General features: G+C 40.8%; 2 protein-coding genes across 4 annotated transcripts; both read right to left on the reverse strand.

Annotated features, from left to right (window-relative positions):
• Window positions 1-18000: 18000 nt before the first annotated feature.
• On the reverse strand, window positions 18001-46110 carry TRIM4 (tripartite motif containing 4). 3 transcript variants are annotated; one of them, XM_036309932.1, is made up of 7 exons: window positions 45288-45774; window positions 37776-37871; window positions 36900-37130; window positions 32541-32563; window positions 32183-32280; window positions 24535-24595; window positions 18001-18819 (listed from the first exon to the last, which is right to left on the reverse strand). In XM_036309932.1, the coding sequence occupies exons 1-7, from the start codon at window positions 45678-45680 to the stop codon at window positions 18780-18782; spliced, it is 942 nt and encodes a 313-aa protein (XP_036165825.1). In that variant the 5' UTR covers window positions 45681-45774; the 3' UTR covers window positions 18001-18779. The 3 variants fall into 3 exon arrangements, with proteins under 3 accessions (XP_036165825.1, XP_036165823.1, XP_036165824.1); XM_036309930.1 differs by lacking the exon at window positions 18001-18819 and having other exon boundaries at window positions 22075-24613; window positions 45288-46110; XM_036309931.1 differs by lacking the exon at window positions 18001-18819 and having other exon boundaries at window positions 22075-24595; window positions 45288-45775.
• A 4560-nt stretch (window positions 46111-50670) lies between these two features.
• On the reverse strand, window positions 50671-52096 carry GJC3 (gap junction protein gamma 3). Its single transcript, XM_036309991.1, has 2 exons — window positions 51209-52096; window positions 50671-50760 (listed from the first exon to the last, which is right to left on the reverse strand). The coding sequence occupies exons 1-2, from the start codon at window positions 52094-52096 to the stop codon at window positions 50671-50673; spliced, it is 978 nt and encodes a 325-aa protein (XP_036165884.1).
• Window positions 52097-72089: the final 19993 nt, after the last annotated feature.

Genomic DNA, 72089 nt, shown 5'->3' on the forward strand with positions numbered 1-72089 from the left:
ATAACCTAGAAAAAGTGGATAAATTCCTAAAAATAGATAGCCGTCCTAGACTGAATCACAAAGAAATGGAAAATCTAAATAGACCAATCAACAGTGAGAAAATTGAAACAACCATCAAAAACCTCCAAAAAGTGGAAGTCCAGGACCAGATGACCTCACTAGTGAATTCTACCAAACATTCAAAGAAGATTTGATACCTATTCTTTTCAAACTCTTCCAAAAATTTGAAGAGGCAATACTTCCTAACACAGTCTATGAGGCCAAAATAACCCTGATACCAAAACCTGGTGAGGATAACACAAATAAAGAACACTACAGAGCAATATCTCTGATGAATACAGACACAAAAATCCTAAACAAAATGCTAGCAAATCAAATACAATGATACATTTAAAATAATACATCACATCAAGTGGAGTTTATTCCAGGGGCAGAAGGATGGGTTCAAATATACAAATCAATCAATGTAATATACCACATTAATAAAACAAAGGGTAAAAATCGTGTGATCTTATCACTATATGTAGAAAAAACATTTGATAAGATACAACATCCATTTATGATTAAAACACTCAATAATATAGGAATAGAAGGAAATTACCACAACATAATAAAGGTTATATAAGATAAACCCTCAGCCAATATCATACTCAATGGCAAAGAACTGAAAGCTTATTTTTAGGATCAGGAACAAGACAAGGATATCCACTCTTGCCACTCTTAATTCAACACAGTACTTTAAGTTCTAGCCAGAGCAATCATGCAAGAGAAAGATATAAAAGTCAGTTGGGAAGGAAGAAGTAAGAGTATCACTTTTTGCAAATGACATGATTCTGTATGTAGAAAACCCTAAAGACTCCACCAAAAAAAAAACAACTATTAGAAACAATAAACAAATACAATAAAGTTGCAAAATACAAAATCAATGTACAAAAATGCACTGCATTCCTGTATACTAAGAATAAAGAGTCAGGAAAAGAAATGAAAAAAAAATTCCTTTTGAAATTACAACAAAAAGAATAAAATACTTAGGAATAAACTTAACAAAGGATGTAAAGTACCTATATACTACAAAGCATTATTAAGAGAGATTGAAAAAGACACAATGAAATGGAAAGATATTGTGTTCATGGATTGGAGGAATCACATACTTAAAAATAACCATATTACCCAAAGCAATATACAGATTTAATGCAATCCCCATCAAAATCCCAATAACATTTTTAAAGAAATAGAACATCATCAGATTTGTATGGAACTACAAAAGATCCTGATTAGTCAAAGCAAATCTGAGCAAAGCAATCTGAGCAAAAAGAATGAAGCAAGAGATATCACATTCTCTGGCTTCAAACTATACTACAACACAATGATAAACTCATGGATACAGATAACACGGGGTTGGTGCTGGGTGAGAAGGGTGAAGGAGTTAAACAAAGGGAAAAAAGAAAGACTCATGGACACAGACAACAGTATGGTGATTGCCAGAGAGAAGGGATGGTGGGAGAAGGTAGAAGAGGGTAATGGGAGGGATAAATGGTGATGGAAGAAGACTTGACTTGGGGTGGTAAACATACAATACAATATACAGTTGATGTATTGTAGAATTGTATGCCTGAAACCTATATAATGTAATTAACCAATGTCACCCTAATACATTCAATTAAAAAATAAATTTAATTTAAAAATTACAAAAAAGCCCTAGCTGGTTTGGCTCAATGGATAGAGCATTGGCCTGCAGACTGAAGAGTCCCAAGTTCGATTCCAGTCAAGGGCACATGCCTGGGTTGGGGGCTCGATCCCCAGTATGGGGCATGCAGGAGGCAGCCGATCAATGATTCTCTCTCATCATTGATGTTTCTATCTCTCTATTCTCCCTTCCTCGCTCTGAAATCAATAAAAATATTTTTAAAAGAAATTACAAAAGAATACCTTGGTATTTGGTAGTGAAACAGACACACAGACCAGTGGAACAGAATTGAGAGTCCAGAAATAAACACATATGTACATGGGGAAATAATTTTCAACAATGGAGCCAAAAACATACAATGAAGAAAAGAAAGCCTCTTCAACAAATGATGCTGGGAAAACTGGAAAGCCACATAAAAAAGAATGAAACTAGACTACCGTTCATTAGCATATACAAAAAATTAATTCAAAATGGATCAAAGGCCTAAATATAAGACCTGAAACAATAAATTACATAGAAGAAAACATAGGTACTATAGTTACGGACCTTGGTCTTAGAGAATATTATGAATTTAACCCCAAAGGAAATGAAAATAAAGGCAAAAGTATATGAATGGATCTATATCAAACTAAAAGGCTTCTGCACAACAAAAGAAACTGCTAACAAAACAAAAAGGCAACCAACTGAATGGGAAAAGATTTTACATATATATTCCTCACTAGAGAATATATTTTGTGATTTTTTAAATTTATTTTATTTTTTCCATCACCATTTATCCTCTCTATGCCCTCTTCCACCTCCACCCCTCTTTCCTCCCCCATACTGTTGTCCATGTCCACAATCACCATACTGTTATCCATGTTCATGATTTCTCTTGTTCTTATTGATTTTTAGAGAGGAAGAGAGAGGGGGGAGGAGAGACAGAGAGAGAAAGATCGATCAGCTACCTCCTGTATACATCCCGACTGGGGATGAAACCTACAACCTAGGTATGTGCCCTGGCTGGGAACTGAACCTGCAACCTTTTGGTGTACAGGGCAATGTTCCAACTAACTGAGCCGCCCAGCCAAGGTTAATGGGAGAAGATATTCGCAAACAACAACTCTGACAAGGGATTAATGTCCAAAATGTAGCATAAAGAACTCATACAACTCAACAACAAGCAAAGAGACAATCCAGTCAAAAAATGGGCAAAGGACCTGAACAGATACTTATTTCAAAAAGGCATACACATGGCCAAGAAATAGGTGAAAAGATGCTCAACTTCACTAGCTATTAGGGAAATGCAAATCAAAGCTACAATGAGATCCACCTCACACCTGTTAGAATGACTATTTTCTGTAAGACATGTAATAACAAGTGTTGAAGAGGTTGTGGAGAAAAAGAAACAACTCATTTATTGCTGTGGAAATGTAAACTGGTACAGCCACTATGGATAACAATATGGAAGTTCCTCAAAAAATTAATAATAGAGTTACCATGTAACCCAGCAAACCCTCTTCTGGGTATCTACCTGAAAAAAATTGAAAACATGTACTTGCAAAGATCTATGTACCCCTTTGTTCATTGCAGCATTATTCACAGTGCCTAAGACACAGAAACAACCAAAGTGTCTTCTGATAGATGATTGGATAAAGAATAGGTAGTATATACATACATACATACAATAGCATGCTACTCAGCTATAGAAAAGATGAAATATTGTCATTTGTGACAACATGGTGGACCTTGAGAATATCATGCTAAGCAAAATAAATCGGACAAAAAAAGTTAAGAACTATATGACTTCAGAGAGAAACCAAGATGGCAGCATAGGTAAACACCGGAGTTTGCTGCCTCGAACAATCACTTCAAAAATACAACTAAAAGACGGAACGGACATTATCCAGAACCACAGGAAGGCTGGCTGAGTGGAAATTCTACAACTAGAAGAAAAGAGAAAAGCATACCAAGACTTAGAGGAGGCGCAGTGCAGAAGTAAAATACTAAGGTGCGGAGGTGCATGCGGAGCGTGCTGGCAGCTGAGGGCGCGGTTGTCGTTTTCAATCGGGAGGGAGTCTCAGGCTCTGAGCTCCAGTTCCGGGCGAGTCTCTGGGGACCCAAACTCATACGGGAGAAGTGGGACTGTCTGGCATCGGTCGGAACTCGAGGGCAGCTTTCTCTCGGAGGGGCTTGCAACGATTACCAGGACATTGAGAAGCGCAGTGTCTGAGAGCAGCCATAACTGCTAGCCCTGCCCTGTTGATCCCGTGGGACCTGCCCCGCCCAAGCCCTGCAGGGAGGCTTTTGCTGGATAGCCTAAGGCAGAGGCTAGATTAGCAACCTCCCTAGAGATCCAGGAGCCAATGTACCCAGAGGTCAGAGTGGGACCATCCAGTTTGCAGCTCTGTGGAACCATAAAGGACACACTCAGGGGGCAGACTCAGTGAGCACCAAAGCTCCATTGAAGCAAGTCTTGCCCCAGAGGGGTGTCTCCAGCACAGAAGTTCTCCCACTGTAGACACAGCTGATTCTCACAGCCAATTGGCCTGGAGGTCAATTCCTCCCAGTGATACCAACAACAATCAAGGCTTAACTACAACAAGACTGTGCACAAATCCCACAAGGGGGTGCACCAAGAGTGTCCTCCTCAGGTAATTGGGGAGGCTGAACCACTGAGCCCTAGTAGATACTTAGCACAGAAAACCACTTTATCAACACAGGGAAGCATAAAAAATGTGGAGACAAAGTAAAAGGACACAAATGACAGAAATGGAGGAAAGCAAACTACTGGATAGAGAGTTCAAAACCACACTTTTAAGGTTTTTCAAGAATTTTCTAGAAACTGCCGATAAACTTAATGAGACCTACAAGAAATCTAATGAGACCCTCGAGGTTGTGATAAAGGGCCAACTAGAAATTAAGCATACACTAACTGAAATAAAGAATATTATACAGACTCCCAACAGAAGACCAGAGGATCACAAGAATCAAGTCAAAAATTTGAAATACGAAGAAGCAAAAAACACCCAACCAGAAAAGCAAAATGAAAAAAGAATCCAAAAATATGAAGATAGTGTAAGGAGCCTCTGGGACAGCTTCAAGCGTACCAACATCCAAATTATGGGGGTGCCAGAAGAAGAGAGAGAGCAAGATATTGAAAACCTATTTGAAGAAATAATGACAGAAAACTTCCCCTACCTGGTGAAAGAAATAGACTTACAAGTCCAGGAAGCACAGAGAACCCCAAACAAAAGGAATCCAAAGAGGACCACACCAAGACACATCATAATTAAAATGCCAAGAGCAAAAGACAAAGAGAGAATCTTAAAAGCAGCAAGAGAAAAACAGTTAGTTAGTTACCTACAAGGGAATACCCATATGACTGTCAGCTGATTTCTCAACAGAAACTTTGCAGGCCAGAAGGGAGTGGCAAGAAATATTCAAAGTGATGAATGCTAAGAACCTACAACCAAGATTACTTTATTCAGCAAAGCTATCATTCAGAATTGAAGGTCAGATAAAGAGCTTCACAGATAAGAAAAAGCTAAAGGAGTTCATCACCACCAAATCAGTATTATATGAAATGCTAAAAGGTATCCTTTAAGAAGAGGAAGAAGAAGAAAAAGGTAAAGATACAAATTATGAACAACAAATACACATCTATCAACAAGTGAATCTGAAAATCAATCAAGTGAATAATCTGATGAACAGAATGAACTGGTGATTATAATAGAATCAGGGGCATAGAAAGGAAGTGGACTGACTGTTCTTGGGGGGGAAAGGGGTGAGGGGGATACGGGAAGAGACTGGACAAAAATCGTGCACCTATGGATGAGGACAGTGGGTGGGGATTGAGGGAGGAGGGTGGGGTGGGAACTGGGTGGAGGGGAGTTATGGGGGGGGGGAGAGGAACAAATGTAATAATCTGAACAATAAAGATTTAACTAATAAAAAAAAAAGAACTATATGACTTCACTCATACGTAGGATATAAAACTGAAAGAAACAAATAACAAATATGAAAAAAACACCACTCATAGACACAACAGTATGGTGGTTACCAGAGGGAGGGGGTGGAGGATAGTAAAGGGTGAAGGGAGTTAAATACATGGTGACAGAAGATGATCTAACTTTGGGTGGTGGGCACCCAATGAATATTCAGATCATGTATCACAGAAGTGTACATTTGAAACCTACATAACCTTACTAACCAATGTCACCCCAATAAATTTAATTTTTAAAATACAGTTAATGTCACCCTGACTGGTTTGGCTCAGTGGATAGAGCGTCAACCTGCAGGACTGAAAGGTCCCAGGTTCGATTCCAGTCAAGGGCATGCACCTTGGTTGCGGGCACATCCCCAGTGGGAGGCAAGCAGGAGGCAGCTGATTGATGTTTCTCTCTCATCGATGATTCTTACTCTCTATCCCTCTCCCTTCCTCTCTGTAAAAAACCAATAAAATATATTTAAAATATATATATATAGTTAATGTCATATAGCCCAGTATTTTTAGTCACAGGATAGAAAAGGGGGAGTATGAAATAGATAGTAGAATGAATTTCACCAAAAGACACAAAAAAAAGGATTTATATCCTCTTATAGGGAAAGGGTTGGTGTGTTTTATTCCTCTTTTTGGGAAAAAGTTAACATGTTGTTGGCTGTATATGGGATAGTTGTATCATGTTAGGTAGAAGGATAACTTGGTATTGTCATTGTTTCAAGATTAAGTATGGTTTAAAGAGATGCATATGAGTGCCAGTTTTACACATAACAAAGCCACAAATACTTATGTACTTGGAAACCATCAAAAGATATGTTCTTGGTAGACCTGTAAGCCTTCAAAATATAGGCTGGTAAAACTGAGATTATAATATTTCATTACTCAAATTTTCCAATCAGCTCTTTAATCCTCACATGAATAGATCAGAATGAGAGCTTAATTTCCATGGCGAAGCCAACTCAATAATAATAATAATCTAAATCAATTCCCAAAATATCTACCCTATCCCTTTTGTGTTTTTCCTCCTAATCATCTATTATAGATCTTTATGCATTCCAGATTGCCTACTCACTTTTTGAAGTAAAGAATTCAGTTCTAAATGTACTCTTTAAAATATAATCTGACCACTAATAAAGAATTCACAGCCCAGCCAGTGTGGCTCAATGGTTGAGCATCATTGAGAAAGTCACAGTTCAATTCCCTCTTAGGGCACATGCCCTGGTTTCAGGCTGTATTCCTAGTATGGGGTGTGCAGGAGGTAGCCAATCAATGATTCTCTCATCATTGATGTTTCTATCTCTCTCTCTCTTTCTTCCTTCCTCTCTGAAATTAATAAAAATAATTTTTAAAGAAAAAATTCACATTTACTACCTGTCTTCTCATTAATACAACTAGCATTTCATGTTTTTTGGCTTTCACCTCACACTGTTATTTCAAACTCAGCTTCTTGTGGACTAACAGCCCAACTTTCCCTACAACCCACTTAGTTAGGTATCCATATACTTACCTATCCCTTTCTTCACTAGTTTCCATCTTTCTCTGTAAATCTCCACAGAGTAAATTTCTTCATCATCTGATTCATGTCTCTCTTCCTACCTTAAGCAACTGTTCTAATAATTCCCCATTCTGTTTTGTGGCTCTCGAGTAACTTTTTTCTTCTGTCTTCTCAGGAAGCTTTCCTCATGGACTGACCAAATATCCCCCTCTGGCTTAAGGGATGGGGAGATAAGCTGACAATGCCAAGGATGCCCTAGTGTCTAATCTAGTCCCTGGATACCTCAACCCCCAACATGACCTCACCTGAACTTTTCTGCCAAAGACTTATAGGCAGAACAAGTATGTAAGTGAAATGGAAAGGGCAGGATAGGCCCACACTGACTCACACATTGGCTACTGATGAGTACGTGCTCATCACTCTTCCTTCTCTGACCCTGGAAATCTCCATTCACTGGTGGAATGGCATAGAAGATATTGTCCTTACACAGTCATCATCGTTTGCACTAATTATCCTAGTGACAGAGCATCACTAGGAGAGTACAAGTATACAGGACATGTAATTCTGTAATGTTCTTGCAATCTGTGCTCAGATTTTGAACTCCATCAGCACACATCAGAACAGATTAAGTAACTGAACTTCTTTAACTTCTATTATTTGGGTCTTTGAATCATGCATATACTTTCTCTACCTCTAAACATATATATGAGCTGCCTCTCCATCCCAAAATAGCAACGAGAGTTTAGGCAATAAGAATTTTCATTAATCGCCCAGCCGCTGTGGCTCAGTGGATAAGCATTGACCTATGAAGCAGGAGGTCACAGTTGAATTCCTGGTCAGGGCACAAGCCGGGTTTCAGGCTCAATCCCCAGTAGGGGCCTGGAAGAGGCAGCCAATCAACGATTCCCTCTCATCACTAATGTATTTTCTTTCCTCTCTGAAATCCACTTAAAATTTTTTTAAAGAGAACAAGAATTTCCATTAACACTACCCGATTAAAAAGTTAAATTTAATACCAGATTAATCATCAATGAGTTCAGAGTTGAAAGAACATCTGTTTTTCCTTTTCTGATACAGTGGGGCCTTGACTTACGAGTGTCCCGACTAATTAGTTTTTCGAGATACTAGCCGTCTCTCAGCCGATTTTTTTGCTTTGCGTTGCGAGCTAAAATTCGGGTTATGAGCCAGCTTCAGATACCCGCAGCGAACGTCACAGTGAACGCCACAACATCAGCCCAGCATCACGTGTCTCACTCGTTCACTTTTTGATTTGACATACGAGTAATTTGAGTTACGAGCTCCGTCACGGAACGAATTAAACTCGTAAGTCAAGGCCCCACTGTATTTTAGATCACTCAAGGCACTGTCTTCTTAGCTTTACACCTCCTTCCCTACTTAGTAAAATATGAATTTGGCTCTAGCACTGGTGTTTTTAGAATAACCCCCTTCCTAAATGTTTCCTCAGCAGCAATGATAGGGATTATAATGAGAACACATTGGTCTGACATGAGCAATCATGAAGGAAGAGGAGCATCATCAGTGAGAAATAATGCATTTGTAAGCCTACCCCTGAGAACCTAAGATGTCAGCTGGGACAAATTAAGAACATTACATATATGACATCAGGGATTCCAACCCAGAGGACATCCTGATTCTCTGCTGGAAACCATTTCTTAAAATGCTAATTATGCTGTACTGTGTGCAATGAGATAAGCATTCCCAAAGGACTTTGTTTGGAGTTGGTTTGCAGGGATCAGGGGAATCGTATATTTTGGAGAGTGTGGCTTTAACGATAACATGAGAGTATTCTCTCCCAGGGCCAATTAACTGTATAGAGAAACAATCCCTAGGGTCTTCTGCCTTATTTTCCATCTTGAAACCCACATTTCTCTAGCCCCTTTCTATCCAACCCTTTTGAGAATACAGTCTGAGGAAGATCTAGTCTCAAATGCCCTTCTGAGGGTTTTCCCATGTGCCATATCCATAAAAAAGAAGTCAAAGAATAGAGGCAAGCACTTACTACCAGTATATCCCACCCTAGTTGTTTGTCATATTCAGACTAGATTAAACATTGCCCTCGTGTAGAAAATTTAATTCAAAATGGGTCAAAGACCTAATATAAGATCTGAAATAATAAATAACATAGAAGAAAACATAGGTATTAAATTTATGGACCTTAGTCATGGAGAACATTTATGAATTTGACCCCAACGGAAAGTGAAGGAAAGGCAGAAATAAATAAATGAGACTATATAAAACATAAAAGCTTCTGCCTAGCAAAAGAAACCAACAACAAAATAAAAGGGAAGCCAACTGAATGGGAGGAGATATTTGCAAACAATAGCTCTGACAAGGGGTTAATATCCAAAATATAGTATAAAGAACTCATATAACTCAACACCAAACAAAGAGACAATTCAACTAAAAAATGGGCAGCACTAGCTGGTTTGGCTCAGTGGTTTGAGTGTTGACCTATGGACTGAAGGGTCTCAGGTTCAATTCTGGTCAAGGGGTACATATCTCGGTTACAGGCTCAGTCCCTGGCCCTAGTTGGGGCATGTGTGGGAGGCAACCAATTGATGTGCCTCTTTCACATCAATGTTTCTCTGTGTCTCTCACCTTCCCTTCCATTCTCTCTAAAAAATCAATGGAAAAAATATCCTCAGGTGAGGATTAACAAAACAAAAAATATGGGCAGAGGACCTGAACAGACACCTCTCCTAAGAAGACATACAAATGGCCAACAGATAGATGAAAAGACATTCAACTTCATTAGCTATTAGGAAAATACAAATCAAAACTACAATGAGATATCACTTCATACCTGTTAAAATGGCTACTATCAACAAGACAAGTAATAACAAGGGTTGGAGAGGTTGTGGAGAAAAGCAAACCCTTATTGACCGCTAGTGGGAATGTAGACAGGTACAGCAACTATGGAAAAAAGTCTGGAAATGCCTCAAAAAATGAAGAATAGGAGGAGAACCAAGATGGTGGTATAGGCAAATACCTGTACTCACTGCCTCCCACAACCACATCAAAATTACAACTAAGCCCTGACCAGTTTGGCTCAGTGGATAGAGCGTCGGCCTGCAGACTGAAGGGTCCCGGGTTCGATTCTGGTCAGGGGCATGTACCTTGGTTGCGGGCGCGTCCCCGGTGGGGGGTGTGCAGGAGGCAGCTGATCGATGTTTCTCTCTCATCGATGTTTCTGGCTCTCTGTCCCTCTCCCTTCCTCTCTGTAAAAAATCAATAAAATTAAAAAAAAATTACTAAAATACAGAGCAACCATCATCTAGAACTACCAGAAAGTTAGCTGAATGGAAGTCCTACAAATAGAGAATTAAAGAAGAAAGCACACTGAGACTGGTAGGAGGTGTGGAGGCAAGGTACAGGCTGGTCAGGCACCCACATGTGCTACTTTTTAATCTGGAGGGAGATCATCTCTCGGTGGCCACCTGGAGGAGGAAGGGGTCCCAGCCCCACACCAAACCCCCAGCCCAGGGTCCCAGAGCTGGGAAGAGAAGTCCCCATAGGCAGTAAGAACTACAGACTATAAAAACCTGTGCAGATTGGGGCTCAGTGACACAGAGGCTGCTGGATACCCAGCTGCTTCTCTTAAAAGGCCAGCACATAAACTGAACTTACAAGCTCACACTTCCTCTGAGCTCCAGCATCAGGGCGAGGCTCTGCAGGACCCAGGCCCATACGAGGAGGAATTGAACTATCTGGCATCCTGGCAGGAACTCAGGGGCTACTTTCTCCCAGATGGAGGTGCTCACAATGGTCATTGTTCCTATGCTGGGACCTCCTTGGTTGCAGGGCTGACTGGCAGCCATTTCTGTTCGCTCTGCCCTAGTGATTCCCTAAGACCCCACCCCATCCAATTTACAACAAGCTGAGTGCAATGGCTTTTGCATAAAATGGCCTGTCCTTGCTCAGGCTAAAACCTGTTAGAAAAGCTGCAGCTGGGTCAGGAAGCACCAAACCTATCAATAAAAGGCCCAAGACCAGGCACCAGCACCAGCCTGCCTTAACTTCACAGCTGGGCCTCGTCTGGGCACTGCCAAACCCAATATAAAGAGGAGGAATCTGAAGATCTCTCTGTAGCTCCTGCTGGGTGGCCCCAAGCAGTGGCTTACTTTACACCTCCCTGGAAACCCAAGAGCCAGTGTACCCAGTGGTCATTTTCAGACCATGCCAGATTATGACTCTTCACATCCATAAGTGACACACTCAAGGGCCAGACTCAGTGGCACAAAGCACCACTGAAGCAAGTCCTTCTCCATAAGGGTGTCTCCTGCACAGCAGCTCTTCCACTGTAGTCACAGCTGGTGCCCACAGCCAATTGGTCTGGAGTTCAATTCCTCCCAGTAACACCAACAGCAATCAAGGCTCAACTACAATAAGACTGTGCACACAGCCCACAAAGGGGTGCACCTAGAATGTTCACCTCAGGTGATATGGGAGGATGAGCTCTGGGCCCTATAGGACCCCTACTACACAAGGTCACTCTACCAACTCAAAGAGACTTAGCAGCTCTACCCATACATAGAAACAAACACAAGGAAGCAGCCAAAATGCAGAGACAAAGAACCATGTCACAAATGAAAGAAATGGAAGAAAGCAAATTGTTGGATATACACTTCAAAACCATGGTTATAAGGTTACTCAAGAATCTTCTAGAAATCTCCAAGGGATTTAGTGAGACTTTCAAGGATCTTAGTGAGAATGCCAAAAAATAAAAAAAATTAAAAAAAAATGGAAAAGGACCAGTCAGAAATTAAGCATACACTGACTGAAATAAAGAATAATATACAGTAAAAAGAAAAAAAAAATAATATGCAGGGATTCAACAGTAGAGTAGAGGATCTTGAGAATCAAATCAACGATTTGAAATATGAGGAAGCAAAACACATGTAACCTGAAGAGCAAAAAAGGAAAAGGAATCCAAAAATATGAAGATAGTGTAAGGAGCCTCTGGGATAACTTCAAGCGTACCAACATCCAAATTATGGGGTGCCAGAAGAAGAGAGAGAGCAAGATATTGAAAACCTATTTGAAGAAATAATGACAGAAATCTTCCTCTACCTGGTAAAAGAAATAGAATTATAAGTCCAGGAAGCACAGAGGACCCCAAACAAGAGGAACCCAAAGAAAACCACACCAAGACACATCATAATTAAAATGCCAAGGGCTAAAGACAAAGAGAGAATCTTAAAAGCAGCAAGAGAAAAACAGTTAGTTACCTACAAGGGAGTGCCCATATGATCGTCAGCTTATTTCTCAACAGAAACTATGCAGGCCAGAAGGGAATGACAAGAAATATTCAAAGTGATGAAAAGCAAGGACCTACAACCAAGATTACACTATCCAGCAAAGCTATCATTTAGAATTAAAGGTCAGATAAAGAGCTTCACAAACAAGAAAAAGCTCGAGTTCATCACCACCAAACCAGTATTATATGAAATGCTGAAGGGTATATTTTAAAAAGAGGAAGAAGAAGAAGAAAAAGATAAAAAATATGAACAACAAAGTGACAACAAATTCATATCTATCAAAAATTGAATCTAAAAATCAAACGAATAAAAAATCTAATGAGCAGAATAAACTGGTGAGTAAAATAGAATCAGAGGCATGGAAATGGAACAGACTGATGATTCTCTGAGGGAAGGGGGGGCGGGAAGAGATTAAACAAAGATCTTATATGCATGTATGAATTACCTATGGACAAAACAATAGGGTGGTGAAGGCCTGGGACAGGGCAGGAGAGGAGCTATGGGGGTGGGGCCAGGGAAAGAGGGACATCTGTAATAAAGTCAACAATAAAGAATTTTTTAAAAATTAAGAATAGGTAGGGGAAGCCAGGGGATTGTCAAGGGCGGAAAAAGAAGAAAAAAAAAGGACACATATGTAATACCCTTTGTAATACTTTAAGCAATAAAAAGGAAAAAAAATAAAAAGAATAGAGTTACCATGTGACCCAGAAATATCTCTCTCTCTCTCTCTCCCTCTCTCCTGGGTATCTACCTGAAAAACTCAAAAACACTTATTCTTAAAGTTATATGCACCCCTATGTTCATTGCAGCATTATCACAGTGGCCAACACATGGAGACAACCAAAATGCCTTTTGATAGAGGATTAGATAAAGAATATATGGTACATATATACAATGGAATAATACTGAGCCATAGAAAAAGATAAAATGCTGCCATTTGCAACAACATGGATGGAACTTGAGAATATTATGCTAAGTAAAATAAGTCAGTCAGGAAAAGCTAAGGACCATATGGCTTCACTTATATGTAGGATATAACACTGAAACTCATATACACAGGCAACAGTATGGTGGTTACCAGAGAGAAGGGGTAAGAGGTGTTGAGGGGTTAGGGGGACCAAATATATGGTGACAAAAATGGTGTGACTTTGGTGGGAACACAATGCAATAAACAGACCAAGTATCATAAAAATGTATATTGAAACATTAACCAATGTCACTCCAATAAATCTAATAAAAATCCTATATAATAAAAGCCTAATATGCAAATTGTCCCCTTGACCAGGAGTGCAACCGGCCGGCCAATTGCCCATGTCTCCTCTCCTGGTTGGCCCCACCCCCGATCACCTCCCAACCCTGATCAGGGTTGGGGACCACCCGCCAACTGCCCGCGGCCCCTCCCCCTGGCCGGCCTGGCCCTATCAGCCCTGATGGGGGAGGGGAGCCGGCGAGACCCCACCCATGCATGAATTCGTGCACCGGGCCTCTAGTATATAAAATAAATAAATGTCTATAAAGTACCTTTTAATGCTTTAACTTTGAAAAAAAATAAACGAAACACAGTGTGTGCAAAATTCTTAGCATTAAACTTGGTATCCCAAATCAGTGAATGCTGCATTCTTTTCTTTCTCTCTCCTTCCTCCTCAATAGACTATGAAGTTTGATATCTTTTTAAGTCAGAGATAGTGTTATGTGTTTAACAAACCATTTCACTTTCCTGATCACTGGGAAGACTATACTTGTCAGCCCCTTTCTTTATGGCTAGGTGTGCCAAGCCAGTATGGCCAAGGTTGAACCTGAACTCAGGCACCTGTTCCCCATACTCAGCCCCACCTTGGGTTCCATATATGCCAAGCTGGCATGGCCATGGGTGAACCTGAGGGAGGGTGGTGAAGGTTTTAGAAAAGACAGACAAGAGAAGAAAGCTGGGTCTAGGTGGGATGCTGCTTTCTTAATGGAGAGACAGCACCACAACCTGCAAGCCGAGTCTTTATTTTATAGCCAGATTCCACGAGGCAAAGTAAGGGCATGGTCAAGATGTTTACAACGTTCTCGCTGGTTTCGAATCTACTCAATTACATGCACCTGATCAAGCTTTGTTTACTTGCTGAACCTCCCAAAGCCCATATTGCTCAGCCACGTGGGACCACAGATTTGAACCATAAGGTCAAGCTTACAACTATAGCCTTGGGCTATTATTGTGCTGGGACTTGCACAGGGCTTTGCCACGAGAGGATCGTGCCCTCTCATTAGTCCTAGTCTTGAACCTGTCCAAACTCTGTAGCTGCTCTCTACAGCTAGGAAGGGTCATGTGACTAATTCTGGCCAATGGGATGTGAGCTTAATGGATGTGTGTCACTTCCAGGCTGAGAGGTTAAGGATCTGACTTGACCTCCCTATGTACTCCTCTTCTATTGCTAGCTGTGTGATACCAGAATGACACTGAAGCAAGAAGATGGTAGCTATCTCATTCCCTGAGTCACCATTTGGAGAAGAGTTACCCCCATTATCTACATTAGATGGTGATTTAGAAGAGAACTCAACCTTTGTTGAGACTTTGGGGGATGGCTTACAGCACTTAGTGTTAAGTACTCCAATTAATATACTGTTGAATGTTTAAAAACTTTAAGTTATGCGTTGAAAATTATATTTGTTATAATAGTCTAGATACTTTATTATTTATATGAATTACAGGAAATACATTGTAAAGCATGCAAGAAATTCACAAATGGTAAGATTTCATTCTTTTTTATGGCAGAGTCCCTTGTGTATATGTACCACTACGTTTTACCCATTTGTCTATTGATGGATACTTGGGTTGCTTCCATATCTTGGCTATTGTAAATAACGCTGTAGTAAACATAGATATGCATATATTCAAGTTTTGGAGTTTCTTCAGAAGTGGAATCATGGGGTCATAAGGCAATCTATTTTTATTTTTTGAGGACCCCCCCCCATACTATTTTCCATAGTAGCTGCAGCAATCTGCATTCCCATCAACAGTACAAAAGGGTTCCCTTTTTTCCACATCCTTGCCAACACTTGTTGTTTGTTGATTTAATGATAATAGCAATTCTGACAGCTATGAGATATTTCATTGTGGTTTTAATTTGCATTTCTATGGTGATTAGTGACATAGAGCATCTTTTTATATGTCTATAGACACTTCCTTGGAGAAGTGTCTACTCAGGTCCTCTGCCCACTTTTTAATTGGATTTTGTTGTTGTTGAGTTGTATGAGTTCTTTATAAATTTTCGGTATTAACCCCTTATTGGATTATCATTGGCAAATACCTTCTTCCATTCAGGATGTCCTTTTGTTGTGCAAAAACTTTTTAGTTTGATGTAGTCTCCTTTGCTCATGTTTTTGTTGTTTTCCTTGACTGAGATTTATCAGAAAAAACTATTGCTAAAAGCGATGCCATAAATTTTACCTTATATGTTTTCTTCTAGGAATTTAATGGTTTTGTCATGTTTCAGTCTTTAATCCATTTTGAGTTTGTTCTTGTATGTGGTGCAAGAAGATGGTCTAGTTTTATTTTTTTCCATGTATCTATCCAATTTTCCCAACATCATTTACTGAATGACTGTCTTTACCCCATGGTATGTTCTTGCCTCCTTTATGAAATTTTAGTTGCTCATATAGGTGTGGGTGTATTTCTGGCTCTCTATTGTGTTCCATTAATCTATATGTTTGTTTTTATTCCAGTACCATGCTGTTTTGATTACTATGGCCTTGTAGTATAGTTTGATAGCAGATAGTGTGATACCTCAACTTTCTTCTTTCTCAAGATTGCTTGGCTATTCAGTCTTTTGTGATTCTATATAAGTTTTTGAGTTATTTGATCTACATGAAAAATGCCATTGATATTTTTAAAGAAATTGTGTTGAATCTATGGATTTCTTTATGTAGTATGGACATTTTAATGATGTTAATTCCTTCTTTTCTTGAGCATGGCATGTGCTTCCAATTATTTGTATCTTTTTCAATTTTTTCTTCAGTGTCTTATAGTTTTCTGAGTATAAATCTCTTACCTCCCTGGTTAAATTTATTTCTAGGTATTTTACCTTTCTTGGTGCAATTGTAAATGGGATTGTTTTCTTAGTTTCCCTTTCTGGTAGTTCATTATTGGTGTATAAAAAATGCAACTGATTTCTGAATATTTATTTTGCATCTTGCTAAATTACTGAATTCATTTATCAGTTCTAGTAGTGTTTTGGTGGAATCTTTAGGGTTTCTATATATAATGCCATCTGCAAATAATGACAGTTTTACTTCTTCTTTCCAATGTAGATGCTTTTCATTTCTTCTTGTTTGGTTGCTATGACTAGAACTTCCAGGACTATGTTGAATAAGAGTGGTAAAACTGATATTCTTGCCTTGTTCCTGATCTTAAGGGACACGGTTTTAGTTTACCCTGGTTGAGTATGATGTTAGCTGTTGGTTTTTCATATATTACATTGAGGTATGTTCTCTCTATTCCCACTTTACTGAGAGTTTTTATCATAAATGACTGCTGGACTTTGTCAAATGCTTTTTATGCAACTATTGATATGATCATGTGATTTTTATCCTTCATTTTGTTTATGTCATGTATCATGTTAATTAATTGGCAGGTATTGAACCAATCTTGCATCAGAAAGCAAAAAGTTTTAAAAAGTTGGTAGATTTAAACTCAATTATACCAATTATATCATTAACTACAAATAAATTAGACAGTTCAATTAAAAGTCAGAGATTTTTACAATGGATGAAGAAGCAAGACCTAAAAGTGTGTCATACTAAATGAAAAAACAAAGCCAGGATGATCTGTCAAGAAACATTCTGTAGATCTACACCATATAACAATGACGACAAAACTGTGAGGAAGAGCAGATAAGTGTGCTTTCAATTTTATTCAGAGGACCTTAATCCCTTTGACTCTGAAAATCGTTTTCACTTCAGAATTACCTACCTCCTACATTCTTAGAGACCAAGTCAACAAAAAATGAAGGCTGTACTAAGCATCCAGACTCCTGAGGAGCAGTGATTTTCTCAATCTTTCCTGTGAGTCTCTCTTGGATGCCTATGGATGTAGTCTATAGCTTCTAATTCATCAGCATGGATATTCTATGAAATATCTTTCCAAAGTATCTTATACATCCTCAGTTACCTGGGTTTCTTCATTGTGTCTTTTTTCTACATTATCATTTCACCCCCCCCCCCTTACTTTGAACATAACAGAAGATGTTTAAAGCGAGTGTTTAAAGTCGTAATAGTAACCATGTGTTGATATTTATTGCATATGCAGAAGTGAAATGTGTAACAATCGAACAAGTACTGGGGATCAAGATCATATTGTTTTAGTCTTTCACCATACATGAAGTGACATTATTTGAAGGTAGATTCATACTTCAAAATGTAAACCCTATGGTAATGATGAAAAAGGTTTTTAAGAGAAATTTAATAAGTATATACAGGAGATAAAATGATTTTTCAAAAATGCTCAGCAAAATTAGAGAAGGCAAAAAAAAGGAAAAAGAAACATAGAAGAAATGAAACTAATAGAGAACAGCTATCAAGATAGAATATATTTTTTAATAATAATAATTTATTAAGAGTATCCAAGGGCAGCTCATAGAATCCTAGACTAGTTGTGCCATCAAGTGTAATGATATATGATCAAGGATTCACTTGCCTTTGCTGGAAAGATATCTCATACTTTTTTTTTTAATCCATACAATTTTTTTATTTAAATTCTTTATTGTTTAAAATATTACATAAGTCTCCTTTTTCCCCAATTGACCACTCCCCGGCTGCCCCCACCCAAAGGTAGTACACTATACAAACAATACATTATACAAACAATAAATTTAAAGGTGAATGATTTAAAATAATAGTTAAAAATTGACAGACTGGATTTTTTTAAAAAGTAGGACCCAACTATATGAGATTGTATTGATCAGGGAAACAGAAACAATAGGATGGATCATTGGCCACTGACTCCATGATCATGAAGACTACATTCCACAGTCCTCTGTCTGCAAGCTAGAGAACCAGTAAAGATGGTGGTATAATTCAGTTGGAGTCCAAAGTCCTGAGAACCATGGGGACTAATGGTGTAAGTTCCAGCTGGAGTCCAAAGGCCAAAAATTCAAGAGACCAATGGTATACATGTCAGTCCAAACCTGAAGGTTAAGAACCAGGAGCACCAATGTCCAACGGCAGGAGAAGATGGATGTCCCAGCTGAAGCAGAGAACACATTTGTCCTCCCTCTCCCTTTTTGTTCTATTCAGGCTCTCAAATGATCAGATGATATTTATCCACATTGGTGAGAGCAATCTTCTTTAATTAGTCTATTGATTCACATGTTCATTTCTTCTGGAAACACCACACCTAGAAATAATGTTTTACAGCTATCTGGATATCCATTAGCCCAGTCAAAATTAACCATTACAGAGGTCTACAAGAAACCTATTCTAATATTATGATAGTAGACTTCCAGTTTCAGATCCAACGTGTAAAAAATTTGGAAGTTATAACTCATATCCTTAAAAAAAAAAAAAAAAGAAAGAAAGAAAAGATGAGAAAGCTGAAAAGCAATGGCGTTTCTTGGACCCAGCAGAGAACTGAGGCTGCCTGGCAAATTGCCACCCCAAAATCTGGGTAGACAGATCCAGAGTTGAAGCTCAGATCCACTTACCTGAAGCAAAATCCACCAGAGCCATAAACTTAAACGGTAGATTTGACAAAGGTTGAGTGGACTGGCTTGATGAGAAACTTAAGAGTTGCAGTTTTGGAGAGGGGGCACATATTCATGAGTTTTACCTCCAGGAACCCCATCAAATTCTCAGAGAAAAGTTGAAAAAGATCCCCTTCATGGCTCTGGCAGGAAAAAGAGGACTAGAAATCATTGGAAAATGTCCCCAGAGTGTTTTCCATAACACAAGCTCAGTCTCCAGGGGGAAAAAAGACTTTAACAGAGCCCTATTCAGGATCACATAGCATGAGTAGTTTACAGAACCAAAGCACGCATCACCAACTTTGGGGGCTGTGCAGCACAAGTCTAGGTTGAAATCTGAGATGGTCAAGATCACCTGGAGAAAGTGTAGGATGATCATTGTCAGCCCTGGCCAGATTTGCTCAGTGGTCAGAGCATTAACCCACAGACTAAAGGGTTAGATTCCTCATCAAGGGCATGTACCTCGATTGTGGGTTTACTCTCCCCTCCCCAGTTCAGGGCACCCCATTGGGGAGGCAACCAGAACCAGTCCATGTATTTCTCTCACAATGATGTTTCTCTCTCCCCACTCTTTCTCCCTCCCTTTTATTCCCTCTAAAAATCAATGGAAAAGAATATCCTCCAGTGAGGATTTAAAACAAAAAAAGTCATTGTCACACTGTCTTGGGGGAAGTGTTAATTTCTGCTCCCAAAGCTAAAGTTAAAGTGTCTGTGGTTAAATAACCTTTCTTGAGGCTACATAATAAATACTTCTGCTAATGAGTCAGGTAATACATTTAACATAGTAAAGACTCAGAGAAACCTCCAAGTAAAATTGGAAGCTATTACAAGTTTATTCTCAATCTTGTTTGTACATTAGAAAAGCTTATTTGAGTTTTAGTAAATACAACACATGGGTCCCATCCCATACTCAGGATATGAGCGGGGCCAATATCAAGACTCAAAAAAAAAGAACAAAGAATTGGGTACAGTACCAGAAAAATTTTTTTTCTCAGTAAAAAAAAGCAAGTTCTTTGCAATAGTAAGTAGTAAAGGACCCTAATGTGTCACCCCAAAATATGCCTAACATCCTATCTAATAAAAGACAAAAAGGGTAATTGACCATACCTTCGCTATGCTTCCCATTGGCTAATCAGGGCGATATGCAAATTAACCACCAACAAAGATGGTGGCCAGCAGCCACTCAGCTGAAGCGAGCAGGAGGCTTGCTTGCTCCAGTGATGGAGGAAGCCAAGGTTTCCCGCCTGCTGTGGCCCAGCTCTGAGCTCCGAAAGCAACAGTTTCAATTACAGAAGCTAAACAAACCCCAGAAACCTGCTTTCAGCCTGGCCATGGAGCTGGAGCCGGCTCTTAGCTCCAGTGACGGCAACAAAGTTTCAATTATAGAAGGTAAATAAATCCCAGAATTTAAAAAAAAAAAAAAGAAGAAGAAGAAAAGGAGAGGCTGGGAGCTTCAGTCGCCAGCCAGCCTGAAAACGGCCCTCAGCCCCTCACCCAGACTGGCCAGGCACCCCAGTGGGGACCCCCACCCTGAAGGGGGTGTGACCAGCTGCAAACAGCCATCAGCCCCTCACCCAGGCTGGCCAGACACCCCAGCGGGACCCCCACCCTGATCCAGGACACCCTTCAGGGCAAACCAGCCGGCCCCCACCCGTGCACCAGGCCTCTATCCTATATAGTAAAAGGGTAATATGCAAACTGACCCTAACAGCAGAAAGACTGGGAATGACTGGTCACTATGACACACACTGATCACCAGGGGACAGATGCTCAATGCAGGAGCTGCCCTCTGGTGGTCAGTGCGCTCCCACATGGGGGAGCTCTGCTCAGCCACAAGCCAGGCTGATTGCTGCCAGTACAGCGGTGGTGGTGGGAGCCTCTCCTGCCTCCTCAGCAGCACTAAGGATGTCTGACTGCAGCTTAGGTCTGCTCCCCGCTGGCAAGTGGATATCCCCGAGGGCTGCCGGGCTGCCAGAGGGATGTCTGATTGCCAGCTTAGGCCCAATCCCCTGGGAAGCAGGCCTAAGCCAGCAGGTGGTCATCCCCCAAGGGGTCCCAGACTGCAAGAGGTCACAGGCCGGGCTGAGGGACTCCCCCACACCCTGAGTGCACAAATTTTTGTGCACCAGGCCTCTAGTGTAAGTTATGTTGAGCTGAGACAAATAAGTAGCAGAAAATCCAGGAAAAGCACACCCCTCCCCCCTCCTTTTCTACCTAAAGGCATGATATAAATTTTCCTTTTACTGGAAGCAGCCTCTTAACTCAGACACAGCACCAGAAGAATCTTCAAACAAACTACTCCATTAGTTTCCTCACATATATTTACCTTCCTGCAACCTGCCACCCTGGGGAGGCTAACACTGCTTTCCTTTGTCCTGTTATTTCTCTACAAATTTATTGGTCTTTGTTGAAGATACTATGTAAGTCAGAATGCTAAGCCTCCAATTTGAGCTACTCTTCATTTTAGTTTCTCTCAAGTGTCATATGCTGCATGTTCTTTTTTAACAAACTGTTCTTTTTCTTGTTAATTTTTTGTTAGAATCCTATCTGAAAACCTAAGATAGGTAGAAGTAAAGTTTTACCCCAGCTACAGTGGTATGAAAGGCAGCTCATGAAAGCTTGAGAAAATAAGAAAAAGCTTGGAATCACTGCCACCAGAGATATAAAAGGAAGTTAAGGGATCAAAAATTGAAGTTTGTTTACCAAGCAGCTCAAAGAGCCCTCTTTAAGTCAGAGTAAGACTTTGGAGTAGAGCCAATCAACCTGGTTCAACAGCCCAGAACAAAGAGAGGAGTAAAGGTACTGATAAGTTTCCCAAGGACTGGAAATTAACAAGGCAGGTACTAGAAGAAGTCCTGATGGAACCTATTATTTTCCTAGGGTTGTCATTAAAGAGTACCACACACTGGTTGCCTTAAAACCACAGAAATTTATTGTCTCACAGTATGGAGGCCAGAAGTCCAAAAATTGAGGTGTGGGCAGGACCCTGCTCTCTTGGAAGCTTCTAGAGGAGGATTCTTCCTTCCTTTCCCAGCTTCTAGCAGCCCAGGCATTCCTTGGTTTGATAATTCCAATCTCTCCTATAGCCATCTTCCATGTCTTCACATGGCATTTCATGTGTGTGTGTATGTGTTTACAAATTTCCCTCTAGTTATAATACCAGTCACATTGGGTTAGTCCCACCCTAATGATTTCAACTTAATTTCCCAATAAGGTCATACTCACGGGTAGGACTTCAACATATCTTTTTGGAGGACACATTCAACTCATAACCTCAAGTAACTTGGATAGTTAAGGAGAACTCAGCAGAAATCATTAAATGAAATCTTATTGGCCTGGCTGAATAGGAAGATAAGCCAGAATGGGCTGGGCCACAGGAAGGGGGAGAGGAGTTAGGAAGGGTGCTAGAAGTTTTGAAAGAAGCCTTGTTAAATCACTGCCAGAAAATCTATTGAAAATCTAGGAGAAAATACATTAACATGTTAGTAATGGTGGGACCACTGATGACTTTCTTTACACACTTTGTACATTCCAAATTTTCTATAAGTAGTGCACAACTTTTATAACGAGAGCAACAATCATTATTTTTAAAATAACTATCCAGTAACTTCCACAATCCTCTTTTGTGCTTACAATTGAGAGTATAAAGTTAAAGAGAAAAACACATATATAGGATAAAAACATGTAAGAAAATAAGAAACAAATGTATGCTGACCTACTCTGCATTCAATAAATACTTACAAATAAATGCAGAGTAGAAAAAAGTGTGGCTTTCATCTCAAACAGATCTAAATTTAATCCCAACACTCCCATTTGCCAGTTAAGCAATAATTAGTGAGTTACTCTAAAGGTTTGTTTTCTCACTTGTAAAAATAGGACTTTAATCTCCATATGAAAGCATTATGTGAAGAGGCTAGCACAGTGTAAATACTTAAAAGTTTTTCAACATTTCCACTATATTAATAAACTTGTATATACAACCTATGATTTTAACAGAGAGACAGCATAATCAACACTTGACGGCTGAGACCTGGTCAGGTGAAGAGAGTAGTAACATGGGCAGAGTCAGAGAAGACTGCCTCAGTTTTCTGATACAGAAAAGTGAAGGATATAGTACTTACTGGAAAGAGGAATTACGCAATTGAAGTGAATGTGGATTCCATACATTTGTCAAGTTTCAGAAAAAAATGAGATAAGCCTCAACGGTGGGATGTCCACGCTATGTGCCTATAGCACCAGTTAGAACACTTCAGACGGCAAGTAACCAAAATGCAACTAAAATCGCCTCATACAAAAAGGGAGCAATAATCTCAGATAACAAGTAGTTTGGGATTAGGGAAATGCCAACAGTTTGATGATGCCAGCAAAGACCATGTTTTTTCTTCCTTTCCACTGTTACTGTACTCTCCTCAGTTCCAAGACAGCTGCTAATATCAGAAAAGAGCTGTGGCTTTCCAAATACCTCTTTTTAGAAGCTACAAAAATATTCCCCAGAAAGTTTCCCCATCTTGGAAAACTTCCCAACCTATCTCATCGGCCAGAATTACCTCACATGGGACTGCTTCTCCTGAAGCACATAGAGGGCAGACACCAAACAGTTCAATTAGAAAGATCCAGAAGAGAAGCTGAGAAGTGTGGCAAGTGGCTAGAAAGGCAACCAACAGGATCAGCCATATCTGTCTACAGGACATACAGGGAGATGAACAAAACACAAAAATGGAGTTCTGAATGGATAGTACTGGTGTACTATGAAGGATCACTATGAAGTTAAAGAAGAGGGCCAAGAAATGGGTGTCCCTGGGACATAGGTAGGCATTCTTGGGCCAGGGAAGAATAGCCATGATCACTTTCCACCAGTCACTGGTGGGATGACTAAAGATGCTAATGGGCTCAACCAAAAAAACGGCCGGAGACATGAGACAAAAGAACAAGAAAAAGTGTGTAGGTGCACTCCATCCACAGCATTGTAGAATGAGATATCTCCAGCCCCATAATCTAGGAAAATGCCTACCCGGTGGAGAGCTGGCTCTAGCTTGGTGAGACTCACAGGGGAGCCTGTTAGGGGCCAATAGCCAGCAGGACTCCAACAAATAGCCCAGATGCCCACATGAGGAGACATTTCTGCGTTATCAACAATCCCCATGACGTCCTCCTGACACACCCCCACAGCAATCTCCCGGGTATCTCGGTTCTCAACTTCCCAGTAATGTTTCCCTGAAGTGAAAACGTTCTTTCCCAAAACACATGGTAAGTGTTGAAATCTCTCCACAAAGTGTGTGTTCTGCTGAGAAGGCCTCCATCCAGTAAAGTAGTTCCATGCTGTAGAAAGTAATGGCCTAGAACTGGCGGGTGCTCCATTTTTCACATACCTCCCTTCCTGGGAGAAGACAAGGTGGGGATGACCTGTGTCTTCAGCTGCACTGATAGCCACTGCAGAGAAAAAGAGAGCTGAGATAAATAATGCAAGAGCTTACCACCAGCCCTCCTCCAGAAACACCCATCATTCCAGTTTCAGTTCTATCCTTCTCCTCCTAACATCTACTGTCAGGCATGAGACACCTCATTGCCTCTCAACTATCCCTCAGGTGGGACACTAGCAACTGAAATCCTCATTTCCCTTCCACTGCAAAAGACTAAGACCTAGAAAATAGGGAGCTCATTAGATCACGGCCATAAGACTTCACAACCAGCAAAAAATTTGGAGAAATATTAACAAATTCTGACTTGTTGAATCAGAACTAGACCAAGACTGTTGACTGGCTGGTCCTTTGTACAGGTACACATGAATGTCATCATTAACAAGGTTTCTCTTCACTGGTTCCAGTTGTTCACTTGGCATCTCCATAGACCCCCAACAGATAACTCAAAACGGAACTTACTATCCTAAGTCTCCTTCCACCCACTTGGGACGAGGCCCCTACAAATGCAGATATCATTGTCTTCTATGTCTCTAAGGTATAAAAGCATTACCTCCACCCAGATACTCACACTTTGACATCTTGCAGTTATTTGACTCTTCTTTCCCTCTAACCCTCAATGACTAATTTGTCACCAAGTTCTATCAATTCTACCTCTGAAATATCAGTCAGATTCTTTTCCTCCTCTCATTCTCACCACCACTGTCTTTACTCAGATCTTCAGCATCTCTCACTTTAACTTTGTTAATAACATCCTCCTGGCCTCCCTGCCTCCAAATTCTCTCCCCTCTGACTCTCCATATCTCTCTAATTTGTCTTATTTTTAAAATCATGACCGGATGTTGCGTTTTGACAAATGCTTTTCTGCATCTATGAACTTATCATATTTTCCTTTTTAGTTTGCTACTGTGGTGAATTACATTTATTTTTTTTAAATATTTAAACCATTTGGTTGTGATTATCCTTTTAATTATTCTTTTAATATGTTGTTAGATTCAGTGTGCTAACATTTTTAGAATTATTCTATGTTCATAGGAAACACGGATCTATAGTTCTCTTGTAATGTCTTTGATTTTAGTATTATGGCAATGCAGGCTTCATAGAATGAATTGGGAAATATTCTCTCCTCTTCAATTTTTTGTAAGAGTTCATGTAGAATACATATTTATTTCTTAAATGTTTGGTGAATTCACTAGTAAGGCCATTTGGGAAGGTTTTTAACTATAACACCAATATCTTTAATAGAAATTAAGTTATTCCAGTTATCTGTTTATTCTTAAGCAAGCGTTATTTGTGTCTTTTAAAGATTTTGTCCATTTCACCTACGTTGTCAAATGCATCAGCAAAAAGTTGTTCATAATATTCACTTATTATCCTATTAATATCTGTAGAATCTGTAGTGATGTTGCCTCTCTCATTCTTTTTTTATTGAATTTATTGGGATGACATTGGTTAATAAAATTATTTCTGGTCATTCTAGTTAAACGTTTATTAATAAAATCAATCTTCTCCAAAAATTAGCCTTTGGTTTCAATAATTTTCTGTTTTTCTGTATTCTATTGTAATATTTCTATTTCCATTCTTTCTTTTTTTTTAAATATATATTTTATTGATATTTTACAGAGAGGAAGGGAGAGAGATAGAGAGTCAGAAACATCGATGAGAGAGAAACATCGATCAGCTGCCTCCTGCACATCTCCTACTGGAGATGTGCCCGCAACCCAGGTACATGCCCTTGACCGGAATCGAACCTGGGACCTTTCAGTCCGCAAGCCGACACTCTATCCACTGAGCCAAACCGGTTTCAGCTATTTCCATTCTTTTAATTGCTTGCTTTATTTGCTCTTCTTCCAGTGTTTTAAGGTGGGAACTGGATACTGAATTGAGAACTTTCTTATAGGTTAGTGCTATAAATTTCTCCTTAAGGATTGCTTTAGCTGTACCCCATAAATTCTGATTTGTATTTTCCCTTTCATTCAGTTCAAAGAACTTACTATTTCCTTTTTGATTTCTCTTTTAATTCCTGGGTTATCTAGAAGTATGTATTTAGTTTCCTAATATTTGGGACTTTTCCATGGACATTTTTGTTACTAATATCTAACTTAAATGCATTATGGTCAGAAAACATACTTTGCATAAATTGAATTCTTTTTAATTTAATGAGATTTGTTTTATGGCCTACCTTGGTCTATCTAGTTAAAATATTCCATGCACACTTTTTAAAAATGTGTATTCTGGTGTTATATATATATATATATATCAGTGAAATAAAGTTGGTTACTAGTGATCTTCAAGCCTACTCTATTTGCTGATTTCCTGCCTGCTTGTTCTAAAAATTATTGAAAGTATTAAAACACCAGCTATAATTATGGATTAGTCTATCCTTCCTTGTAGCTCTACTAGTTTTGCTTAATATATTGTGAAGCTGTTATTACATGTATAAATGTTTAGAACTGTTATGTTCTCCTGATGAATTAACCCATTTATCATTAGTAAGTTACCTTTTTTATCTCTGATAATATTTTTTGCTCTGAAATCTTTGGTATTAATATAGCCACTCTAGATTTCTTTTGACTAATATTAGCATGGTGTATCTTTTTCCATTGTTTTACTTTTAACATGTATTTATATTTAATGTATTTCTTGCAGCATACAGTTGAGTCTTGCTTTTTTATCCAATCCAATTAATCTCCATCTTTTAATTAGGATATAAGACAATTTATATTTAATAATTAATACTATAATTGGGTTGTATCTATCATCTTGCTATATGTTTTCTTTTCATTTTACTTTTCAATTACAGCTTACATTCAATATTATTTTGTATTAGTCTTAGGTGTACAGCACAGTGGCTAAATAATCATATACTTTATAAAGTGTTCCCCCAGATACTCCAGGACCACCTGACACCATACATAGTTACTACAGTATTACTAACTATATTCCCTATGCTGCACTTTACCTCCCCATGACTATTTTGTAACTATCAATTTCTACTTCTTAATCCCTTCATCTTTTTACCCAGTGCCCCAATACCCTCCTCTCTAGCAACCATCAGTCTGTTCTGTGTCTATGAGTCTGTTTCAGTTTTATTTATTTTGTTCTTTGGATTCCACATATAAGTAAAATCAAATGGTACTTGTCTTTCTCTGACTTATTTTATCTAGCATAACACTTCCTAGGTCCATTCACACTGTTGCGAATGGTAAGATTTCATTCTGTTTTATGGCCAAATAATATTCCATTGAATATATGTACCACTACTTTTTGTAGTTGGTGTTGTTAATCCTCACCCTAGGATATTTATTCCATTGCTTTTTAGAGAAAGTGGAAGGGAGGGAGGTTTGGAGGCGGGGAGAGGGAGAGAAACATTGATCTGAAAGAGGTGCATCGACTGGTTGCCTCCTCTTCCCCAACCAGAGCCAGGGATCGAACCTGCATCCCAGGTATGTACCCTTGACCAGGAATCGAATCCTTGACCATTTGGGGCCTGTGCTCTAACCACTGACAAACACCAGCCATGGCTGTACCACTACTTTTTTATCCACCTGTCTATTGATGGGCACTTGGGTTATTTCCGTATCTTGGCTATTGTAAATTAACATTGCAATGAACATAGGGGTGCATATATTCTTTTGAATTAGTGCTTTGGGTTTCTTTGGATATATATCCGAAAGTGAAATGGCTGGGTCATAAGGCAGCCATTACCCAATTACCATTACCCATTCAGTATGTTGTCTGTTTTATTCATGGTTACCTTTGTTGTGCAAAAACTTTTTTTTTTTATATAATCCCATTTGTTCATTTTTGCCTTTTGTTTTTTGAGAACCCTCCACACTATTTTCCATAGCACCAATTTGCATTCCTACCAAAAGTGCATGAGGGTTCCCTTTTCTCCACATCCTCACCAACACTTGTTGATTTATTGACAATATGACAGGTGTAAGATGATACTGTGGTTTTAATTTGTATTTCTCTGACAGTGGCTTTAGCATCTTTCATGTCTATTGACAATTTGTAAGTCTTCTTTGGAGAAGTGTCTATTCAGTCCTCTGCCCACTTTTTAATTGGATTGTTTGGGTTTTACTTATTTACTTATTTGTTGAGTTATATGAGTTCCTTATAAATTTTGAGTATTAATCCCTTATTGAACTTATCATTCACAATTACCATTACCCATTCAGTATGTTGTCTGTTTTATTCATGGTTACCTTTGTTGTGCAAAAACTTTTTTTTTTTAATATAATCCCATTTGTTCATTTTTGCCTTTTGTTTTCTTTGCCAGAGGAGATATATCAGAAAAAAATACTGCCAGAGATTTTACTGCCTATGTTTTCTTGGAGGATTATGGTTTTAAGTCTTACATTTAAGCCTTTAATCCATTTTGAGTTTATTCTTCTATGTGGTGTAAGAAGGTGGTCTAATTTCATTTTTTGGCATGTATCTGTCCAATTTTCCCAACACCATTTAGTTACCCCCTTGTATTTTCTTGCCTCCTTTATGAAATTTTAATTGCCCACATAGGCGTGAGTTTATTTCTGGGCTCTCTATTCTGTTCCATTGATCTCTATCTGTTTTTATGCCAGTACCATGCTATTTTGATTACTATGGCCTTGTAGTATAGTTTATCAGGTAGTGTGATACCTCCAATATGTCTTCTATTTTTCCTATTTGTTCTTTTTTCTGTCTTCTTCTTGATTTATCAAATATTTTTATGATTCCACTTTATCTCCTTTGTTTTAATTATCTGTTTTATTTTAGTGGTTGTTGTGAGGCTTACCAGAATCTACCTTCAAGTGATATTATACCACTTCACATATAACAACTGTTTAATAGTATACTTACATTCTTCCCTCCCAACGTTCATGCTATTATTGTGTATTTTACTTGTAATATGTTACAAACTCCACAATGTTATTGTTTTGTCTGTCTGTTTAAACATTCAATTACTGTATTAGTCAGGGTACCAAGGGAAATAGAACAAATAGGATGTGTGCGTATATTCAGAGAGAAAGATTATAAAGGTATTGGCTCACATGAATATGGTGACTGGAAAGTTCAAATCTACTGTGTATGGGCAGGCTCAAGACCCATGGAAAATTGATGCTCCAGTTGAAAGGAGCCAAAACTGCTGAAGTCCACAGGCAATCTACTGTAGAATTCCCTCTTGCTCAGGGCTGGGGTGGAGTGGTCCAGCCTTCTGTTCTAGCTAGGCCTTCAACTGATTTGATGAGGCCCACCAACATTATGGAGGATAATCTGTCTTACTCAAGTTTCCCAAGTTAAATGTTAATCTCATCCAAAATACTCACAGCAACAACCAAAATAATACTTGACCAAATATCTGGGCACCCAGTGGCCCAATAAAGTTAATATGTAAATTAACCATCACTATTTACTTTTAACGATATTTAAATGACAAAAATATATATATATATATATTTACTTATATCATTATCATTTCAGGTAATCTTTTAATTCTAGGTTTTTTCTTTTAGTTCTTTAAAGATTTCGTTCACCTGCATTGTTTCCCATGAGATATGTGATGTCATCTTTATCTTTGTTCCCCCTATAATATGTTCTTTTTATCCTGTTATATTTAACATTTTCTTTTTTAGCACTGCTTTTGTTGTTTTCATCATATTTCTTGTGCTTAGGATTTGTTGAGCTATTGGATCCGTGTACTTACAGTTTTCAATAAATTTGGAAAATGTTCGGCCATTATTTTTTCAAATACTTTTGTTTCATCCCATCCTACTTCTCTCCTTCAAGGACCCAACTACCATGTATTACACTGCATGAAGTTGTCCCATACCTCTCTGATGCTCTTTTCATTTTAAGTACTTTACTCTGTGCATTTCATTCATTTTGTAAAGTTGCCACTGCTCCATTTTCAAGTTCGTTAATTTTTTTTTCTGCAATGTCTAATCATCTATTTATCCAAACCTGTGTATTCTTCATCTAAGTCATTCAAGTTTTTATCTCTAGAAGTTTGATCCAGGGTTATTTTTTTATATCTTCCATGTCTCTATATGCCTATTTACAGAACAGTTATAATTACTGTATTAATGTCTTATGTTTATTCTAATAACCTGATCAATCCTGGGTCAATTTCTATTAATTATTCTCATTATGAGTCATGTTTTCCTACTTCTTTGCATGCCTGATCATCTTTGATTGGGTGCCAAAGATTGTGCATTTACATTGCTGAACACGCACTCATTTTTTAAAATTCTAATCAATCTTCTTGAGCTTGTCCTGGGATGCAATTACTCAGGAATAATTTGATCATTTGGAGTCTTCATTCATGATTTTTATGGTGAGTCCAAAGCACTGCTCAGTATAGGTTAATTATTCCCCACTAATGAGGCAAGACTTTCCTGAATACTCTATTCAGTAATCATGAATTAAGAATGTTCCAGTCTGGCTGGTAGAAACAGGTACTGTTTCTAGGCCTGTGTGAGCATCAGGAACTATTCCTTATAATAATTTTGGAAACTTCCTTCCTTAACCTCAGGTAGTTCTTCACAAACTTGTTCTGACCAGTACTCTGCTGAAAACTCAGGGCTGCCTCTGTACATCATCAGGGTTCTTTCTCTGTATAGCCATCTCCTCTCCAGTACTCTGCAAACTCTCACTTTTTTTGTTCTCCCTAGACTAGGGGTCCTCAAACTACGGCCCGCGGGCCACATGCAAATACAAATATTGTATTTGTTCCCGTTTTGTTTTTTTAATTCAAAATAAGATATGTGCAGTGTGCATAGGAATTTGTTCATAGGTTTTTTTTAAACTATATTCCGGCCCTCCAACGGTCTGAGGGACAGTGAACTGGCCCCCTGTTTAAAAAGTTTGAGGACCCCTGCCCTAGACTCTCAGTTCCATTGCTCAACTCAGGGAGTCTACCTGGCTTTACCTCGGTTAACCCTCAAATGCCAAAACTGTCATCTCTGCTGTGAAAACTTCCCTACTTCACCTGCAACAGAGCTCTTCCTCTGTACATCTATAATATTTCATACCACTGATAAACACTGAATCCACAATATTACAGTGATATGTGTCTATGTCTCCAATTTGCTTATGAATACTTAGAAGGAACAGGTCTTTTTCTTTCTGTATCATTAGTGCCTTATAACAACACATAGTATGTGTTAAATGTTTCTTTGTTTTGTTTTCTGTTGTTGTTAATCCTTGCCCAAGGATATTTTTCCATTGGTTTTTAGGGAGAGAAGAGAGAGAGAAAGACAGAGAGAAGCATTGATGTCAGAGAAACACATTGATTGGCTGCCTTCTGCACAAGCCCCGACCAAGGCCCTAGGCCGGGGAGGAGCCTGCAACCAAGGTATGTGCCCTTGACAGGAATCAAACCCAGGACCCTTTGGTCTGCAGGCCAATGCTCTATCCACTGAGCCAAACTGGCTAGGGCTAAATAAATGTTTCTTGAATGAAGCATATATCCATTCATTCCTAAGTAATTACCATTTTTCCTGACCCTCTGGTTAGTTTCATATCCTGTTTCCTCCTTCCTTTCCAGACTTCTCTTTGTTTATTCTCTTATTTTAAAGACTTATAGAAAGCTCCAACTCCTAGAAGTTCTGCTCACCTTCGAATCGCTTCAGCATTTCCTTCATCAATGGTATATGGCACAGAGTCTTCACCTCTAGAACTTCAAGGGAATAGTTTACATCTTGGTTCTCACTCCTAAAAAGAAGTACAGAAGGATGCTCTTCTTAGGAGACAACTAGGGCAGCTAAGACCCCCAACTCCTATGAAGGTTCCCACTCCAAAGCTTAGACAACTTCTCTTCTATTCCTTCTTGCAAAAGTGAACAGAACTCTTCTTCCACAGGCCCCTCCAGGTGTGACCAGATTGCCCCATGGAGCCCGGCCTTGTTTCCCCTCTACTCAAGCTATATCTTTACCATTCCATGCAGACCCCCATAAGAAAGAAGGAGTTCATACCTGGTCAAAAGATCTTTTGGATTCTGTGAAGAGAAGAAAGAAAGAAGTAAGTTTGTACCTTCCTCTTGAGAGCTGGTACTCAACTTTGTGAGCAGTATTTTTCTGTCAGCTGCTTTTGTTTATGTCACATATGATCTCTTGCTGCCAAAGCAAATGAATTGACACAATGTCCTTGTTTTTCTCCTGTGACCCCTCTGTACTAGTTGACAATGTCAATCAATCCCTTTCTTGAAACTCTATTCTTCCTCTTTTGGCAATATAACATTAACTCTCTCCTGCTTTTCGCCAACTTCTCCATCTATTCTCTTTCAATCAGAGACAGTAACAAATGTTGGCTAGGATGTGGTGAGAATATAAAATGGTTCAGCCACTTTGGAAAAGAGTTTAGCAGCTTCTTAAAAAGTTAAATATACCAAACTGCCTAGCAATTCTGCTCCTACTATCTTGAAAAAATATGTTCACACACAGAATATCAGACAAATGTTCAAAGCAGCATTATTCATAACAGCCAAAAGATGGAAACAACCCAAATGCCCATCAATTTGTGAAAAGATAAACAAAATGTGCTGTATTCTACAATCAATGGAGAACTGCTCAGGAATTTAAATAGGAATGCAAATGCAGTACTAATATATGCTACAACATAAATAAAACTCAAAACCATTATATTAGATGAAAGAATAGATATACAAGACAACATAATATGATTGTTTGTGTGATATATTCAAAAAAGTGAAATCTACAGAGTCAGAAAGTAGGTTGTGGGAGGCTGGGAGTAAGAACAGAGATTAACTGCAAACAAAAACGGATCTTACGGAAATGCTCTAAAGCTGGATTGTGGTAAGGGTTGCACAACTTGATAAAATTATATTGCTCAATTGTACACTTAAAATGGGGGAATTATATCTCAAGAAAGCTGTTTTGTTTTGTTTGTTTTTTTAAAAAGGAAATATATCAAAATGATTAATTACCATTTGAAAAGTACTCAACCTCATTAGTCATCAAATGCCCATGTACCTTTCAGGAAGAGGGAAGAGGTGCTGATTGAGGGCATGAGATAACATCATACATCATTTCAGATGGCTAAAATTAAAGAACTGATCATTCTAAGTATTGATAAGGATATAGAGCAACTGGATCTTTCACACTTTGCTAGCAATGGTGTAAATTGGTACAACTACTGTGATCAGAGATTGCTCTCATTGATACATAACTGACAGAAAATGTACACATTAAGTGAACTAAAACAAGATGTTCTTAAGTGCTTTTTGTAACAGTAAACACTGGAAACAACCCAAAGTTTGCTAATAGTAAAATGAATAATATGTTTTCGTGTACTGATTCTATGGAAAACTGTCACCCCTCATATCCAAGATTCCGCATCTATGGATTCAACCAACTGGAGATCGAAAAGTTTAAAAAATATGTTACAGCCCTGACTGGTTTGGCTCAGTGGATAGAGCATCGGCCTGCAGACTGAAGGGTCCCAGGTTTGATTCCAGTCAAGGGCATGTACCTTAGTTGCGGGCCCATCCCTAGTAGGGGGTATGCAGGAGGCAGCTGATCAATGTTTCTCTCTCATCAATGTTTCTAACTCTCTAGCCCTCTCCCTTCCTCTCTGTAAAAAATCAATAAAATATATATTTTTTTAAAAAAATATATTACATTGTTGCTGACTACATAGTTAGGCCTACCATGGTTGCATATGTACTAAAATTTACCCTTTTTTTTAATCCCATTCCCTAAAAAACATAGTGTAACAACTATTTACATTGTATTAGATATATAAATAATCTAAAGATTATTTAAAGTATATAGGAGGATATGCATAGGTTATATACAAAAACTATGCCATTTTATAATAGGGACTTAAGTATCCATGGATTTTGGTATTCTTGGGGGGCTAGATACCAAGGAATAAAGTACTATGCAGAGAGTTTTCAACCTCAGCACTTTGGGCTAGATGAGTCTTTGCCTGAGCTGAAGGGGAGGTGTGTTCTGTGCATTATAGGATGTTTCGCAGCATCCATGGCCTCTACACACTAGATGCTAGTAGTAACCACCTCTGAGTTGTGACAACCAAAAATGTCTCTAGACATTGTTTCTGGGGGAGCAAAATCACTCCTGGTTGAGAATTGCTGCTATGCTGCTATGCATAGCAGCAATAAAAACAAATGATCTACTGCTACCTGCAACACGTGGACTAATCTCACAAACACAGAGACAAAAGAGCGCATACTGAGCCCTGGCTGACGTGGCTCACTGATTAGAGCGTTGGCCTGTGCACCTGAGGATCTCAGGTTCAATTCCCCGTCAAGGGCACATACGTGGGTTGCAAGTTTGATCCCAGCTCACACTCCCCTCCCCACCACACAACCAGTCAATGTGTCTCTTTCTCACTGATATTTTTTTCTCTCTCTCCCTCCCTCTCCCACCACCCCCACCCCCTTCCCTTCTCTTCTGCTCTCTCTGGAGATCTATGGAAAAGATATCCTCACTCCTTTGGTGAGGATAGAAAAAAAAGAGTGCATACTGAAAGACTCTTATTCAAAAACAAGCAAAACAAAAGTGTGAGAAGCCTGAAAGGAGACTAGCTTTAAGGAAGAGGTAAAGGATATTGATTGAGGGTGTGAGGAGGGCTTCTGGGATGCTACTTCTGTTCTACTTCTTGACTTGGGTGGTGGTTATAAGGTTGGATCATTTGGTGATAACTTGTCAAGCTTATGATTTATATTTTTTTTTGTAGATTTTATATTAAAAATGTTTATCCTATCCTATATAATAAAAGCATAATATGCAAATCAACTGAACAGCAGAACGACCGGTCGCTATGACGTGCATTGACCACCAGGGGGCAGACGCTCAATGCAGGAGCTGCCCCCTGGTGGTCAGTGAACTCCCACAGGGGGAGCGCTGCTTACCCAGAAGCCGGGCTCACAGCTGGTGAGCACAGTGGTAGTAGCGGGAGCCTCTCCCGCCTCCACTACAGGCAGGTGTTAAGGAGCAAGAGGTCCCAAACTGCGAGAGCCCCAGACTATGAGAGGGATGTCTGACTGCAGGCTTAGGCCTGATCCCCGAGGTGTCCCAAGGATCATCCCCCGAGGTGTCCCAGACTGCAAGAGGGTGAAGGCTGGGTTGAGGAACACCCCCACCCCCGAGTGCATGAATTTCATGCACCGGGCCTCTAGTTTTACTATAACAATAAAAATAATATTGTCAAAATCTGTGGACACAGTTAAACAATACTTAAATATATGTATTATATCTAAATGCAATGATCTCCAATAATTGTCTAGAACTTTTACAACTTGCTTGAACAATGAAGTTCCAATTACATATCCAAACATATCATCTAGCAGAACCTTTGAAATAACACATTTAAACACTGTTTAAAATACAGGTTTAATATCTAGTTAGAGTCTGAAACCTCAAAGATACACATGAGCCAACAGAGTACTTACAAAAAAATTTATCAGCCAACATAAGTGCAAGATTAGACAAATAATTAAAAATAGAGCTGGATCATAGCATCTCAGAGCCTCGGGGAATTTATTTTATTGATACCCATCCCTCCGTCCTTTTTGTTTTTTATTTATTCCTTCACTTTTAGCACATAACTCACTTCTATTCTTCTTAGAAACACAGCAACATTGAAAATAAAAACCATTCTATTGTGCTTAATTTTTTAATGTGTTCTTGCAAAATACATAGTATTGCTTAGGTTTATGTATTTTTAATTTATGCAATGAGTTAGAGTTTTTGTTGCACTCTGTTTCTGCTTTTTTTTCTTAGACATTATGTTTTTAAGATCCATTCCTGTTACTATGTATACATTGAATCCATGTGTCCACTTTTTGCCAGTTTCCTCTTTCAGTAATTGATACCCAGATTGTCCTCAACACCATTACCACTATAAATAATGCTACTGTGAAATCATTGTTTTTTCTCCTTACTAGTTCTTGGGTTTGCTCTATAGCTCTTCCCACAACCACTGCCTTCTTGAGTTGGCATGCTTAGCTCATTTATATTTACCCTTTTGTTTGCTGGTAAATACAGGATGGGGCAAAAGTAGGTTTACAGTCTGAGTCTTTTGCCCCACCTTGTACAAACATAAATAAGACAAATAGAAAAGTCTTAGATGTGCTTCAGATCCTAGATAAATTATTGAACTAGGTGAATGATACCTACATTGTATATTAAGTTCCTTTAAAGAGTAAATCTTTATTTAATTGTATAACGACAGTAGTAATACAATTAACATTTCTTCTATTAAACCCATTCACTAAGAAAGACATTCAGCTCTGAAGATAAGAGAATTCAGTTAGTGATGTTAACTAACCCCTCCCCTGCCGGCCTCACCTGAAGCAACTCCAGGATGGAGCTCTGGCTCTTCTCCTCGACCTCTAAGATGAGCTTCTTCAAGGAAGTGATTATCTGATGGAGCTGTAATGTGTTCTCAGTCCGTTTCTTCTTAGTCTCTTCTTCTTCTTTGCTCAACTTCTGAAGAAACAGTTGCTCTTCTTCAGCTAGGAAGTCATGCAGCTTTGTAAATTCTGCACTGAATCTCAATTTCTGATTCTTCATCTTGTCCTAGAGCCACATGAGATTTGCTCAGTCCTTGTTTCTGCCTAGTCCTTACTCCTAAACTCCTTGCACATGACTCCCCAGTAATCCATGGTCCTTCCATTTTAATCACCTCCTCCAGAAAAGCTCCTGCCTACCCCCCCCCACAAATTTCCACTTCTCCTCTATTTAAACTTATTTGATATCTTTATATTAGTCTTTATAGTATTCACTTATTCTTTGTAACATCTGGGTCTCTACTATTGCTAGCAATGCTTTGTGTACTTTTTAAACTAAAATGCACTTTCACATCTATTACTTAGTTTAGCCCTCAGAACACGTACTCTTCCGTTTTGTTAAACCTTTAGATATGTGCTTGTGCCCACACACATCATGCCTCCCAACTAGATTAGCATCTCTGAAAGCACAGTCAATTTACTTTCTACAATGCCATGGACCCAAACCAATTCCAACCTTAGGAAAAAGTGGGAAAGAAGGTGGCACTACCTCAAAGTAGAGATGGGAATGAAGTATATGGAACTCAGAGATCATTAGGGACAGATACATACTTCCTGTTCTATGAACTTATCTGCAAGGGGCCTGACAACTGATGGCAGCCACAGATTGCAAGGGCCTCAGAGGCAAGAAATGTCCAACCACTTCCGCTGTTACCTTCCACTCTGTAGCATTCTTCACTTCCATGTCCTGTAGATGCATGGCTTTCTTCATCTTGGCTGTTAGACTACACTGAGTCATAAGAAGTTTTTCCTGCGAGCAGAAACACATATTAGACAGAAATCATCTGTCCAAGCAACTTCCTTGTGCAAGAGCTTAAAAAGTCACCTAATCCAAATAGGCAACGATATTGAGAAAATGCTGAAGATAGTCATTGGCCATCTTCAGAATAAGAAATATTCTGGTCTTAAATCGCCACAAAACTATATAGAGTTTGCCTATTAAATTGGCAAAAACTGAACAATGTTAGACAATTAATAAGTATCTAGCATTGACAAGGTAGAAAAAGCTTCTGGCACCGTCATAGTGGGAAAGTACAAAGTTGCATCTTTTAGAAGGGCAGTGGCAAGATTTCGCAAAATTTAAAATGCACATAATACTACTTCTAATAATCTATGCAACAAAACACTACTAAAGTAATCAATATATAGGAGTGTTCACTACAGCGTTATCCATTATCAACGAGAAATTATTAAATAAATTATGGTATATTGATACTCCACATCAATTTCAGGTAGTTCTCTATATATTGACATATTATATTAAATTAAAACTAAGCTGTAAAGCAATAGTACTATATACTTCTGTTTTGCAAAGAGTGTGTGTCTGTATGTGTATGTATGAGTTTGAATAGAAGAAAAATATGGGAGGTTATACACCAAAATATTAACACTAGTTATTTCTAGAGGATAGAAATGGCTTGAAAGTTGGAAGGAAGGGAGACTAGAAATTTTCTAAATTTGTTTTGTTTGAATTTCTATAAGAGGCATATAATTTAAATAATTTTTGTAATTTAAAAACCCAAATAAGCTATTAAAAAAAAAAATCCAAGTCAGTCAGCATTAACAGAGTGGGCTGTAGAGGGGAAGCACCTGATAGCAGAATGTCAGACATGACCTTAGAGAGAGAAGCAGGCAGGTTAGAGACACACACAAAAGGAGAGCCATTAGGAACTGATGACCAAATAAATGACTGCAAGAAGAAGGAGTCCAGCTTTTGCCCCTGGCTTGAGTAACTAGATGGATTGTAGGTTATTTATCAAATTAGAAGATATAAGAAGGAACAGTATGTAAATGGGAGGGAAGAAAATAAATTCTACTTGAATACATTGCACTTGAGATATCTGTGGAACATCCAAGTGGATATACACTAAGTGCCCAGATTATTATGACCACCTGACATTTGTAAGCAAATTAGCTATAATTTCCCGCTGAAGTTGCTAGAGGGCCAGACCATTATAAATAGGGAAGCAGGTTGTTTACCATGACAGTAGAAGTGATTTTTTTCTGAAGATATGGGAAAACAATGCCACTCAGTGTAGTTAGCAGTTAAGAGTCAAGAAAGATCTGAACTAAAGAAGTAGATTTAGGGGTCAGAGCACAGGCAGCACTTGAAGCCCTGGGTGTGAATAAAACCGCCCAGTAGAATTCTATAGAGTAAAAAAGCATCAGGGCTGAAACTGGAACAACAACAAGGGGTCTGCAGAGAATGAAAATCATGCACAGAAGCTGCAATGAGTGATTGGTGAAAAAACATGAGTAATGGTTTCTTATACACAAAGCAAAAGAGTATTTAAATTAAAAACTGGTGAAAACTGCCAAATGCTGAAGAATGATTGAGGGAAGCTTTCTGTAAGTCTGTGTGTATGTCAAAATAAAAAGCTTAAAAGAAAAAAGATAAATGAATAGAACAAAGAAATAAGTGGTATAATTACTTTTTAAATTATTCTCTAGGAAAATAATAAAAACTAAAAGGTATCACTTTTCTCCCAATAATTTATAAGTGACAATGCTTAAAGTTAGATCATTTAAAAACACAACACCAAAGTTGGCAGGAACATGGAGCAACTAAAACTCTCATACAACGTTGGTGGATGTGTGAAATGGTACAACCGCTTCAGAAAAAGGTGTAGCATAAAACTAAACATACATTAATCCTAGAGTCCAGCAATTCTATTCCTTATTCCAGGAAAAATTGAAACATGTCTCAAATGTACACTTAAACTGTATCTATTTCATTATATTAAATTTTACCTCAGGAAATAACCTAAACAAATGTTAACTCTGGTTAATGCTGAGCATGCTAAAGTATAGGAGGAAGTGTACTCTCTGCAATTAACTTTAAAATGCTTCAAAAAGAAATAAGAATTGATGGATACAGAAAAGATATAGACAGATGAACAGATAGGTGATTAACAAATAGAATAAAATGTTAATGACAGAACCTAGATGTGGGTATACTGGTATTATTACAAAACTAGAGGCCCTGTGCACAGATTTGTGCACACTGAAAGGAAATTAATTAGAAGGTGGCCAGTGGGGGTGGGCTGGGCAAGACAGGCCAGACATGCCCTGGAGCCAACCTCCTGCGGTCCCTCCCCAGCCAGCCGCACCTGGGGCAGCACCATGGCTCAAAGGGTGTCTGCGGAGTGAGCGGGGGGTCCCTCTGGCAGGTGGGATCTCTCTGCCTGGCCTGCAGGGATCGGGCCAAAACCAGCAGTCCAACATCCCCTGAGGGGTCCTGGAGTGCGAGAGGGCAATCTACAAAATTGCTGTTGCTGGGCAGCTCCTGCATTGAGCATCTGCCCCCTGGTGGTCAGTGCGCCTCATACCTACCAGCCAGTCGGCCAGTTGACCTGTCGCTTAGCCTTTTATATATGTAGATTCTTCCAACTTTGATGTATGCTTGAAAATTGCACAGCAAAATGTTGGGGGGAAATAACATTAAGTTACAAAGGAATTTATATAGTAGTTCTGTTTTATATCACAATATCACTTGTATAATATTCTAATATAATGTTTTATATGTAGCATTACAAAATCAACTTATTACTCGTAGTCGTTCACTTACATAGGTATATAATCCTGCTCAGTAAGGTAAGTGATTATCTTAAATAATCTTATTATTTTACTGAATTATGTAACTACTACTTTGTGATCACTGTCAAATTCAATGTATATATGAGGCTTGTAATGAAATATGTATGTGACCAAGATTTTTTTTAAGTTTTCACTTTTGTTTGATAATGAAAACAATTTAATCTTTTAAATAGAATTTTTCAATTTTTAAAAGCCTTTAACAATTCTAGTATGCATGAATTATCCTGCATAGTTGGTTCTGTTATCCAAGACTCTTAAGTCTTTCTGAATCTTGCCACAGTTGGGATATAAACAGGATCCCTGAGTAAACTTGGAAAACTCCTTCCCTGCAGTAACAGAAACTGCCAGGAGGTGGCAGGAGGGCAGCACCAAACATTTCAAAGCTGGCTAGTTGGTTTTTAAAAACCATTTTCTCTTGATTTAACATCAGAAAAATTTGTGTACATAAAACCATAAGTACAATAAAAGTGCATACACTTGCAAAACGAAGATATATGCTGCTTGTGATCATGTTGTTCAAATAACATTAAACTTCAAATCAGATGTGAGTTTCCATCTAGGCCTTCACAAACTAGTTATGTATCTGAGGAAGTCGGCCTCACACATTTCCTGGGTCACAGCTGATGACAAATGGATTAAATGGCCTCTAAATACCAGCTCTTAGGTTCTGTGCATTTCTGTCACTGTAATCTCTGCATTCCATTCAAGCAGGCAGATGTACCTCCAAAACAGAGATCCAATCAGCCCCCTTACTGTCCCCACTGCCACTCTCTAGTTCCAGTCACCATCATCTCTTGTCTGGACATGTGTAATAACCCCATGACTGGTTTCCTACTTCCAATCTTGTCCTTCTCTCATCTGATATTCACATAGCAGCTAGAATAATCTTTCTAAAAGCCAATCAGACCATATCACTACCCTGCTTACAATTCTTTATTGGCTTTCCTCATCACCAGAAAAATTCAAACACCTTATTATGGCCTGATATAACCCAAGTCATCTTATGCTACTTTCCCCCTCACTCATGATGCTCCTGGCACCTAGACCTTCTTTCAGTTCCAGGCTCTTCCCAGCCTCAGGGTCTTTGCATTTGCTGTCCAGTGCCTGGAATGTTCTTCCCACTGTTCCTCAGATGGCTGGATCCTACTCATCTATCAAGTCTCACCTGAATGTCATCTTAGAGAAAGCTACCCTGTTACTTCTCTGGCATGGTACATTATTTCTTTCACAGCATATCACAATCTGTGATTATTTCATTTATTTGTCTGTTGTCTACCTCCTACCCCCAGCCCAAATAGACTATGCACTTCATGAAAACAGTCTTTACCTGTCTTATTCACCATTCTATTCCCAGTGCTATGGCTGATGCTGTAGTATAGTGTCTGACACAAAACAGTGTTCAAGAGATATTTGTTAAATAAATTAATAGTAATGAAGGGATTAGCTCTGAGAATCAGCAGAATGGCATGAGAGTAGAAAGAACAGTGCTTAAAAGCCTTTCCATGCAAATAATCTGCTTCCTCAAGTCTATGAAGCTACTTCTCTTTCTCTGTTCTCTTTTTCTCCTCCACAAACAATGACTCTTAAAAAAAAAAACTTGTGTTCATATAAAAGACCTTTTGAGCCTGGCTGGTGTTGCTCAGTGGTTGAGTGTCAACCCATGAATCAGGAGGTCACAGTTCAATGCACAGTTAGAGCACGTGCCCGGTTACAGGCTCCATCTGCAGTAGGGGGCGTCCAGGAGGCAGTTGATTTAAGATTTAAGGGCCCTGTTCTCCTTTCACAACCACCCACTTTATGTGCCTCAGCCCTTACCCACAAATGTATTTTCCCTTCCATTTCTCTGATGGGTCCTTTCGATCTCTTTTGCTGGTTACTAAGCACTGGTATTTCCCAGCTTCTCTTTATGCCCCTTTTTCTTACCGTCTATGTGGTTCCCCTAGGGCAGTGATCAGCAAACTGCGGGCTCATGAGTCACATGCGGCTCTTTGGCCCCTAGAGTGTGTCTTTTGCACAAAATACCATGTGTGGGCGCACATGTACAGTGCGATTGAAACTTCGTGGCCCATGCGCAGAAGTCGGTATTTTGTGGAAGAGCCACACTCAAGGGGCCAAAGAGCCGCATGTGGCTCGCGAGCCGCAGTTTGTCAACCACTGACCTAGGGAAATCTCATCTGCTTACTTCTTCTATGGGTAGGCTGACCATTCTAAAATAGTGTTTTGAGCCTCTGATGCCCCCTGCTTCCTGTCCCTCTTCCTTAGACTTCCTGTCACAGTCGCCTCCCCTCAACATGTCCCAAATGAGCACTAGAAACTGTCATCCTAGACTCCTCTCTTTCCCTTACCCACCAAGTCCAATTAGTCACCAAGTCATTCAACTCCAGCACTCATGAATCCATCCCCTCTTCTCCATCGTCCCTGCCCTACACTAATTCAGGCCCTTATTGCCTCATGCTTGAAATGGTGCCACAGCAGTCTAATTGGTCTTCTCCATCCATATTGATATCAAAGTGATCTTTCTAAAACCAAAAACTGATGGTGTCATTCCCTGCCTTTAAATCCTCAATGCCCATTGCCTCAAAGAGAAAGCTACGAACAACATCCTTCATGACATGGCCCTTGCCCCTTTCTTCAGCCTCAACTCCCACCATCCTCCCTCCCATGTTCTACACTCCAGAAGTTCTAAGCAACCTCCAGTCCTCTTACATATCACACGCTATTCCACACTGCCACACTGTTCCCTTGGCTTGAATATCCTCTCCCCTCCCTTGCTATACTTACCCTTCAAGACTGAACTCATGTTTAATGCTTCTCTAATGCCATTCCTCACTCCTCGCTGATCACTCTGACCTCAGACTTTCTGGGTACTTGGTACAAACTTGGATTACCCTCAGACACTAAAATTGTTGGTGTACATGCTTATAAGACAAGGCCTATGTCTTTCTCGTTTGTTTATGTCCAGATTCTAGAACAATGCCTGGCATCCAGTAAGCATCAACAAATGTTACTGAATGAAGGAATTACTATATATTTCATTGTCCAGCTTTACATCTGTTTCCTGTTTGTAGTCAGCTGATAAAACTGTATAACATCTTATAGTTTACAAAATCAGTTAACTTGTGTCATTCAGTGAGTGCATTCAACCAGTACTTACTAGATACCAATTCTGTTGGAGACCACTGGAGTTACACCATCAGTAATGGAAGGGGACAGGGCTACTCTGGAAAAGATGATCAAGGAAGATCTTCAAGCTAAAAGCAAGTAAGATCTAAAGGACAGAAGGTATGGGTAGAGAAAGAGAACAGCCTTGAAAACAAAAGCAAGAAGGCCAGTGTGGCTGGCGCAGAGTAGGATAAACTGATCTATTCAACTGAAGCTTCTTAACTAACGCATGAGATAGGCCAAATATACAATTCAAACATTAAGTGATTTTCCCAATTGATTAAAGAAGCTAGTAACAATACCCAGCCTCATTTTAACCCATGCTTTTCCCAAATCATCATTTGTCTGTGACACCCACAGGATAGACCTGCACCGTCCAATACAACATCCATTAGGCAGTGAGCACCCAAAATGTGGATAGCTGGAATTGATATGTGCTATAAATGAATAACACAGAGATTTTAAAGGTCTACTATGAAAAAATAGATATTTCTTAAGAACAATGTTAAACAGTATTTTGGATAATTAGGTTAAATAAAATATACAGTGGGGCCTTGACTTAAGAGTTTATTTCGTTCCGTGACGGAGCTCGTAACTCAAATTACTCGTATGTCAAATCAAAAAGTGAACGAGTGAGACAGGTGATGCTGGGCTGATCTTGTGGCGTTCGCTGCGCCAACTAGCGGTGGGGTATCTGAAGCTGGCTCGTAACCCGAATTTTAGCTCGCAACTCAAAGCAAAAAATTGGCCGAGAGACAGCTCGTATCTCGAAAAACTCGTTAGTAGGGACACTCCTAAGTCAAGGCCCCACTGTATTATTAAAAATGAACGTGCCCTAGCTGGTTTGGCTCAGTGCATAGCGCGTAGGCCTGCGGACTGAAGGGTCCCAGGTTCAATTTCAGCCAAGGGCACATGCCCGGGTTGTGGGTTCCATTCCCCCACACACAGTAGGGGGCGTGCAGGAGGCAGCCAATCAATGATATTCTCTCATTGAGGTTTCTGTCTCTCTATCCCTCTCCCTTCCTCTCTGAAATCAATAAAAATATGTATTTTTAAAAAGTGAACGTCACCTGCTCTTTTTACCACTATAAAAACTATACACGTGGTTTGCCTGACGTTTCTACCGGACAGCACTGGTATACACACGCCCACTCAGCGCGTTTGCCTGGAGCGAGACGCTCCCCGGGCGGTTCCGGGAAATCCTGCAGCGGTGACAGGGCACGCCCCGCCCCCCCCTCCCACCCCCCGTTTTCACTCCCGCTCGGAGCTCCGTGCAGCGTCACTTCTTTGAGCCTCAAAGGCGTTTTCGTGCTTCCCAGGGGGCCAGCCGCCACCCCGGGCGCCTTTGACGACAGCGAAGTGGCCGGTACACACTCCCGGGCAGCCCCGCGGCCCGCGGCGAGCTCACCCGGTAGCTCTCGAAGGCCTCGTCCACGGGCGCCATGGCGTGGTCCTGGTGCTCCTGGGACTCCCGGCACACCAGGCACACGGGCCGCTGGTCGTCCTCGCAGAAGAGGCGCAGCGGCTCCCAGTGGCGGCCGCACAGCCCGGGGGGCACGGGGCCCTGCTGCCGGCGCCGCGCCTTCTCCGTCAGCCGGGCCAGGGCCCAGTTGGGCCGCAGGGCGGCGGGCGACGACGGCTGCCGGCACTCGGGGCAGAGGAACAGGCCGTCGGCCGGCGTCCAGCTGCGGCGCAGGCAGCGGCGGCAGAAGTTGTGGCCGCACTCGATGGACACCGGGTCATTGAAAAAGTCCAGGCAGATGGGGCAGGTCAGCTCTTCCTGGAGGTCCTCGGCCTCCATGACGCCTCCCCGACCCGAGCCCGCCGGGCCGACGCGGGGAACTGCCTGCGGGAGCGGCCTGCGGGCGGGCGGGCGGGCGGGGAAGCCGCGGCCCGGGCTCGGCCGGGAAGTGCAGTCCTACTTCCGGGGCTGCGGGCGCGGGCGTGGCCTCCCCGGCCTGGACACCGCCGGGGAGCTGGGGCCTCCCCTCCGGTCAACAACAGAGATGCGGACTCGCCTCCCCCGGAAGCCCGGAGCGGATGCCGGGGATCCGTGGGTTGGGAGGCGGCGACTGCGCCTGTGCCGCCGGCGCCGGTGCAGCTACACCCGAGGCGCTAACGGGCCGGCTGGTCCGCGGGGTGGGAGGCGAGGTGAGAGGCGCCGGCTGCTCGGGCGGCGTGAGTGCCGGAGTCCGGGGCGGGCTGCACGCAGGAGGGCAGGGGGGTCTGTGCAGCTGGGCCCTGGATGGGGCTTAGGAGGCGCTGGGCGCTCGAGGCTCGCTCTCCCCGAAGTCCCGTCTTTTTCAGCCTCATTCTCCAAGGAAAGGAGCCCTTTCTCAGCCTTCAGCCCCACGGTCTGGTTGAGTTCATAGAAAAGCAGGGTATCCTAGTCCCCAGGGAGTTTCCTCCCGTGCCGCGCGGGAAAGGGAGTGTTTGGGGAGCTATCTGGTCGACCAGGCCCTCGCTTTCTTCCTGGGGGCGCAGGAAACAGACCCCAGGTAGAGGAAACCCCTTCTCTGAGCATGGGCGCACTCACCCAGTGCTGATGGGGGCTCTAGTATTTAAGTCAGGGGAAGGAATCTAGGATTAGGTGATCTTCTCCAGGTTTGACTTCCCATCAGTGTTTTAGATAGTTCAACTCCCTGGAGGTCTAGGGAGGAGGAGATGCTCTAAGCCAGTGGTGGGCAACCCTTTTGTGAGTGCGTGCCAAAACCAGCAAAATCTCTGACTCAAAATTCTTCTGCATGCCAATCCTAATTTTTTGAGAACATGTTACGCCTACTTGATATCTCTTAAGGTGTACGTATGTGAAGAACCTTGAAGAAATAATAAAATTCATTCGAGCGACAAAAACACAGGATATGATGATGAAAAATACATTTATTTTTTAATGTATACATGCACACTGATAGTCCGACAGAAAACTTTATGACTCCGTTTGATATTATCAGTGGGACTTTTGCTGCTGCATCACTGATGACAGATTTTACATCAGGTTTATATTTCGTGACCTTCAGAGATATGCACGAGCTACTACTTTCATCCGTCAGGCTGCTCCTATTGCGAGACTTAACAAAATTCATCACTGAGAACAAAGATTCACAAGCGTATGTGGATGAAACCAAAACACTGGTCGGATCTAGGAAGGCAGGGAGAGTTAAGGCAGAGGCATAAATTGCTCTTCCCCTCTCTCCTTACTCCATGTCTATGGTCTTTAAGATAACTTGTTATGTAAAATTATTTATTTATCTAAAATGCACCTACACTGAATTTATCTGAAATAAATAAATTATCTGAGATAAATAAATTTATCTGAGATAAATAAAAAAGTCGATATTAAAAAAATTGTAAATGGAAGATTATAATAGAGGGTTTTGCGTGCCAGCAAAAGTTACTGGCGTGTGCCAGGGGTTGCCCACCCCTGCTCTACGCCAACTCTGGGTGATCTGCTATTGAGTGGCTGTCATCCAAGATACTGGGAAGGAGCAGATCCTCTCGATCAGCGGTTCTCAACCTGGGGGTCGAACGACCCTTTCACAGGGGTCGCCTAAGACCATCGGAAAACACATATATAATTTCATACTGTTTTTGTGTTTAATCACTATGCTTTAATTATGTTCAATTTGTAACAATGAAAATACATTCTGCATATCAGATATTTATTTACATTATGATTCATAACAGTAGCAAAATTACAGTTATGAAGTAGCAACGAAAATAATTTTATGGTTGGGGGTCACCACAACATGAGGAACTGTATTAAAGGGTCGGGGCATTAGGAAGGTTGAGAACCACTGCTGTAGCTGCTGGTGCTAGAGCAGCTTCTGATCCTCCTACCTGGTGAGGTCAAGACCGGGATGAGAGAGCAATGCTTAGAGAGTGCAGCTGAAGCTGTAGCTTGTTGTGGAAGACCAGGAGAGTGGGTGAAAAGCAAGTTTTTTTAGGCGGGAGTGATTAAGATTCAGAAGCACAGATAGTGGCCTTTTGGTACCCAGCCATTCCCAAGGAACAGCCATGAAGGCTTTCAACAAATAACATGCTGGCCTGTTTCAGGGAATTATTTGTTTCTTTTCAGTGGATTTTTGATCTTGTGTTTCTGAGGTGCGTTTTTATTATTATTATTCCCACTTTGTTCCTTTACTTATGAAGTCTTTAAATCTTCTTGTGTTCCAATGTCAGACACTGCCTTTCCCATAATATACTCAATGAGTATTTACTGAATGATTAAATGATTTAGAAAGGTGGTTTCCGCAAATTGGAGGTGGGTTTTTTTTTATAAAAGTCCCACAGAATATCTAGTTTTAAAATGTTTAAATTATCGCCCTTGCCAGGTAGCTCCGTTGGTTAAAGTGTCATCCCAATGCATCAAGGTTGTGGGTTCAATCCCTGATCAGAGCACATACAAGAATCTACCAATGAATGCATAAATAAGTAGAACAACAAATCAATGTTTCTCTCTATCTCTTAATTGAGATACCATATTGATAAGGACTCTGAGTCATAATATGGACCAAGGAGCAAGAAATGCTCTTATCAGTTACTGGTGTTTGCCATGAGTGTTTGTGGTGTGAGTGTGTATTTGTATGTCTGCCTATGTATTAAGAAATGAGGCCCTGTGTCTCATTAAGGTCCTTATGTCTTCAATCCTGCCATGCTTCTAAGATGACTGTCCATCTTTACTGAAAATATTGAGGTTCCCTAATTCACACCTTTATTCATCTGGAATTTCAGGGGACCCCAAATAGCCAAACAATCTAGAAAAAGAACAAAGTAGGAGGACTCACACTTCCCAATTTCAAACCCTTTACAAAACTACAGTAATCAAAACATGATGCTGGCATAAGGATAGACATATACATCAATGGAATACTGTTAGAAAAGTGTACTGTGGCTGAGAGACAGGAGAAAAAGGCTGACAACTCCAGCATTACATCAAGAGTTTATTAAGGGAGCTTACATATGAGACATATCTTGGGCAGCAGCAAGACAACATGGCTATCCTCCGTGCTACGTGGTTATATAGCACAGGGCAGGATGGATAGTGGTACTGTGGTGTGACAAGCCCCAGATAAGACGAAAACATCTTACACGCTTGCCCAGCGCAGGGCAAAGGCCTGTCCCAGGAACAACCATGCCTGGGGACATAGGGTAGGGGTTGATCAGACATTCTCTGATGAGATTTATGGGAAGCAGTCTCTGTTCTGACTGGAATCTAGCTGGATCTGTCTTAAGGGTCCACAGCCGTCACATCATGGGACAACCTCTTCTCCACAAATAATAGTGAGAATCCAGAAAAAGAAAAAAAAAGTCATACATCTACAAGCAATTGATTTTTAACAAGGGTGCCAAAGCAGTGTTTGGGAGTTATGGGAGTTTGGGGATAATGGCTGAGGGCCATAGGGTTTCCTTCTGAATTGATGAAAATATTCTAAAATTGTTTGTGTTGATGGATACACAATTTTGTGACTGTACTAAAAGCCATTGAATTGCATAATTTAAATGGATGAATTATATGGCACATGAATAATATGTTTTGAAAGGGATGCTGTCTATCAAGAAGAAATTCTGAATGATGACATTTGTTTTTTTTTCTGTCCTTAGTCACTTGATTATATAAGATAAGGGATTATTACTATTTTTTGATATATTTTTATTGATTTCATAGAGGAAGGGAGAGGGAGAAAGAGAACTATCAGTGATGAGAGAGAATCGTTGATCAGCTGTCTCCTGCATGCCCCCTACTGGGGATCGAGCTCGCAATCTGAGCTTGTGCCCTTGACAGTAATCAAACCAGGACCCTTCAGTCCACTGAGCCAAACCAGCTAGGGCTCAGGTAAGGGATTCTTTATGAAACACTTGTGTAGCAAAAAAAAAAAATTATCGTTTTACCAGTTGTTGCCAAAGTGTCTCTTGGGGAACCAAATATCTTTCTTTAGGGATGCCCCTTTTTCATTTACTTGGGGTAACTTGGGATTCAGGAGAAACAAAATTAGGTAACTACTCTTTGTTGAGAATTTGAGGACAAGGAAGAACTGAGGAGAGAGGTGTTTCTGCGTAAAGGTGGGAGGCTGGAACGCTCTTGGACAGAAATGACTGAGACTCAAGAAAAGAGAAACCTGTCATTCAGCTTTAAATTATCTCCCAAATCACACTATAATGTAAATTCCCCTTACTGTTACCCATGAAACAGCAGTGGAACTCATATGTCTTTTCAGTAGAGTTGAGGGAAAAGTAGGGACTTAGCTTCACATTTAAGGTGCTGTGTGCTGGAGCCAATAGAGCAATTGCCATGAACCAAGAAGAAAATGAGAATTGAGCAGAAATCAGAGTTGTCAGTGGTCCAGGGGACATAAGCCTCTGAATTCACAGTAATCTTCCTAAGGGATGTGGCCAGGTGTTTGAATAAATCTAATCCATATATTAAAAGGACACTAGGTTATATATGCTTGGAAGGCCAGAGTTTATGGGTGTGACACCTACTGCAAGGCTGCGGGTATTCAGGGTTATAGGACTTTGAAATTGGGGAAGCAGAGAATGTAGAACCACAGGAGAGAGATAAGTAGAGTCACTGAGACAAGAATTGTCTTTAGTAACAAGAATGCCACCAACAGTAGTCAAGCTTTATTGCACAGGACAAGGGTGAGGCTTGATTTTATGGATGTTTCTGCTGACTTATTCAAACAAAGTTCATGAAAATTGTGATGCTGACACCAGAAAATTCTGGGAAGAGGGCACAAGCAGGAGTTCTTCAAGGAAATGCTTTAGGCAGCATGGCAACAGCCTCTAACTTGTCACGGAGATGTATCCCCACTCACTGGATGTTGGGGAGAAGATCCAGTCATGGGGTATCCTTCAGAGTGGAGCCAGGTGTTTTTATAACTCTGCAAAGTAGAAAATCAAGCAGAAGCTGAGACTTTTTCTAAATGGAAAGAGACCTCGATGGAAGCACTGGGAGGCACAACTGACTGAGCACTCTGGTCCTGGTTCATCGGAAGAAGTCATCAAATTGACGGGGATGGGGGTTGGATAGGGAGCAGTGGTCAGAACATCTAGAACCTGGTTTTCTACTTTTTAAAAAAGATTTAATGTATTGGAGTGACATTGGTTAATAAAATTATATAGGTTTCAGGTGTACAATTCTATAACATCATCTGTATATTATATTGTGTGTTCACCATCCCAAGTCAAGTCTCCTTCCATCGCCATTTATCCCGCTCCATATACCCTCTTCTATCTCCCCCCACTCCCCTTTCCCTCTGGAAATCACCATACTGCTTTCTGTCTATGAGGTGTTGTTTTGTTTTGTTTGTTTTTGCTTAATCCTTTCACTTTTTTCTCTTTTGTAACATGTGGGAGTTGTACTTCCCGGAGGGAAGGGTCCTGCCAAGAGGGGATCATCAGGAAAGAAGAATGAGGGACATTGGTGCTCTTCTCACCTGCTACTCGGAACTGTTCTTTTGATTCCACCACTGGGAAGTTATCGTTTGGTTCCTTGTGTTTTCTGGTGGTCTCTGAAGTTGTGAGGTAGTTAGAAGAGGAAGATTTTTGCTTCCAGGTCTGCCACCATCTCCCCAGGCCCAGGAGCACCAGCTCCAAAAGAGTAAAGAAGAGACAGAGCCCACTGAGCCCAAACATGGTCTTTAGGAAGATGGTCTTCTCAGAGGGGCGGGGCACATGGCAGGTTATACTGCCGAGGCAAGGCTCTCGACGACATGAAAAGGAGCTGGGCATCTTGAACCCATACAGATGGTACTGCCCTCCCAAGGCTGCCCCCTCAAGGACCAGTCGCACCCCCAGCTGTGCTACATAGGCCCAGAGCAGCTTGGGGCTTTCAGCCCCTGAGACATTTGTGCTGCCCTGTTCTTGTCTGATCAGGGTCTCCTCCTCCTTCACTTTTCTTGAGTCTTCCCAATGCCAGATGCCATGATACATGGTGAAACCCATGTAGAGGACACTGGGCACAGCCACCAACATGACCTGGAAGGCCCAGAAACGCAGTGGGGAGAGGGGGTGGAAGGCATCGTAGCAGGCAACCTTGCAGCCTGGCTGCTGGGTGTGACACACAAATTCACTCTGCTCATCGCCATAGACCCCCATCCCACTGGTAGCCAGCAGTATGAGGCGGAATCCCAGGAGCACCGGAAGGATGAGGCGCCCCACAGGGGTGGAGTGCCAGCTCTCCTCAGCCATCAGTCGCCTCAGGAATCTGCCACACATTCTGTTATGGAGCAGAGAACAATGATGAGTGTAGGTGTGTTGCTCAATGTCCTTTAGGAGGAGCTGTAGGCCACCTCTTCACTCCTAATCCAAAGATGGGTAAGGCAAGCCTTGTTGCTCCTCTCCAAGGATCTGGCTGATCAAATACTAAGACTCTGATTGCACCTATTTATATAGTTGACGGAATCATCTATGTAAAATAATAATAGTAAGTGTGGATGTGGCTCTTTCTTCTGTCCTCTCCCCCGCTGCAGTGGAGAGGAACTCTCAGCATTGGGTAGAGACCAGGGTCTGTCTTTGTCTCTTTCCCTCCTTCCTTCCCTCTCACCCTAAATAAGCTAAATAGCAAGAGACCAGTGTCCTCTGAAAACTGATATTTCCCCAGGTGATGGCTGTCAGCTCTGGTACGGCTGCTAGCATCACCTGAACAGAAATCAGTGCTGAGCTTGGGGGGAATGTGTACAGTATTCTCTTGCTGTCTGCTTCTCTCTGGTCCCATGCCCTCAGGTGTTCACAGGAATGTCTGGCTGGCCTCTGCTCCCATTACAAAGTAAAACTGAGATGTGGTTAGGAGGCTCCATGGGAATCAAGTGAAGAGAGTGAGTGTCAAGGCTTGCTTTCATCTAATGCTCTTTAGACCTAGGAAAAAGAGAACTTTTTTTTCTTTTTCTTTATTAAGAAACACAGCAAAATGTACTAGTTAAATGTAATGGGGTGTGGGGTCAAAGCCCGAATTGACTGGGAAAAATTTTAAATTTTACTCTCCTTGCTATTGTTTCTTGGGCTCATATCTCCTTCATGGTGAGAAGTGGCCATGGTCAGGAACAGATTTCAGCAATTCCTCAATTCTCTGGACAAAATATCATCATGCTACCAGCCCAGATTGTCATCTTTGTCTTTGACCCAATTAGCAGCCTTCCTAACGCCAAGTCACCGTTTCTAATCATCACCATTAAGCCCAAACTCTTAACACACCTGGTTCTTGTCACTCTTAGAAGACCACGCAAACCTCTTATACTACAGTGAAAATAGAGACTCTTTGATATAAAACTCACAGCTACTACTTCTCTCCATAGTCACTTCCTTGTATAGCATCTTAGAAAAAGAAGTGGCCCTACACTTGTCCAAGGCTACTAGCCCTTCCAAATCTGTGTCCTTTTTGACTTCTTCAAGTTTTTGATCCCTAAATTATTTTTCCTGTAATTTAGACCACCCTTATTTACTCCCTGACTATGAACTTACTTAGGTTTCTCCCTTTTAACTATAATAAGAATAGCCTACATTTCTAAGTTAATATGGCAGCAAATGAAACATGCTTCCCAATTTTAAATGGGCAATTTTAAATGGGCATTAGTGTCATAAACTATAGATAAGAACAGGCCACATGCCAAAATTTAGGCAGAATGGTCACTTCTGTGCAATTGAAAGGGATGGATTAAGATGCTTCCAAAAGTTTCACTTGACCAGAGAAATATGTTCCCATCCACCAACTGTGAGGAACCATATTTTGAGTCATTAGAATCGAGTTTGAACCTCTGCCTGCTCCTCAGCCCCTATATTTCTACCCTCGTCATAGATTATGAAGACTCATAAGTACATCAGGCCACTGAAAATTCATTTCCAAAAAACTGGGTGAAAATTTTTAGAAGAACCGTATTTTCAGTCTCTAAAAAGATGCAAAATTGTCCTCATGAATAAAGGTGGCAAATTGAAGAGAGAGATGTATCTTCTCTCATTTCCAAGACTCCTCAAAATTCAGAATAAATGGATCTTTAAATGTATAAACCCACTACAAGCAGTGTGGGAGAAAGATCATCAGTAGCATATCTAAGATCTACTTTGGCCCTGCAGTGTGCTCGGTGGTTGAGCGTCGACCCATGCATGAAAGGTTGCTGGTTCAACATGGGGCAAGGCACATGCCCAGGTTGCCGGCTCTATCGCCAGTAGGGGGCATTCAGGAGGCAGCAGATTAATGTTTCTCTCTCATTGATGTTTTTATCTCTCTTCCCTCCTCTCTCAAAATCAATAAAAACATTTTTTAAATTAATAAAATAAATGTATTCCTTTAAAAAAACTACTTCGGAGGCAATAGGACAGATTCTGAGGAAAATCGAATTGCAGTGCTAAAAGCACATTGAGTAATTCTTCAGAATTCAGGAGAAGAGAATGAATAATTGAAAATAATAAAAGGTAACTAAAGAAACAAAATCTGTTTTCTAACTTGAACATCAAGACAACAATAAAACAAAATCACTAGCTTACTCACTGGATGAAAAAAAGTACCCAAAAAAGTATATAATGAAGTGTCTGGGGGAGAAAAACAGTTTCTTAATCAATGCTTAATTAAATTTTGTTTAGAGAGATATTGAGCTCCATAGAGAACCAAAAGGAAGGTCAAGTTCCAATGCTGGTTCTGGGTTTCTCAGCCTTGGCACTATTGACAATTTGTCCTGATAATTTTGTTTGGGGACCCTGGGGGATGCTATCCTGTGTGTTGTAAGACATTCAGCAGCGTCCCTGGCCTCTACCCAGTAGATGCCAGTAGCACACTTCTCTCCTACTCATCTCAAATGTCTCCAGATATTGCTAATTGTCCCCTGGTTAAGAACCACTGTTTATGGTAGCTCTGGTCCATCATCTCTCTACTCTTGGCTTCAGTTACCAGCTCTGTAAAGCAAGAGCATCTCAAAGAGCTTTTATTGGTTGGGACGTGATAATCTAACCATTTCCAGGCTAGTTGCAAATCCTCCCTCAACCAGCCTCATCTATGAGGAAGCCTGCAGCCCACCCCCCTCCCTCCCTGCCTCATAGTCTAGGGCAGTGGTCCTCAAACTACGGCCCGCGGGCCACATGCAAATACAAATATTGTATTTGTTCCCGTTTTGTTTTTTTACTTCAAAATAAGATATGTGCAGTGTGCATAGGAATTTGTTCATACTTTTTTTTTAAACTATCGTCCGGCCCTCCAATGGTCTGAGGGACAGTGAACTGGCCCCCTGTTTAAAAAGTTTGAGGACCCCTGGTCTAGCGGGTCCCTGCCCTGGGGAGGCATGGTGGCGCTGACTGTTTCTGCCCTGGATCTCCTGGTGAGTTTCAGACTGAGTTCTAATTTGGTAAATTCTGAAGTCTTGTGCTCAGCTCCTCATTTCCAAGTGCAAGCCCAACACTCTCAAAGGACTTCTGGCACATTCCCAGCAGAACTGCAATTTAACAGAGAGCAGGCCTGGCATATTTTAAGTATTGGGAATTTGAGTAGTTTCCAGAAACCCTGCCTCTGGTTCTTCTCTGTCCTGTGCCCACCCAGAGCCATAGCCAGACACCCAAATGTCCTCTAAGAGGTTCTAGGAACTGAACTGGGGTCTCCAGAGCTCACCACAGAGCTTTAAGGGTTTGAAAGGGAGAGCAGAAAAAGGACAAGAGGACTTGCCTGAGAACCCCTTGGCTTAGAACCTCCATATCTAGTTCTGAGTCCCCTTCTGTCCTTTGCCCCATGGCTGTTATCACCAAAACGCTTTTTCCACACACATTCTGGGGCCTCATGTTCAAACAAAATTGTGCTCCAGCTCCCAAAGTCTGTAGACCAAAGGGAGTTTCCTATAGACCTAAGACTCACACAGTCCTCCCTCCTCCCTCATCTGCTTTCCTGGAACTCTGTGAACACCCCCACCCCCCAATCTGTTCCAACCCTCCCCAGCCCACCTGTCTTATTCGCGGAGACCCACATCCTTCTATAAACGTGTCTGCAGCTCTGCCCACACGGACCAGCGTCCCCAGGCTGAACTTCAGGACCGAGGGAGCTGAGGGCTCAGCACTGCTGGCAAAGCTCAAAGCTCAGCACCACCCTGTTTCTAGGACTGGAGAAACAGTTTGCAGGTAAATTTGGGGGAGAATTGGTAGGTTCTGAGCCCTGTTAAGGTTTTAGTTGGTGGAGCAATATCTGTGAGCTCAGTAGCTGGGAGAGGGAGGGAAGCCCAGCTTGAGGGGATTTTCAAATATGTAAATAGATTTTTTAAAAATCCATCATGATTTTGGTAAGAATTTTTCCAAACATCTCTATTATTTTGGAGAAAATGTTCAGGATTCCATTGGTGGCAGAATCCATCTCAGTGAAGGTATGAGTATAGGATGTCCACTGAGGATAGTGCTGGACTGGCTCACTGCTCCCATCTCACCTCACCTGGCCTGGTAGGTCCTAGATTCTTTTAGTCGAAGTGTGGACTATGTGAAGCAGAACTGGCATCACCAGGTATGCAGAATCTCAGGCCACACCCCCCAGTTTAGCAAGTCAAATCTGAACTTTAATTATATCCCCAGGTCATTGGTGTGCACATTAGAGTTGGAGAAGGCAGTGTAGAGCCCCAGGCAGCCTCCACCACCTCTGCCCCTTAGCCCTGTGCCACCCCCAGCTGCCCCCTGCCCCAGCATGAGCACTCACCTGGCAGCTTTGAGCAAAAGCACCAACAACTGGTGACAGAAACAGCCTCAGGCTGAAGTCCACAGGGTCCCAGTTCTCCCCCAGGCCCTGCCTCCTGCCACCGCCCACTTCTCCCCCTCCCGCTTCCATTCCTGGCAGCCTAAGTGAAGGATAAAAGAATTGCAGCTGGAGGAGCAGGCTGCCCTGCTGTTAAAGAATGGGCTGTAGAGAATAACCCTCTGTTGTTGAGAGCGAGGGTATGTGTCCTAAGTGAACTGACACAGGAATTTTCAGATTATCAGAAAGAGAGCATTGACTTCAGTATGTTTCCAACATGCAGGCTTGCCGGCAACAGCAGATAGAATTTCCTTATTTATCTCAGGATGTCCTCTCCTCTTGGCTAGGAGAATTAGCACAGGCTTCCCCCCACAGCATAATGGGCATCTGCTCCATGTCCCTCAGCAACCCCAGGAGCCCAGCTCCTCTCCACCAGGCCCAGTGAGAACTGTAACACCAGCCCCCATACCCATTACTGCCAATATTGCTAGAGCCCAATCCCCTCCAAAGAATGGGAAGGGAAAGGCTGGGAGAGCAGGTAGGTGGGTGCTGGATGGGAGAGTAACTCTCAGTGCAGAGTGAGGGACCTGTAGTGAGGGATCTGTTCACTCTGTTGCGGCTCACTTTGAAGCCTGTTCACTTCTTAGGGGATTCTATTAAGCACAACATAAAATAACCTCCCTCCTGGGCATGTTCACATCTGGGTCACAGGAAATAGTTATGCATCCTTAGAGTCAACAAACTTTGAGTATTCAGGCTTATTCCAATACAGCCACATCTTCTATTCATTTGCTGGATATCTTATATTTTGCCTCTTTTTTTTAATTTATTGATTAAGGTATTACATATGTGTCCTTATCCCCCCATTACCCCCATCCCCCCCCCACTCATGTCCTCACCCCCCTGATGTCTGTGTCCATTGGTTAGGCCTATATGCATGCATACACGTCCTTTGGTTGATCTCTCCCCCTTATCCCCACCCTCCCCTACCTTCCCTCTAAGGCAGTGGTTCTCAACCTTCCTAATGCCGTGACCCTTTAATACAGTTCCTCATGTTGTGGTGACCCCCAACCATGAAATTCTTTTCATTGCTACTTCATAACTGTAATTTTGCTACTGTTATGAATCGTAATGTAAATATCTGATATGCTATATGTGTTTTCTGATGGTCGCGAGCCACAGGTTAGGAACCGCTGCTCTAAGGTTTGACGGTCTGATCAATGTTTCTCTGTCTCTGGATCTGTTTTTTCATCAGTTTATGTTTATTATATTCCATAAATGAGTGAGATCATGTGATATTTATCTTCTCTGACTGGCTTATTTCACTTAGCATAATGCTCTCCAGTTCCATCCATGCTGTTGCAAATGGTAAGAACTCCTGCTTTTTTACCGCAGCATAGTATTCCATTGTGTAGATGTACCACAGTTTTTTAAGCCACTCATCTGCTGATGGGCACTTAGGCTGTTTCCAAATCTTAGTATTGTAAATTGTGCTGCTATGAACATAGAGGTGCATATATCCTTTCTAATTGGTGTTTCTAGTTTCTTGGGATATAGTCCTAGAAGTGGAATCACTGGGTCAAATGGGAGTTCCATTTTTAGTTTTTTGAGGAAACTCCATACTCTTCTCCACAGGGGCTGCACCAGTCTGCATTCCCACCAGCAATGCACAAGGGTTCCTTTTTCTCTGCATCCTAACCAGCATTTGTCGTTTGTTGATTTGTTGATGATAGCCATTCTGACAGGTGTGAGATGATACCGCATTGTCATTTTGATTTGCATCTCTTGGATGATTAGTGACTTTGAGCATGTTTTCATATGCCTCTTGGCCTTCCTTCTGTCTTCTTTCGAAAAGTATCTATTTAGGTCCGTTGCCCATTTTTTGATTGGGTTGTTTATCTTCCTTTTGTTAAGTTGCATGAGTTCTCTATAAATGTTGGAGATTAAACGCTTATTGGTGATAATTTGGCAAATATGTTCTCCCATGCAGTGGGCTTTCTTGTTGTTTTATTGATGGTTTCTTTTGCTGTGAAAAAGCTTTTTATTTTGATGTAGTCCCATTTGTTTATTTTCTCTTTAGTTAGGAGCAGTATCAGTGAAGAAATTGGTTCGGCATATGTCTGAGATTTTGCTGCCTATGGATTCCTCTAGTATTTTTATGGTTTCCCATCTTATGTTTAAGTCCTTTATCCATTTTGAGTTTATTTTTGTGTGTGGTGTAAGTTGGTGGTCTAGTTTCATTTTTTTGCATGTATCTGTCCAATTTTCCCAATACCATTTATTGAAGAGACTGTCTTGACTCCATTGTATGTTCATGCCTCCTTTGTCAAGTATTAATTGAGCATAGTGGCTTGGGTCAATTTCTGGGTTCTCTATTCTATTCCATTGATCTATATGTCTGTCCTTGTGCCAGTACCAGGCAGTTTTGAGAACAGTGGCTTTGTAATACAGCTTGATATCTGGTATTGTGATCCCTCCAACTTTGTTCTTCTTTCTCAGGATTGCTGCAGCTATTCGGGGTCTTTTTTTATTCCAGATGAATATTTGGAAAGTTCATTCTAGGTCTGTGAAATATGCTGTTGGTATTTTAATGGGGATTGCATTGAATTTATAGATTGCTTTGGGTAGTATGGACATTTTGATGATGTTTATTCTGCCAATCCATGAACACGGTATGTTCTTCCATCTGTTTATGTTTTCCTCTATCTCTTTTTTCAGTGTCCTGTAGTTTTCCATGTATAGGTCTTTTACCTCCTTAGTTAAATTTATTACTAGGTATCTTAATTTTTTTGGTGCAATGGTAAATGGGATTGCTCTTTTAGTCTCACTTTCTGTAAGTTCACCATTGGTGTATAGAAATGCCATAAATTTCTTGGCATTAATTTTGTATCCTGCTACATTGCCGAATTTATTCATTAAGTCTAATAATTTTTTGATGGAGTCTTTAGGGTTTTCTATGTACAGTATCATGTCATCTGTGAATAAGGACAGTTTTACTTCTTCTTTTCCAATTTGAATGCCTTTTATTTCTTCTTCTTGTCTGATCATAATGGCTAGTACTTCCAGTACTATGTCAAACAGGAGTGGTGAGAGTGGGCATCCCTGTCTTGTTCCTGTTCTCAGGGAAAATGGTTTTAGTTTTTGTCCATTGAGTATGATGTTGGCTGTGGGTTTGTCATATATGGCTTTTATTATGTTGAGGTATGAGCCTTCTATTCCTACCTTGATGAGAGTTTTTATCAAGAAAAGGTGTTGGATTATGTCAAATGTTTTTTCTGCATCAATTGATATGACTATGTGATTTTTATCTTCAATTTGTTTATGTGATGTATCACGTTTATTGACTTGCGGATATTGTACCATCCTTGCATCCCTGGGATGAATCCTACTTGGTCATGGTGTATGATCTTTCTGATATACTGCTGGATCCGATTTGCTAGAATTTTGTTGAGGATTTTGGCATCTATGTTCATGAGGGATATTGGCCTATAATTCTCTTTCATTGTGTTGTCTTTATCTGGTTTTGGTATTAGGGTGATGCTGGCTTCATAGAATGAGTTTGGAAGTGTTCCTTCCTCTTGAATTTTTTGGAATAGTCTGAGGAGGATAGGTTTTAGTTCTCCCTTGAATGTTTGGTAAAACTCCCCTGTGAAGCCATCTGGCCCCAGGCTTTTGTTTGCTGGAAGCTTTTTGATGACTGCTTCAATTTCTTCCATAGTTATCAGCCTATTGAGATTTTTAGAATCTTCCTGATTGAGTTTTGGAAGGTTGTATTTTTCTAGGAATATGTCCATTTCCTCCAGGTTGTCTAGTTTGTTAGAATAGAGTTGTTCAGCCAAACCAGTTTGGCTCAGTGAATAGAGCATCGGCCTGTGGACTGAGGGGTCCCAGGTTCGATTCCGGTCAAAGACATGTACCTTGGTTGCAGCCACATCCCCGGTGGGAGGTGTGCAGGAGGCAGCTGGTCGATGTTTCTCTCTCATCAATGTTTCTAACTCTCTATCCTACTCCCTCCCTCTCTGTAAAAAAATCAGTAAAATATATATTTTTTTAATATATTTTATTGATTTTTTACAGAGAGGAAGGGAGAGAGATAGAGAGTTAGAAACATCGATGAGAGAGAAACATCGATCAGCTGCCTCCTGCACATCTCCTACTGGGGATATGCCCGCAACCCAGGTACATGCCCTTGACCGGAATCGAACCTGGGACCTTTCAGTCCGCAGGCCGACGCTCTATCCACTGAGCCAAACTGGTTTAGGCAAAATATATTTAAAAAATTTTTTAAAAAAAGAATAGAGTTGTTCATAGTAGTTTTTAACAATCCTTTGTATTTCTGTGGGGTCTGTTGTTATTTCGTCTCTTTCATTTCTGGTTTTGTTTATTTGGGTCCTCTCTTTTTGCTTCTTGGTGAGCCTGGCTAGAGGCTCATCAATCTTGTTTATCCTTTCAAAGAACCAGCTCTTGGTTTCATTGATCTTTTGTATTGTTTTTTTGGTCTCTATGTCATTTATTTCTGCTTTGATCTTTATTATCTCCTTCCTTCTGCTCACTCTGGGCTTTTCTTGTTGCTCTCTTTCTAATTCTTTGAGTTGTAGAATTAGATGATTTGTTACCATTTTTTCTTGTTTTTTGAGGTAGGCCTGTAGAGCTATAAACTTCCCTCTCAGGACTGCTTTCATTGTGTCCCATAGATTTTAGATTGTTTTGTTTTTATTGTCATTTAGTTTCCAGGATGTTTTTAATTTCTTCTTTGATCTCTTTGGTAACCCAATCACTGTTTAATAGCATGCTATTCAGCTTCCAAGTGTTTGAATTTTTTGGGTAGTTTTTACTGTAGTTTATTTCTAATATTATATATTTTGCCTTCTTGATATATCAAGCAGAAGTCAATAGCATATTGGAGCACCTCTCACTAGGGTTGAGATGCAAGAGGCAACACCTTCATTCTTTGTCTCTCAGGGAGAACTAATAGCACATCTCTTTCCAAAGATATTCTCTCTCCCAAGATAATTCTCTTGCCCTCTAATTTCCAACAACTCTGCCATTTTATACAACTTTTATGTGGGTGTAGAGTTTAAGAGTGGCATCACTTGTTTGTTTTTCCTTTGAAGAAGTGAATCTCAGGCTAACAAATCACTTTAGAATGTCATTTCCATTGTATATTCTTAAAACATTGCATCTCAAAATCCCAGTCAAAATTTCCAATTTAATATTTTGTTACACAGACATTTATTCGGTGTTTAATAAATGAGGGATATTCTAAGTGCTCTATGGCTACTAACTCACTTATCCCTCATAACAACGTTTTGATGTAAATACTATTACAAAGGAGAGAAATGAATAATAGACAGGTTAAGTAACTTATTCAAGGTCAACCAGCTAGTTGAGTGGAGAAGTTGGGGTTTGAAGAAGCCATCTGACTGTAGATGGCAAACTACTATACTGTTAGCTTTCCCATTACCCAAATTACCAGCATCTAAAGAGTTTTTATTGTAAACCCATTATAATTTCATAACCTCAAGAAAATAAAAATTATCTGCATATGTGTTCCACATTTTAATGACTAACTCCACTATCCATCCTGGATCATAACCAAAAAATTTGGGTGTCATCACTGACAGCACCTTCACTGACCACATCTTATTGATCTACCAGTTGTACAGATACTGTCCTTTGAATTTAGAAGGTATCTTAGTTCAAGACTGAATTAATGAAACGTCATCCTAGTGTCTCTGCTTCTAGGCTTGTCCACCTCTAATTTATTCTCTGCATTTCAGAAAGAATATTTACCTCAATTCTTATTTAGATTTACCAACATGTGTACCCTTTCTTTGCTTAGTGCTGCTTCTTGAATCCCATACTTTTGGATTACATTTTCTTCTTTTTATTTTTTTAACCATGTTAAAAAATGGTTACACTATTTTACATGTTCAGTAGTAGTATTAAGTACATTCACATTGTTGAGCAGCAGATCTCCACAAGTCTTACCTTGCGAAACTGAAACTTTGTACCCACTTCTCACTTCCCTTAACCCCTAGAAACCACCATTCTATTCCTGTTTCTATGCAGTTGACTATTAGATATTTCATATCAGTGGAATCCTACACATTTGTTCTTTTGTGACTGGCTTATTTTACTTAGCATAACGTCTTCAAGGTTCATCCATGTTGTAGCATCTATTAGAACTTTATTTCTTTTTAAGGTCAGATAATATTCCATTGTATGTACGTATGTGTGCATGTACCATGTATTGTTTATCCATTCACTCACTGGGGGACATTTAGGTTGCTTTCACCTCTTGGATAATGTGGAAAATGCTGCTATTTTCATGGTTGTGCTAAATTTTCTTCTTCTTAGAGTCCAACCTTCAGTAGTTCCTCTAGTAGGGAACTGTTAGGGGTAAAGCCTTAATCCTTTTGGTCTTAAAAAGATTTCATTTTGTCCTCAATCTTGAATTGTCACTTAGTTGGGCATAGAACTCTAGATTGACAGTCATTTTCCCTCCTGACTTTAAAGATATTATGTAATTGCCTTCTACTATTTGGTGGGTTTATAAGTCTGATTTATAATCCTCCATGTGAAGTGCCAGCAGACTCTAAGAAAATTGTTATAAATACAGTTGATAAAATCACTGAGTATATATTTGCAAATGCTATGTCATCACCAGTTTGTGAAATTGCTGGGGGGAGAAAAGACAACAATTAATGATCTTGTATTATTTACCAATGTTTGTTGGTTGAGTTGTGGAAAAGTTTTGCTAAGAGTTACTGTACTGATAACTCCAATGCAAGATTTTCTTAAAACAAAAGAAATGCTTACCAAGTGCTCAATAATCAAAGACCTCAAAAATTCGCAGTGTCATTTACAGTTTCTCACTAATAACACACCGTAGATGAACAAGGTATATTTGGAGCTCCAAGGAAAAGAACTAATTGTGACTAGCCAGACAGACATGAGAGTTAATTGAAATTTAAACTTTCTGAAATATAAATGAATGATAATGATTTTACACATTGTTCTTACAATGAATCAGTATGCACAGCAATCTAATCAATAGCTACTTAACATATAACAAAGGCTATGTTCTTTTGTTCTACTAAATATACTACATCTAGCCCAGTGCTAAACATTGAGGTTCCTACTTGATTAATTCTTCAGAAATCCATGTGCCATGACCCATTCTGACTTGCAGGGCCCAGGCTGGTGAATTAAATGGGGATATGATGGCGACCACTGCCATGCATTCTTTAATTATTTGAAAATGACTCTGATTTCTGCCTTTTTTTCCTGTGATGCAATATAGTTTTCTATTTATTCTCTTGGCCTAGAGGGAGTGGGGCAGAGCTCACTTGCCCTTTGCTATGTAATTGTAACCAGACAATCAGTGGGTCCGTGCTGCCTGTCATTACTTCAACCAATTAAGCAGAGACAGGGTTGAATATATATGAGCTTTTATTCCAATACTGCCGGCAGCATGGGAGAGCAGCGGGTCATCCACAAAAATCTGCTCCGCTCCCCACCATAAGCCAGCTGCTTATATTGGGTAGGAGGACAAAGATTACATAGGAAAGTAGGCAAAGGGTATGCCAAATGGGCAGTTTACAGGTAATACGGGCTGGGGATTTGCAAAGGCCTTCAGGTATGCAAAAGCTAGAGGTCTTCAAAGGGCTAGCATCTCTGGTTTTTGGTTCTGTTTTCTGCAACAAGGTTGTTAATCTTTCCATGATAATAGGCAGCTCCCTGATGGGGAGAATGGGCTGCATTTCCAGGTGAGCTCCCAGCCAGGTTAGACTGTGCCTTATTTAATCAGAATAAAACAATCATGATTAACAGAACATGATTAATATTTCTTACAATTCTAGCTGGTTCCCAATATTCTATTTCTGCTCCTATCATAATAACTTTACTTCAGTGGTCAAGGAATCTATGTGGGATTCAGCCATCTGCTAAGTTCATCTATTCTAACTGTACAGTCTAGAACATGGGAAATGAACAACATATGGGTCTGTAGAGGCAGTGAATGTAATCTATAACTGTGAGAGGGAGCGGGGACAGGGCTCCATTACCAAACCTCCTCATGCCCTATGATGGAGCTTTGGGTCCTCAGGGTTCTCAGTGCCAGCTCAGATAATCTATGCAACCTCAAAAGGCCTCAGTATTCCCCTTCCCCATTGTATAGATATTTGAGTAAATAGCTGTAGGTTACTTCGGGGAAGAACATGGAGAATCACTACTGCATGCACCTCACCGGGCATTGCAGGGTACTTCCAGATGGAGATCCAACCCTTTCAATGATGGGTTCTCAATCTAACTTACTTAAAACTAACAGTCCCCTTTGGAAACCAAGAGCTCTGACCCCACCGTTCAGGGCTATACAGATGGTCCAGCTGGAGTGACCACAGTCCTTGTCTAAATGTCTGAAATGAGGGTGGAAAGTGGGGAGTGCACAGGGCCCAGGGAATAGGGGTACTTTTTAAAGTTGCATGAATTTCTCCTGATTCTTCAATGGCCCCATTTATAAATGTCCACAGTGCCTGAGTCAGCGTGGGTATCAGGGGTGGAGGCCAAAGTTGGTGCTGGGGGAGAGAGGGAGAGGGTTTCTGCCTAATTATTTCTAAGCTTCTAACAGGACCCTTAAACACCAAGACAAACTTCTCTTTTACAATAAGTTTCTGAGGACTGGTGCCAAGCAAGAAACCCCCACTTCTTTAGTCCACCAGACAATACCCTCCTTGTCCCTCCTCTTCCCACCAGATGAGACCAGCCTCCTCCCACAGCCATATGCTGGCAACATGTGCCAAGACCTGGAGCAGCAGGACGCCCAGGGTGCAAGGATCACCCAAGGTTAGGGAGTAGAAAGAGTGCAGAGGCCTGGCATCTCGTACCCCACAATGATTGGAAGAGATACCTTTCTTCTCTCCCTCCCTCTTTCTCTCCACAGATGGCTGTATCTATCTAGTTTGGGGGAGAGCAAGACACCACCAGGACCAAGGGTTGAAGAGGGGTCAGCAGAAAGAATCAAAGCAAGAAGGAAAACCACCCCCAGAGAAATAGATATAATGGTATGGGGCCTGGGATACTACATGACCTGGAGAGAAGAGAGCTACGCTAGTCCTGGGCCCATCATCACATGAAAATCTGGAGGAAACAAACATATAAGCTAAGCCCAGCAGGTGTGGCTCAGTGGTTAAGCTTCAACCTATGACACAGGTGGTCACAGTTTTATTCCTGGTCAGTGCACATGCCCAGGTTGCAGGCTCAATCCCCAGTGTATGGTGTGCAGGAGGCAGCTGATCAATGATTCTTTCTCATCTTTGAAGCTTCTCTCTTTCCCCCTCCCTTCCTCTCTGAAATAAATAAAAATATATATTTTTAAAAATATATATATAAGCTAATAACTTCTTTTTTGTTTGTTTAATCCTCACACGAGGATATTTTTCCATTGATTTTTAGAGAGAGTGGAAGAGAGAGGGAAAGACAGAAATATCAATGTGAGAGAAACACATCGCGCCCTGCACGAGCCCTGAGGGCTCAGCTGGGGAGGAGCCTGCAACCGAGGTATGTGCCCTTGACCAGAATCGAATCCAGGACCCTTCAGTCTGCAGGCTGATGCTCTATCCACTGAGTCAAACCGGCTAAGACTAAGCTGATAACTTTTTAAGATTGTGTAGGTTTAGACTCTGTAACATTTACAAATAGTCAGCAAATGCATTTCTCACCAGCATGGCAACTCAAAGAACTGTTGATAAAGAGACAGAATCCTGGTTTTACTCCATGCTGATCCCATCTGGGGTAATTAATTAATCAGAATAATTCATTATCTGAATTTAGAAAATTTGCCTTCCTGCACTCTCTTTCTTTTTTCTTTCTTTCTTTTTTTTTTCCTTCTTGCACTTTCTATCAAAGGCAAGTCCTTCTGCCCATGTGAGCATGCAATACTGTGACGCAGCTATTAATCCCAACCACTAGGTTTTCCTTCTTGATCCTCTGCTGCCCCACAGTGGGACTCACAGTTGACCCACTCCTCAAACTCCTTTCCACTTTTGCAGGTCCTTCCTCTGTGCCTTTCTTTACCAGATTTTCCATGCCCAGTAAAGTCTTTCCTAGATTGTAGGCCACTGCCCATCCCAACAATCAAGCCTTCTTTCTCTATGATTGTGAAGGCAGTAAGTCCCTGGGACCCTAGAGCTGGGTGATGGGAACAGAGGAGAGAAGGAAAGCCAAGTGCAGAAGACCAGGGAGGACATCTTCATGGTGACCTTGAAAGAGATCATGGACTATTCCAAAGACAGAGAAAGCCAGTGGACTGAGTGTTGTGGATGGAAGGTATATACAGGGGTGGACAAAAGTAAGTTTACAGTTGTTCATATGGAAAAATATATAATACAAGATAAATAATAATGCAAGAATAAACTCTGTTTTGCACACTCATGACTGTAAACCTACTTTTGTCCACCTGCATGTGCTGTTTTCACAAGATCAAGGGGCAGTCCCAATTAAATTAGGCATAAGAAGAGGAGTTAGGAAAGGAAATATCAGATCCCTAATAGATCAGCAAAAGACACAAATAGAAATACACAGATTCTTCTGCCTCCCCTCCCCACAGCACAGCTGCTTTCTCCTTCCCCATCACTTCCCCATTCTCACTTCCAGGCCTCAAGTCTCGCAGGAAATAATGTCAAAGTCAGCTCTTAACCAGGCATGTCTGATCTCTCAGCTCCACAACTGCACTTGTCTGAGGCTGTTCCTGCTTTAAAAAGTATCAGACTCACCGTGCCCAGGGATGTTGGGTGGAAAGTGAGCCAACCTTGGGGTCAGTCAAACCTGGGTTCACATGGTGGCTCCACCAGTCACTAGCTGTTTTACAGGGACTTAATCAAGCGACTTAATCATCTATGCTACATTGCATCAGTGAGTCCTCTCATGGCTGTCATGAGAATTCAGTTTTTAAAACTAGTCTATTTAAGCTTCATGAGGGTAGAGGCAGCATGTCTCTTGATCACCCTGCACCCTAATTGCCAAGGGCATTTCTCAACATTGAGAACTTGCTCAGTAAATATAGTCCATAGTTCAGAGTCTAGGCTAGGTGCTCACTAAATGTTTTTCTTTTTCTTTCCATAAACTATTACAGCTACCTGGGACCCTAAGGATCCTCCACTCCATTTCACACATGAGAAAACGGACTCAAGTAATTTATATGGGTCATACAGACTGCAAGAGGCAGAACAAGCCAGAGGCCAGTTGCTCAGACCTTGTGGAACTGCTGATACAAGGCACAGAAGAAGAGATAAAGGGTGAGATTAGATAACAAAATGCCCCCCAAACTGCAGAGAATCGGAAATCTCAAAGAGGAGAAATCAGGAAAATAGTCTGTATCTCCTAAGTAGGAGTGATTAAGGCACATGGACTAGGAAGGACATTGGCTGGAACAGAAAAGTTTTAGTCAGAAGTTATGAGTAACAGGAGTAATGAATAAAGACAGAAAGAGGAGGACCTTGGGTAATTATATAGTGGTGTTTATTAAGCCAATACTATGTGACAGGTATATATATGTGTGTGTGTGTGTGTGTGTGTGTGTGTGTGTGTATATAAATCTCATTTAATTCTCACCAAAAACACTGTGATAAAGTTCTTATTATAATATCCAGTGTAGCAATGAGGAAATTGAAGCACATAGGAATTAAGTAATTTGCTCAAGGTCTGTAAAATCTGGATCATTAACCATAACTCACTCAATTGGGTAAAATCCTAGTCAGGAGTTACTGTTTTGAATAATCAGAAGAAGGTCAAAACCCTAAGTAGGCATTACACTTATCCCAAAAAGTGTGTGTTCAGGGAAGAGAAAACAATGAGGAATTACTGAAGATTAGTGAGGGAGATGGGGACATCGGGAATTTGAGATGGGGATATTAAAAGCAAGATAAAGGATCAGACGTAATCACTCTACAGTCACTCTACAATCACTCTACAGGCAGTTAAACTCTTTTTTTTTAATTTTAATTTTTTTTATTGCTTAAAGTATTACAAAGAGTATTACAATGTCTCCTTTTTTTTTCCCCTGCCCTTGACATTCCCCTGGCCTCCCCTACCCCCCAGTGTCTTATGTCCATTGGTTATGCTTATATGCATGCATACAAGTCCTTTGGTTGATCTCTTACCCCCCTCCCTCCTGCCCCTCAACCCTCCCCGGCCTTCCTGCTGTAGTTTGACAGTCTGTTCGAGACAGCTCTGCCTCTGTATCTATTTTTGTTCATAAGTTTATAATGGTCTTTATTATCCAGAAATGAGTGAGATCATGTGGTATTTTTCCTTCATTGACTGGCTTATTTCACTTAGCATAATGCTCTCCAGTTCCATCCATGCTGTTGCAAATGGTAAGAGTTGGCAGTTAAACTCTTAAGTTGAATGGAAAGAAAAGTTGCAAATAACATAAAGATTAAAAATCATTTTTATGGTTTTTTTGGAATAGCTATGAATATTGTTGTGTCTGTTTCTTCAGTATTCCCAAGATATCCCAAGAAAGAAACTATTCAAGTGACTCAGGAAAGTCAGCAGATCTGATGTTCCTCTCCCAGCCTCCCTCTTGTGGCAAAATAGGATATTACCGCGAAACACCAACACAAATGTAAATGTCTAGCTTGGACCTTACTGAAGGGAGGACATTATGTGTATGGTGGCTGCTGCAGAGTTCCAGGAAGCTGTCAGCAAGAGCTGAATCATCCTGTTCACCCTGCAGTAGTTGATCAGGTTTCCCAAAATTGCACCAGCACATCTGGAGGCCTTCATTGCTCAACCCCTTTTCCCCATGGCTGTTTGCTCAGCCTGGTACATCAACAGATGGATTGATCAGCTTAGCACATGAAGTCCCCTTTGCCAATGGGGATCCAAATGCAAATAAAAGAGTTATAGATACTTGTCGAAGTCTGGAAATTAACCCTACTTTCAACCCAATGAATGAGTCTGTTACTGTTTTGTGGATGCTGGCAGAAGACAGGAGAGCGAGATGAAGGACTGGTGATCGTGGCACAGCAAGCAGCATGAGCAGCATATTGGCCAGGGTTGTCCTGAACCCCTAACTCCCAGACAGTAACTTCAAAGAATCCAGGTGGATGCTCTACAGGCAGGAGGCTTGCAGTACAATCAAAGAACACTGAGCTTGAGGAATGCATGCTTTTATAGTCAGCTGTCATAAGCCTGGTTAAAATCACACAGGGTTTTGCATACATGACATATGAATGTGCAGGAACTTCAAAGCCCATGGCTAATTGCCCTTCCCAAAAGCACCCTCCCCAATTTCTTCCTCCACCCTCACCTCCGTGCTCGATCAGCCGGTTGTTCCCTGACTCACAGCAGATTGTTCCTACGGGTGAGGCAGGATTGCCTCAGAACGGTGCTAACATACTGATCGTCGGTGACTCCCATGGATGTGGGATGCAGGAAAGGTTCAAGATTCCCGGCTACAGCAGCCAACTGCCCTGCCCTTCTGTGTGTGTGTTTGGAGGTGTGGGGAGAATCTGTGCAGTGCCCCCATCCAATCTACAGCACCCTAGGGGGTTTTTCACCCCCTGCTTTCCTCACATCTATCACCCAGGATGCCCCCTGTGGTTCTCAGGTCAATCCTGGAGGAAGGGGAGAGCACCAATATTCCTATCTGGGCCTTCCAAAGGAATCAGGCAGAGGAACATCCTCACTGGCAGTGATCAAGGCCACAACTCAGTACTCCCCTGGCAGGGCATAAGCCATGAAGGATTGACTGCCCTTTTTGTTGCCCCCCATTGGCTCTCCTCTTCCTCAGCCATGATTGGTTGGGAGAGGATGGCCCAGAGCTCCCCCTTCCCTAGGTTCCCTCTGTCTCTTGTGGGTAGCCCTCCCTGCCACGGGAAAGGAGTGTTCTCCTGCCATTGGGCATTGCCGCCAGCCCCCTCACTGGCCCTGGAAAGCTCCAGGTTTTTCATTTGGTACAGGAGCAGAGGGATGGGCCATTTTGTTAGTGGAGTCCCTCAGCCAAGGGGGAGGTGGTTTCCTTAGTTGAGGAAATCCCCCTGAAACTATAGTAAAAAGAAAAAGAGATGGTAGGAGCGAACACATAAGAAAATTACTGGCCAGAAGGTCCAACAGTTATGCAATAGAAGTTACACATAGAATGAATTGAGGAGGAATAGACTCATACCAAAGCATATTGTCATGAAATTTCAAAAAACTAGAGAAAAAAATTAAAATTTTACAAGTTTCTGGATAGGACAGGAAAAAAAAAACCCACACAGGTCGTACACAAGAGTCAGAAATCAGAATGAGGAAACCCTATACACTGCTGCTGGGAATGCAGACTGGTACAGCCAATTATGGAAAACAGTATGGAGTTTCCTCAAAAAATTAAATATGGAACTGCCATTTGACCCAGTGACCCCACTTCTAGAAATATATCCTAAGAAACCAAAAACAGCAATCAGAAATAATGTATGCATCTCTATGTTCATAGCAGCCCAATTTACAATAGCTAAAATTTGGAAACAGCCCAAGTGTCCACCAATAGATGAGTGAATAAAAAAAAAGCTGTGGTACATTTACACCATGGAATACTATGCAGGTGTAAAAAAAGAAGGATCTCTTACCCTTTGAGGCAGCATGGAGGGACCTGGAGAATATTATGCTAAGTGAAATAAGCCAGTCAGAGAAAGACAAGTATCACAGGACCTCACTCATATGTGGAATCTAATAAACAAAATAAACTGATGAACAGAATAGACCCAGAGACAGAAGCATGGGACGAACTGTCGAATCTCAGAGGGAAGGTGGGTTGGGTGGGTGGGTGGGTGGGTGGGAAGAAATCAACCAAAAAACTTGTTTGCATATATGCATAACCCATGGACATAGACAATAAGGTGGTGAAGGCCTGGAGTGAGGAGCAGGGATGGGCTAGAAGAAGTCAGTGGGGGGTGAGGGAGGAAGGGACATATGTAATACTTTCAACAATAAAGATATAAAAAAATAATTTAAAAAAAAGAAATCAGAATGGTGCTCTGGCCAGTGTTTTTCAGTGGTTAGAGTGTCAGCCCACGGACATAAGGGTTGCGAGTTCAATTCCTGGTTAAGGGCATGTATCTGGGTTGCAGGTTTGATCCCTGGCCCTGGTCAGTGTGCATGCAGGAGGCAACCAATCAATGTGTGTCTCTCTCACATCGATGTTTCTTTCTCTCTCTCTCCTCCTCCTCCTCCTTCTCCTCCTCCTCCATCCCTACCACTCTTTCTGAAAATCAATGGAAAAACTATCCTCAGGTGAGGATTAACAACAACAAAAATCAGAATGGCTCTAGACATTTCAAATGTACCAATGAAAGCTAGAAGACAACAGAGAGATGCTAAAGAAAATTTAGCAAAGAAAATTATTTATTTATTTATTTATTTATTCCTTTAACCACTAAAGAAAGTTATTTCTAACCTAAAATTCTATACCTAGCCAAACTGTCAATCAAATGTGAAGGTATAATAAAGACATTTTCAGATATACAAGCTCTCAAA

The sequence above is a fragment of the Myotis myotis genome, unplaced genomic scaffold, assembly GCF_014108235.1.
Source record: "Myotis myotis isolate mMyoMyo1 unplaced genomic scaffold, mMyoMyo1.p scaffold_m19_p_5, whole genome shotgun sequence".
Classification (NCBI taxonomy): domain Eukaryota; kingdom Metazoa; phylum Chordata; class Mammalia; order Chiroptera; family Vespertilionidae; genus Myotis; species Myotis myotis.

Coding starts and splice junctions, on each gene's coding strand:
- GJC3 (XM_036309991.1), bottom strand. CDS start 52,096: ATGTGTGGCAGATTCCTGAGGCGACTGATGGCTGAGGAGAGCTGGCAC. Junction 50,761..51,208: donor ATGTTACAAAAGAGAAAAAA/GTGAAAGGATTA, acceptor TCTACTTTGCAG/AGTTATAAAAACACCTGGCT.
- TRIM4 (XM_036309930.1), bottom strand. CDS start 45,680: ATGGAGGCCGAGGACCTCCAGGAAGAGCTGACCTGCCCCATCTGCCTG. Junction 37,872..45,287: donor AGGCCTTCGAGAGCTACCGG/GTGAGCTCGCCG, acceptor TTCTGCTCGCAG/GAAAAACTTCTTATGACTCA. Junction 24,614..32,182: donor AATGCTGAAGCGATTCGAAG/GTGAGCAGAACT, acceptor TATTTATCTCAG/CTCTCTTTTTCTCTGCAGTG.